General features: G+C 31.9%; 3 protein-coding genes across 12 annotated transcripts; 1 reads left to right on the top strand and 2 right to left on the bottom strand.

Annotated features, from left to right (window-relative positions):
- Nucleotides 1-18,465: 18,465 nt before the first annotated feature.
- Nucleotides 18,466-23,098, bottom strand: LOC130948746 (protein WHAT'S THIS FACTOR 1 homolog, chloroplastic-like). Of its 8 annotated transcripts, none has more exons than XR_009073187.1 (3): nt 21,746-23,098; nt 19,420-19,478; nt 18,466-18,699 (listed from the first exon to the last, which is right to left on the bottom strand). XR_009073187.1 is itself a non-coding variant. In XM_057877602.1 (2 exons), the coding sequence occupies exon 1, from the start codon at nt 23,030-23,032 to the stop codon at nt 21,758-21,760; it is 1,275 nt and encodes a 424-aa protein (XP_057733585.1). In that variant the 5' UTR covers nt 23,033-23,098; the 3' UTR covers nt 18,466-19,478; nt 21,746-21,757. The 8 variants fall into 8 exon arrangements, 2 of the variants coding, with proteins under 2 accessions (XP_057733585.1, XP_057733586.1); XR_009073181.1 differs by having other exon boundaries at nt 18,466-19,276; nt 19,381-19,461; XR_009073185.1 differs by having other exon boundaries at nt 18,466-18,989; nt 19,381-19,461.
- A 9,575-nt stretch (nt 23,099-32,673) lies between these two features.
- LOC130948559 (uncharacterized) lies at nt 32,674-42,853 on the top strand. The gene is made up of 14 exons (XM_057877325.1): nt 32,674-33,152; nt 35,862-36,064; nt 36,169-36,230; nt 36,770-36,847; nt 36,939-37,017; nt 37,142-37,212; nt 37,430-37,531; nt 38,218-38,307; nt 39,179-39,253; nt 39,454-39,486; nt 39,725-39,802; nt 40,086-40,151; nt 40,604-40,716; nt 42,455-42,853. Exons 2-14 carry the CDS (start codon nt 36,004-36,006, stop codon nt 42,471-42,473), a joined length of 927 nt encoding a protein of 308 aa, XP_057733308.1. The 5' UTR covers nt 32,674-33,152; nt 35,862-36,003; the 3' UTR covers nt 42,474-42,853.
- A 12,937-nt stretch (nt 42,854-55,790) lies between these two features.
- LOC130948482 (tubby-like F-box protein 8) lies at nt 55,791-59,134 on the bottom strand. Of its 3 annotated transcripts, none has more exons than XM_057877226.1 (5): nt 58,829-59,134; nt 57,433-57,894; nt 57,227-57,314; nt 56,927-57,059; nt 55,791-56,710 (listed from the first exon to the last, which is right to left on the bottom strand). In XM_057877226.1, the coding sequence occupies exons 2-5, from the start codon at nt 57,778-57,780 to the stop codon at nt 55,984-55,986; spliced, it is 1,296 nt and encodes a 431-aa protein (XP_057733209.1). In that variant the 5' UTR covers nt 57,781-57,894; nt 58,829-59,134; the 3' UTR covers nt 55,791-55,983. The 3 variants fall into 3 exon arrangements, with proteins under 3 accessions (XP_057733209.1, XP_057733210.1, XP_057733211.1); XM_057877227.1 differs by lacking the exon at nt 58,829-59,134 and adding an exon at nt 58,626-58,816; XM_057877228.1 differs by lacking the exon at nt 58,829-59,134 and adding an exon at nt 58,507-58,525.
- Nucleotides 59,135-72,089: the final 12,955 nt, after the last annotated feature.

Below are 72,089 nucleotides of genomic sequence, written 5' to 3'. Positions count from 1 at the left end.
AAAAAACATATTTGATATTTATAAAAAATTTTATAGAAGTTTTGCATTATTCTAATAATTAATTATTTATTAAAAACTACTTGCAAAAGTGCAATGTATCTCTAATGTCTCTCTATTGGAGGATTGAATTTAGGGCTGCGCAAGCAAAGTAGCAGTTTCATTAGTCATCAACATATTTTGTTGCCATTATTATTGTGATGTGACACTCAACTCTCATAGATTGCGACTCTTAACCTATTTTATTTCAAGGGTCCATCTACTACTGTACAGATATATTTTTATACAGATTTATAGATTTTTATTTTATTTGATTTAAAAGTGTGTCACTAAAAGTGTTGTTTAAAGAGAAAGTGTTGTCCTTAATCGTTAACTTGGCTCTGATACCAATTTTTTAACTTTGACTTTTCTTTTAATTTCTTTTTCGAAATTTCTATTAACTCTTCATATTTTACTTTGAATAAGTTTATAATTTGTATAGGTGTTTTATTTAAAAGATTTTGATAAAAAGTATTGACCATTTCTACTATTTCTCTTGCATTTATTACTAGTCTTTGATGTTTTGATTTATAACTTTTCAATCTTGTTTTAGTTTATAATATTCTTTTTTGCATGGATTATTGTATATAAAATCTTTTATCTGTTTGTCTTTTTCTTTAATATAATTTCTCAAATCCTCAATAACTCCTTTTATTTCTACACTTTCTCTTATTTCTAAATATCTGTTTAATTTTTTAATTTTATTCTCCATTTTTTCTTTCAACATCTTTAATTCTTTTAAGTCATAATATGGTTTTCCAGGCATTTATAAATTTTTTAAGTTTAATTTCAACTTGTTTATATTTATTCTTATTTCTATCATTTTTATTATAAGATCATCAATTTCAATCTGAAGATTGTTTAATTCCCTTTTATACTCCTTTATTTTACCTTTTAATTTTCTCGTCCTATTTCTTTTTATTTTATTTTCTGGTTTTTCAATCTTTTTATGCTTCATTATTTATTTTAAAATTTCTGCAAACTCTATCATTGATTCATCACTATTTTCTAGAGATTCTATTAATTTCTCTAGCTTTTCAACTTCTCTTTTCAACTTGTCATAGATTATTTTTAGGGCTTCAAATGCTCTTTGATTTATTTCAGAAAACTGTAAATAATTCAAACGATTTTCTCTTTCAAATAGCTCTTGTTTCTTGTCTTGATAAGTTACATATATTTCTTCTTTATTTATTGTTATAATTTAGTGTTTAGGGTTTCATTTAATTTTTTGACCTTTTTTGTTAGTTCTTTTATTTCAGAATTTTCTTCTTTAATTTTTAACTTAGATAAACTTAAAGGGCTATTAATTTTAGATTCTCTTATTTGAAAATTTGATGAAACTAATTTTCCTGATGGTTCTTTTAATAATAGAACTGTATTTTCAATAGCTTTATATTTTGGTATCTCTGTTTTTAAATATTATACTATGATGGCTATTTGTTAAAGCATAATTTATTGCATATATAATTGAAAATGGTTCATCATCTTGTTCCATTAGATTATTTCTGTGAAATTTATAAGCTAAGCTTATAGATCTTTCAAGATTTTCAGTTGATAAAGGTATAGCGTATCCAAGATTGGCATTGAATTTAACATTTACGTTTGCCAAGTTTCCATGAACAATTCCAATTATTTGATCTATTGGGTCATCAGTAATTCTTTTATCACAGATTGCTAAGCTTATTGGTAATGGTAGATTTGATTAAGACTTGTATAGTATTAATATGAATCCATCCAATTTTAGATCTTTTTTGTTGATCCTTAATTTTCTCAATCTGTTTACTCAATTCTTCATCATTTATCAAAGCTATTTCAAGTTCTCCATTGGCGGATTTTATCTTTATAGGGACTTAAAGTTGAATTTTTTCATAGTATATTATATTTTTTCTATTAAAAACTTCTTTTAAAAGATTTTGTTTATTAAAATTTTTATTTGATTTGAGATTTAATTCTGTTTTTAGAACAGCCTGTTTTTCATTATCTAATGAGGCAGATAATCTATAATAATCAGATTCTTCCGTTAATTCTAAACTTTCTAAATAATTCATAACTAAGAGATTAGGATAAAGGCGTACCTTTCTGGAGAAAAACTTCCTTTATTTAGTATATTTTACATAAGATGTTTTTATCTTCAGAGGGGAGATGATAGATATTAACTCCAGAGGGGAGTTTAAAACTATTTTTCCTAAGGGAATTCCTTTGTCAGACTACAGAATCGCCTCGGTAGCTTCCTCCTTGCTCTCCTAGCATATGAGTACTCTTAGCCTCCTGCTTTCTATTGTCTGATGCCTTCTACAATTGCCTAAGCAATCTATTTATAATGGTTGGGTCTGATGGACAATTCCCATCCTTACCCTTCTTATGACGTCATTGCTTACGTCATTGTTTATTATCTTGCACTAGCTACATTGTTGGTGCTCTATGACCTAAGCGCTTACGTCATTATGCAATAATGTCGAGAGATACTTCAGATACGCTGTCCTCTTCTTTTATGTGGGTGGATGAGCTGTCTTCTTCTTTTATCATGTGGGTGAATCCTATTTCATTATTGCTTTCTTCAGATATTTCTGAGACACACAGCTGGCACTTGTGGTCTTATCTGTTTTTTTATCAAATAGCAGAGATTCCTTTTTATCCCTTCAGGGAGTTTTTCTAAGAGTCCGGATAGATTGTAGAATGCAGATTCAAACTCTACCAAGAGTCTCATCTCTCTTTCTTCAATTTCATTTCTTTTACTGGACACAAGTAGAGTATTTCTGCTTTTATAATTGATTCTTGTGTGAGATTCCCTTGTTATCTTTTGAGTTCTTTCGAAGACCCTTGCTAGTGTACTGGCTAGTCTTCCTTCATGACTGTAAATTGTTAAGTCTTAAATCTGATCAATTGGTTGAAAATTTCCTGGAAAGACGGACATGAATATTACTTGGTGTGCTGGAACCAAGCATTCTTCTTCTTCATTAAAAATAGGTTGACTGTTTGTAAATTTTAGGGATATATCCATTGGATTTATATTGTCAATCATATTTTTAAATCTCTTTACTGCATTAACAAATCCTGCAGGAAACTCACTAATAATTTTTAGATCATTAAAAATTAAAATTGTATCAATTAATCTATACTGGAAAAACTGATAGGTGTCCGATGGGAAAGCATCTGGAAATATAACCAGCTTTGTTAGCTGTTCTTTGGCAATAGGATAATATCCCAAAATTGTCCTTTTTTCTTCAGTCCAATTCAGGACTATGTTAAGGGTTTCTCTGATATTTGATCTACAGACCCTTTTCTTTTCCTTGATTTCAGCCCTTGTAGGAATGTTTCTTATTATCCATGTTCTCTGGGTTTGAATTGGAGCTTTATCTGCTCTTTTTAGGGTTTGCTCTGGATGGAGAGCTTCATATTCCCTGAAGGATTCCTTTGCCTCTTCCAGTGTTAGAAACCATCATTTATGAATTATTCTTGATTGATGTGTGAATGGTGCTGCTTTTTCCCAGGCATCATATACTCCTTTCATGGGGTCATTATAAATTACATAATATTTTTTATCTTGGGTGGATTTTTTAATGATTTCAGCAATTGTTTTATTTTCTGAAATTTTTTCTTCACCTGATTTGTCTACCATGCTTAGCTGGCTGAACTCTGATGGTTTTGCTTGTTGTGTTGATTTCATTGCTTCAATGGCCTTCTTGAGGGATTGGATCTGTGTCCTTATTTGCTGACAATGCTTGCATTTTTCGAGTTCTTGTTCATATTTTTGAATTTCTTGATTTAATGCGTTGTAGACGAACTCCATTCTCTCGTTAATGTATCTGCAATAACATTTTTGTCTCCCTTAATATATTCAATTTTTATTGGATATTGTAACAAAAATAATTGCCATCTTACCAATCGTCCATGATTATAATCAACTTTTAAATTATATCGTATAAAACCTGTTAGGTAACTTGAATCTGTCCTTAATGTAAATTCTCTGGGTAGTAAATTAATTTTCCATTTCTTAAGAGATTTAATTGCTGCTAGAGTTTCCTTTTCATGAGTGGTATATCTCTATTCTGTTGGAGTAAAAGTCCCTGAAATATACTTGCAAAGTAATTCCTTTGGGGAATATTTAGAATCTAGTGATTCTTTTTCTTGTTCCAAGCTTTTTATAGCTTTCTTAGCTTTTAGACATCCTGACCAGGTTATGTCTGAGGCATCTGTTTCTACTATTAAGTAGTCATTTTCTTCTGGAATATAAAGTTCTGGAAGTTTTTCACATAATTCTTTAATTCTTTGAATTTGCATACTATCTTTTTCATCCCATTTCCATTCTTTTTTAGTACTTATTTTTGGAAATAAGCTTTTAGTGTATTCTGTTATATTCTTTAAAAATCCTTGATCAGAAATATAATTTATACACCCTAAAAATCTTTGTAATTGTTTTCTATCTTCTATTTTATTAGGAAATAAATTTACTTTTTCTAGAACATTTGGTTGAAGTTTTAGCTTTCCTTGAGTGGATAGAATTAATCCAAGAAACTCTATTTCTTGTTTTGCTATTCTTGCTTTCTTTTTGCTAAGAACTAATCCTTTTTCTTTACATCTTTCTAAAACTATTAATAATTTTTGAAGATGATCTTCTTTATCCTGTTTTGTAAAAATTAGTATATCATCAATGTACACTAAAACAAATTCATTTAACTCTTTTAGATTTTCTTCCATAAATCTTTGATAAATACTTGGGGCTTGTTTTAATCTGAATGGTAATACATTCCATTCATAGAGCAACACACTTGTTGATTCTTTTGTTGGGCAAGTAAAAGCAGTTAATTTCTTTGTTTCTTCGTCTAAACGAAGTTGCCAATATCCTGATTTTGCATCAAGAGATGAAAACCAAGTTGCTCTTTTTATTTTTTCTAAAATAGAATCTTTTCTTGGAAGTTTATGAGCATCACCAATAGTTGCTTCATTCATCTTCTTATAGTTAATAACCATTCTTCGTTTTTCCCTTTTAATTTCATTATTGTTTTCGACATAAAAGGCTGGAGCCGCATGAGGACTTTTACTTAATCTTATAATTCCTTTTTCCAAAAGATCTCTACATTCTAATGAGAATTCTTCTCTATCTCTTGCGGAATAAGGAATTTTATTTGGAACATTTATCTCTTTTGTAGAATCTTTTAATTTAATACTTACTAATTCGTTATTTGTATTTTTAATATCTAAAGGATTTTCAGCACAAATTTCATCCAAAAGTTCTTCTATCTTTATTTCAAGATTATTTTTTGGAATATTTATCTGAAAGTATAAATTTAAATAACATGGCTCTAATATAGAAAATATTTTAAATTTTAAGATCTTATCTATAGTAGCAGTTGGTATTTTTATACGTTTTAATTTTTGGTTTATTGAAGAATAGTGTGGAGCTTTTAAAACTATATATGTTATTTCTTGAATGAATGGATGATATAGCTTTAAAAAGTTATTTCCTATGATAAAATCCATTCTAGAATCTAACATATATATAGATGGAACAATGAACCTATAATTTTGAATAAAAATTTCAGCCATCTCTGCTTTTTGGTCAATTTTATGTATTGATTTGTCAGCTATTCTAACTCTTAATGGTTTCTTTAATTTTTTCCAATCAAGTTTTATATTTGAACTAGCAAAGCATTGTGTTGCTCCAGAATCTATGAAAGCATTTATAAACTTTTCTGTTATTTTTATAGTAATAAATGTGGCATTATTACTCAGTCTCTGAGTCTGTTTCTGAGACATATTCAAAAATATAGTCTAAATTATCATCAGATTCCTCTAATGGTTCCATGAAACAAGACTTAGCAATTTCTATTTGTTTAGTAAGATCCTTTTTATCCTTCTTTTTCGGACATTCATTTGCATAGTGTCCTTCTTCTTGGCAATACCAACACTTACAATTTTCTTTTTTATTCGGGCAATAGTCATTTTTTTGTCTTTTGTTTTTATTGTTATCTCTTTTTCTAAAATACCTATTTTTTCTCCAGTTTGGATAGTATTTTCTTTTTCTTTGAAAATTTTTATTTAGACCATATTTTTTGGGTATCTCTTCATTATCCTGACAGCAAATTCTAATTATATTTGCAAATCTTTTTTGAGTTGCTTCTTGCATACAACGTTCTTTTATTTCCTCTCTTATTGCAGAGGTTGCTCCACCAAAATTATTTTCAATTGTCCCTCTATTTATTTCTCTTATAAATCTTCCCATTATAAATTCATTAGCAGGATATGAAAGTTTTGTTATATACATACTAAGATAATGATTTTTATCTTCTTCTTTTAATTTGTAATAATGTATTCTATATTCACATATATAAGACTCCACATTACATAGATCATATATCTGAATATTAGCTAAATGATTTTTTGCTTCTTGATATTCTTTATTATAGACTTCTTGTCTATGATCTATAATATTTTTTCCAAAAAATTCTTTATATAAAATCATCATTATATATAATATCTTATCATAAGCTGTCATTTTTGTTGCTAATTCTTCTGTTATTTGGTTTTCTATTGATGTCATATAATCTCTTATAGTTCCTTTAGTATGAAACCCTATGTAATTCCAAATATCTCTTCCAGACAATTCACTAAGTTTTGGATTAGTAAAGGCTTCTAATAAAAAGGAATTCAACCAATTTTCGAAAATTTCTTTTTCATTCTTTTTACAGTCTAAGTCGAGCATTCTTTCTCCTTCCATTTCCTGGATTTTAGGAACGTATTTTGATGGTATTTTTGTATATTTTGAATCTTTATTTATAAACCCTTTTTTAAAAGCATAATTATCAAAACCTATTTCCCATTTAAATTGAGATTGATTATCCTTAGATGTTCCAGCTTCATTTTTTACTTGTATTGGAATTGCTGGTTCTTCGTCACTTGAGTAATCTAGGATGTGTTCTTCATTTTCTATATTTTCAGAATTTACTAATTCTTCTTCTATTTGAAAACCCTGTTCCATAATATTATTTTCTTGAGTCATTTTTAATTGTTTAAAAAATATTATAACTTCTTCTAATTTTTCTTCAATATTCATAATTTTAGTGGTGGTTTTACTTTTAAATCTGTTATGTTGATTATATTTTGAAATTTTTCTTCTTTGAGATTTTCTTTTTCCTTATTTCTTTGAAATTTTATGGATACTAATATTTCTTCAAGCATATCTACTATAGAATTTAATTGTGGGTTAAAAGTATGATAAAGATGTGGGGAATCATTTTCATGGTAACATTTTTTAGAAATTCCGTGTGAAAAATAAGTTTTTTCAGGTTTTTGAAGTCCTTCAATAAAACTTATAGTAAAATAAAGATTTTGAGAAAAATCATTTTGTATTGATTTTAAGAATTCGGTGTCATTACAGTTAACATTAGTTAAAATCATTAATTTTTGGTCTATTAATTTTGATAACTTAATTATTTCTTCTCTTAAATCTTCTAATTTACTTTTTTCCATTAAGTAACGCTTTTTTTTGTGAAGAGTTACAGTTTTAAGTGAAAAGTGTAGCTTTAAGATGTGTGATTTAAGTTTTGCCACGTAAGCATATCTTTAAATCTATATAGATTTTTGATCTGTACCATATAATTTTCTTTATTTCAATTAGCCCTTAAATAAAAAGGCTTATGCTTCCTCCTGTGTGGTTAATTAATAACAAGGTGATACGTTACCAAGTTACTTCATACATCTTATGAATTATTTTCTCAGAAACCCTAGAAGCTAGTAATTTTTTAGTAATTTTGATCATTATATAAATATTAATTTAAAAAATATAAATTAAATTATATTAATTTGTGTATATAAATTCTAATAAATATAAATGTAAATTATATATTTTTATATAAAATACTTATAAATATAAATGTAAATTATTATTGACATGTTTTTTATTCCTAGCGTACATGAATTGTCCACAATAATGTATCACTACATTCCAAAAAGTTAATTAATTAGGACTGCCTATAATATTGTTTCGGCAAAGTAATATAAGATGCATTATACACCTATATAAGTGTATCTTAACAATGCCATGATATTGAATATTTGTTTAAAAAGAAAAAGGAAAATCAGTGATCCACAATTATTCACTCACTGCTCTACAAGATATTTCAACATCTACCATATTGTTCTGAATGACGGGTACCTTTCAATGACGTATTAAGTCCACCAACACTGAATGATATCGATGCGGACAAATTAAACTAGACTCTAATTCAATTTTGGCACCATATGTGTAGCTTTAACTATAAGAAATAAAATGCTTTAATTTTTTCCTGGTTCATTTTGGTTTAATTTTGATCAATTGTATAGCACATTGGTATGAACTATGAAGTATATAGATATTTTTAAATGTTAAAAAATCCATCTCGCTTTTCTTATATATATGGTATAGAAAAATCAGAAAATTTCATTGTCCAATGATTATTAATTTATTATGCATGTTTCATCATTCAATTTTATTTTATGAGAGGGACATTCAACTCTGACTATTACAGATTCCAGCAAGCTATTAGTTGGTGCAGAGTGGCACCTTATCTTCAAATTTATTTGTTCTCTAGAAAAAAGAAAAGAAATAATAGTGGAAATATAAAATAATTTATAGTAATTAATAGAAAAGGATGAAATGAATATAATGTGTGGCAAGGCAACCCACAACTATGAGAAAACCCGTTTTTTCAGTCTTAAACAATCTCATGTAGTTATATATATAGGTTAGTGCTTAAACAAGCTACATGCGTTCCTTTTATTCTTTAAGCAATGTATATAGTATAGGCCATGTGATTGTGGTTTCCAAAATATTTTTACTTAATTAAGCACAAATTGACAAGCTAAGGCCACTCATATATACAATCTCAATTCTCAAGGCAATGACTACAGACATTGATTCACTGGCTTATGGCTGGTAAAGTTTATTTTACTCAATAAAATCATAACGCACCCCAACGTTCATTCATATATTTGATTATTTGCATTGATAAATAATAATAAATAAATATATAAAATTTAATTTTAATACACTGTTAATGTAAAGTAGTTTTACACATACATCTAATTACATAACATTATATCAGTAAAAATAACTACCTTTCACATTAATCACATGAATTGTCATATAAAAAAAATAAATATAATTGTATAACTGTGTCCGAGCATCAAAATTAAATTCAAATATATATTTGCATGATGTTACATATGATGAACAAAAATAAGACTTGCCTAATAACGTGCCTTAAGAATGAAATATTATTGTTAGTAAAAGATTTTAAATTTTTTATTTTAATAAACACATAATAAATACATCGAAAGTTAAATTTTATATTCTTTACAAATTTTTTAATTTATATCTTTAACTTGTATTCTTTAAGACACATGTTAATTAACTAAACCCATAAAAATAATGATGTTAACTATGATACATAAAAATAAGTAATTTTAAGTGTTTACAATGCACATCATTAAATATATTTTTCAAAAGATGTATCTCGCAGGCATGTGATGCATTTTTTATAGACTGACCATCCACTTGCATTGTTGTATGTCTTCCTTTTTTTTTAAGACCTTGTTAATTGAAAGAAGAAATAGGATGAATAGTTTATTGTTGAAGTCAATATCTACTTAATTGATAACTTATGCAAGACAAAAACACTTAACATGCCAATCCATAGTTTCTTTTCTTTTATTCAACTTAGAAACTGAGGATCCATCTTCTTCACTCTTCACTCTTCAGACATTATTCCTTAAATTAATCAGATGAAGACATGAAGCAATTCTGGAACAATTGTACTCTAATATTACTTAGAGTTTAAGCATCAACTTGTCCTAATAATGATTATAAAGGCACATGCTTGTTTCATTTTCCGCAAATCGTTTCTTTAATATAAAATTTTCTTTCTTTCTCCTTAAATTTTGTATAGCAAAAAGATTATTGTAATACACTCTTGTTGATAAATAAATAATAATGGCTATATTATTTTCAACATATTTCTTTTTCGAGTTATGCTAATCATTGCCTTGAGATTTCTAACAGAAAAATTTCATTGAACAAATAATTTATAAATCACCAATATAATGCTCTATCATTGTAAACTTTCAATCAGCACCCTTAAAATATTGATTATCAAATTTGTTGTATATTGTTTTGGGCATTCTTTTATACGGCAAGTTCACGCATGGCCAAAGAAAATGTTGTCACATGACACATGCTCTTCAATCATTAAGTTTGACAAGAATGCGTCTAGTTATTCAAGCATTAATTGTTATGTTTCTACCCCATATGCAACTACCCCAAGATTATTTTATTTAAAATCAAATGCCATTCTACATAGGGATGGCCAAATTGAACTTCGTTGTTGAGCAATAATTCCATTTCAATCCAGTGCTATAAAAATATTAAGAATAATAATTGCATTTGAATTAGCCACTGCTGAGGTGTAGCCTATTTCATCAGACAGGTGACATGGGAATGGTTAGGAACCAATGCAGCATCGTCAAAATTTTTAACTAATTATTATTCAAGTCAAGCACATAAAGATGCGAATTAAGTGACACGTTTCAACAACACAATTTTGAGGAGAGGTTTACAGAGGCTAATTGATTAAACTTTTGCATCTTTGAAAAGTCAAATCCATCAAGGAGGAGTGTCAAGTAAAATATTAACAGATTTCAATGACACAAGAAATTACAAGCAGCAACGTGCTGTATCAATTACAATTGTGCATAACAATCTACTTAGTCAAACATATCAAAGCTATATATTTTAATTTCCTTGTACATTTTACTACTTGTCTATGATAGTCGTCAAAACAAAGGAATGCATGAACATGCCTTTTTACATAGAGGAGGTAACAGGATAAGGCATGTTTGAATTCAATTTATGGGACCCTTTCTCGTTTGTCTGCTACATAGGTCTCCTCAGCCACACAGTTCAAAACAAGACATGATGATGCAAATTCACCATCCCTTGGAACCAAGCATCCTTGACCCTTTGACCCTTTGAAAGATTCCAAGATTTGAAGCACTCAACAAAGACACCAAAACGTCACAGATGACATAAATTGTTCACAGGAACAAAGTAAATAAAAACAAGAAAATACAACAGATACAAAAAAACAACTGATCCAAACACGCGTAAATTTTTTATCCTGCTTTCTATAAAAGGTCCTAATATAGTACAGGTTAATCAAGTGCAAAATAACAGGATATGTAGATAATCAAAACTAAATGTGATAGTCAGAAGTTGAAAAACTTAAACCGAGAATTATTCTCCTATGTTTTGGAAAACCAAAACAACATATGAAGCGCAGGTACAAGTAATTACACAAGGATCATTTAATACTTCTTAGGGAATAAAGCACTTCTTTTTGGTCAAATGTTCCTTTAGCAAAATTCAGTCATTTGATCTTTCTGAAGCTAAATAAGCAAACAAAAACACAACATATGGTGAAAGATTTAGACAAAAATAGATAAATAAAGAAAAGATGAATGAAGACATCATACGACATGTGAACAATGAGCACTCGAGCAATCCTAAATTTCTTAGTCAAATTAGAGGTTTCAATGGCTATAGAATTTAGGGTTTCATGAATGATGTATCGACATTAAGGAAAGTAATGAAATCCATCACTGGGTTGCATGTGACCAATAGCAAACCAGTACAAGTAATAGTTTGAAAAAAAAACTAGTATGACACAATAACAAGCTAATAAAATTATTTTAAATGAGAATGCCAGCAGTGCCCTCAGATTTCAGTGACTAGCAATTTGCCAATCCATAAAAGCCTCTCAACATCCATCAAGGTGAGTGAACACAGCACCCCAACCTCCACCATCTCTATCCACCGCCAATTGTGATGCCAAGAATAATAATAATAAGAGTACTAATAATAACAATAGCAATAAGAGGATGGAATAGGAGAAGGAGAAGGAGAAGAAGAAGAAGAACAACAACAACACAACAACAGCAGCAGCTTACTTAATGATGGAAGTTGGAAGAGAGAAAGGGCTGGAGAGGCTTTGCATCATGTCGAAATATTACATCACTGGGCACATCAAAAAGTGGTTATGACATCGGGTAGAATGTTGGAAAATTTTGTTACTTAAAAGATGCATCAAATATTAGATCTGGACAAAATATAGCTTTTAGGTTTTTAGAAGAACAAATAAATGAGACACGTGTAGTCGCGTAGATATACTCACCTGTAAACACTTAATCAAACTGAAACAATAGCTGATGCATCCGAATTACTCAGTCCAAGTTTGAAAGTATTGCTTATTTAAGCATCAACACAACATAAATCACTAATTCACAAATGTGGTATAAGCATATTAGATAAACAAGCTAATGTTATGGAATATTGACGGTATAAGCATAAGGCCATGGCAAAAAAAGAACTAATAACTATGCAAATGAGCAGTTCAAAAAAGGAACAAAATAAAGCATCCAGCCATGATGATCAGATCAGAGTAAAGAAAAATAAGAGTCATAAGTGCAATGCACAATTTTCTGATAATCTGTTCTCGGGAAGGCTCTTTAAAAGAAAATGATTTTGCACCCAATTAATTTTGGGGTGGTGGGGAGGTGAGATGAAAATAGAACACAACCCTCGTATCTCATGGCCAAAAGCAAATTCATATACAGCTTTTGCAGCAAGCTTTACCCACATTCTTTATGCACAATTTACAACCAGCAGAGAGGATCATGATGATAATGCAGACAAAGAAGGTGGTGGTTCACATCCAGTTATAAACAAAGCCATGAAACCAGAAAAAGTGAATAGACAGCCCTCAGGTTTAATACTTAACTACAAATAAACTACAGCTTTTTCCCACCAGTTTCATTCACAGCCTTCACGCACCATCTGGACTGGAAGATACATAATAATTCATATATATATATATTTATACACACGTGCGGCATATGAGCACGCACACACACAAAACAGAGAATGGGATTAAGTGACTGAGTGAGAGAAAGAGAGAGTGGTGCAGGCTCCAGTTATGAACAAAACCATCATGTGACCTTTCAGTAGTGTTTGTTCCATCATTGGGCAATGTTTCAGTTTAGCCGTTAAATTTAAATTTTCTTGATTTTGATGCATCATCAAAGTTAGACACTAATAATTTAAGCCATGAAGATAACTAAAGCAATATTTAAGTCACAGCATCATATCAAAACCAAATAAACCCTGTCACGTAAAATTCCAAGTATAAGAGGGCAAAAATATAGAGTGCACTCAGATCTCATGGCTTACAAAATTTTAATGATCATAGACAGCTACTAAGCCAGTGGTGTGCATCAAAAGCCTACCAACATGGGCACCAACATTTGAATGTGTATATGTATGCATGAGAGAGAGAGAGAGAGAGAGAGAGAGAGATGATGGAAGGCAAGTGATGAACTGAATACAACAGCATAACTGTCTCAATACATTGTGTTAAACACTAAACATCATTGGGCATAACCTTTTAGTTCCAATATTTGTTATAAATATAGTAGCAATTATCAAGTGTAGTTTCTTCTCTAGTGATTCTGGATGTTATCAATGAATCTATTGCTTGATAATATTATTACAAGGACAAGTAATAAATTAACTTTTGATACAGGTAAGACATGGTGCGCAGAGATTAAGCATGTATAAACATATATGGCGAAGATAAAACAAAGATTCACAACAATCAATGGCTAAATAATAAATAAAAATAATAGCAATTTTCACCAAAATAATAATAATAATAATAATAATAATAATAATAATTATTATTATTATTATTAACAGTGGGTGACAAAGGCAGAAGGAATGGAGTGGCTTTGAATCCTGTTAAATGCTCTTGTGAGCAATAAGCATTCGTCATTATGAAATTTTGATTGTATAGGAATATCACATATGGTCATAGGCAAAAGCCTCTTGCAATCACCATCACTAGAGCAAAAAATACTATAAAATATGCATCAGACCAAATCCAAAAATGAAACAATGCATCAAGCAGAAACACCACTTACTTGTCATCTGCTATAATGAAAAATTAAGTTTACCAATGCTCCTTGAAGGAAGAAGATTTTGAACTCAGAGATGCCCTCAGATCTCATAGCTAAATGACATTCATCTACGGCTTTTGCAGCTAGCTTTATTCATATCCTTCGTGCACCATTTACACATCCACCCACATAGACAGAAGCAGAGAGAAAGAGAGAGAGAGAGAGAGTGTGTGTGTGTGTGTGAGAGAGAGAGAGAAAGGGTAGAAGATAGTCATGATGATGATGATGATGATAGAGGTGGCAGTGGAGATACATCCGGTTATGAATTAAGCTGTGCAGCCGCTCATTAGTCAATTTCCTCCATCATTGGGCAGAGTAGAGAATTATTAATTATAATGCATGTAGAACTGTAGAAGCATAAAAGATAAATTTGTGGCTAACCAAAATATCCCAAATCCATAACTTATAGAGAAAAGAGCACCAAAAATCAAATTACGCAGATACTTAGACAGAAAAAGGGTATCCAGAGCCCTCAGGTTCATAGTTAATTACAATTCATTATTCATCTACAGCTATTGCAGCAGTTTTGATTCACAGCCTTCAAGCACCATTGGAAGAGATACAATATATTTATCTATCTATCAATCTATCAATCTTCGCACAGAGAGAGTAAACAAGTAACTGAGAGAGAGAAGGAGAGAATTATGCAGCTCGAGTTATGAACAACACCATGTAGACATTCAATAGTGGTTTTCTCCATCATCGGGCAAAAGTTTAAAACAATTAATTTGCTATCGGTTACACTATTTCATATGAGAGTTAAAGCACAAATTTTCAGTCATCAGTCATCTAGTTCAAAAAAGTTTTACATAAAAACTCACGGTAAAATGATAATAAGTTTAAGCCACTAAGGTAAGTAAATGAAAATTCAAGTAACCTAAAAATCATAATAAGCCACATAAACCACCTCATATAGTCATTGAACTATGCAGCAGGCAACCGCAAACAGAACCAAAGCAGCTCAGAATTGTATATTTATATGGATCAAATATTCATGTAGAAAAAAAAATTTCTAAACTCCGCCCCCCCCCCCCACCCCAGCCACAAAATAAGATAAGATGCATTAAAAATGTTTTTTCTTAAAGCAAAATAGTTGTATGGAGAATATATAGCTTTATAAAATTACTACATGAAATGCAGACAAACTAAAGGCAATTTGACCATGCAGCATGCATCATTTTTCAAAAGAAAGGTTTTTAATTGTAAAAGAGAACCTCATTTTTTCCAAAGGAAACAAGACCTGAACCAAGTACATAAACTATAGATCGAAAACAAGGTGTAAAAAAGAGGTACAAAAATTGGGGAAATTTATGAGTAAAAACTAGAGAGAAAAATGCCCTCAGATCTCATAGTATATATAAATAATCAAAGGCAGTTACTAAGCCAGTGATGTTCATCAAAACCCTTCCACAATAAAAGTTTTCATCATCGTCATCATCATCATCATCATCGCAAGCACTAACATCAACACCAAATTTAGTGCGTGTGTGTGTATGCATTTGAGAGAGAGATAGAAAGGAAGAGAGATAGGGGAAGGAAAGTGATGAACTTAAAATCACAGCATAACTGTCTCAATATATTTTTGACATGTACATCATTGGGCATTATCATGAACCATCGTCATCTTTGAGCCTATAAATATATCGTACGAGGAAAAATATAATTTTTTAAAAAATAAAAGAACCATGAACACCAACAGTGCCCTCAGATATTGTCAACATCCATTAAGGCAGTGATCACAGCCTGCCTCCACCATCTTTTTCCCACTGTCATTTCTCATTATCTAATAACAATAATAATAATAAGAGAAAAAGCGACAAAAGGAGGAGGAGGAGGAGGAGGAAGAAGAAGATTTCAACAACAACAACAACTGCTATAGAAGAAGAAGAAGAAGAAGAATGTAGTAGTAGTACTAGCAGCAGCAGCAGCAGCAGCAGCATACTTCGCAAGATGGCAGTGGGGAAAAAAGGCAGAAGGGATGAAAAGGCTTTGAATTATGTTCAAAGTTCCAGCTTACAATAAGCATTCATCACTAGGCACATAAAAAAGGCTCAAATGACAGCAAAATATAGCCTTTACATTTTGTAAAACAACATATAAAAAGGATCCATTCTGGAATTTGGATGTTGCTCAACCTGCTACAAAGAGAATAACACAGCAGAAACATATTTATACTAACCCGCACAAAAAAGAAGCAGCAAAGTAAAACTATAGAATATGCAACTTCAGTACTCAATAGTAATCCAAGCTTGTTTACACTATCATTTATCCAAGCACTTCACACAACATACATGAAAAATTTATTCTACAAAGGCTATTTGAAGGAAAATATTTTGAACCTACAGATGCCCTCAGATCTCATAGCTACATGAAATTCATAGAATGCGTTTGCAGCATGCTTTATCCACATCTCCGTGCACCATTTACACACACACACATATAGAAAGAGAATGACAGAGAGAGAAAGAGAGTAGAAGGTTGTGATGAGACTGAGACTGAGAATGATGGTGATGGTGATGGTGATGATGATGGTGAAGATGGTGGTGCACATCCAGTTATGAACAAATCAGTGCAACCGCTCATTATAAAATGTGTTCCATCATTGGGCAGGATACAGAATTTCTCATCCCAAATCCAATACTACAGCAAAAAATAAACAACTTGCAAAATGACAACAAAAAAGGAAATCAATTTTTATGTAGCAACTTAGCCATAAAAAAGTGAATACAGAGCCCTCGGGTTCCACAGTTAACTACAAATGACAAATCTTCTACAGCTTTTGCAGCTGGTTTCATTCACAACCTTCAAGCACCATATGGAAGATAAACAAACACACACAAAACAAATAAACAAGCACATACAGAGAGAGAGAGAGAGAGAGAGAGAGAGAGAGAGAGAGAGAGAGAGATGGTGCTGCTCCGGTTATGGACAAAACCTTGTAGCATTTCAACAGTGTTTTCCTTTCATCATTGGGCAGTACAAAAAAAATTGCCACAAATTTCAGTTGAAAGAATTAAAAAAAGGAAATTTCAGTTCTCAGTAATCTAAGAAAATAAGAGCATCATATAAAACCACACAAAAACCCTCACATAGTCCTATGCTACTTGGGACACAGAAGTTTAACCATCAAACTATTGTGGTCATTGATTGAACGATGAGGCAAATGCAAACAAAACCAGAGCTACTTTGAATTGCATCAAGGTCAAGAACCCCCATTTATATTACATGAAACCATACGGTTCAAATATCCTAATACCAAAATAATAATAAATAATTTAATCAATACATCATAAAATTATAGTTTGCGCATTTGGATCAATAATGCAGTGAAAGCAAAGGTAGATAAGCTGTCGCTGCATGCGTCAATCAATATTATTTCGGAAACAAAAAGCCAAAAAAAGGGTTTGTCATAAAAAACAAGATAGGAAATGCCCTCAGATCTCATTACTTATAACGAAACAATCAGAGACAGTTACTAAGCCAGCGGCGTTCATCAAAAGCCTTCCAACAATGTATGATTATTGTTATGATCATCATCAAGGTCACTACTACTACTGCTGCTTCCACCACCACCACCACCACCACCAAGTGGGAGTGTGTATGTATGCATACATTTAAAAGAAAGAAAGAAAGAAAGAGATAAGAGAGAGAGAGAGAGACAGAGAGAGATGGGGAAGGTCATCGATGAACTTAAAAGTTAAAACCACGGCATAACTGTCTCATTACATTTTGATTTTTGACATTTGCATCATTGGGCATTATCAACATAGAGCACAAAAATAATGTACCAGAAAAATTATATTTTTTAACACAAAAATTGGAAGGAAAAGAAAAATAAAAGAAAGGAAGAAAAAGACTGAAAAAAGAGAATGAAGTGAATCGGAAGAGACCTCGGAAATGAAGACGACGACAAGGATGATAGGTTTTTTTTATAATGAAGAGATGAAGCTCCACGCGCACGCCACTTATACCCCCCTCATGTGGGCTCCAACTGGGCCTAGATGGGCCTCCTTTGCTTACCATATCATTGGTTTCAAAATTGTGATACAATACAAGCTGTTTGGGTTTATTAATCATTGTGAGTGGGTTTAGATATTTAGTATTCACATTGTTTTTCAAATCCTTCGGATATACTGGCAACTATTTGATTGATATATAGAAAAAATTATTATAGAGAAGATGTTGATCAAGATTCAACAGTAATTACAGTGGAATTGTATAATACTCGCCCACATTTGTTAGAGCTTGGAACTCATGGTGAAACTGCCAGGTTATTCAAAGACATACGGTTTAACAAAATTTAGTACTGTTTTAAGATTTAATTCAGATAACTTTTTTTATGACCATATTGACAGCAGTAAAATTTATAAAAGGAACCATGAATATCTTATTGAAGATCTATGATTGAACATTATTCTTCCAAAGGAATTAGTTTCCCTTCAAATTACAAAGGTGTGATTATTTACAGAGATTATATACAACATCGTGCACTGCACTAACTTCTGAAATTTCTGAGCTTAAATAAAGGGAATCATTGCCAGAAAGAGGTCAATGAGAGACCTAAATTTGGAACCCCACGCAACACAATACTCCAAAATGTCGAGTTTTCTTTCCAACCTAATTAAGATAACAAAAACCATAATGAGATAGACATGGAAGAAACTAACTTTTGTCGAATGTGAGACATGATGCTAAAGATTATCATAGTATTAACATACAAGAGAAGAAATTCACGGATCAATATCTACAATAGTAGCACAGATTCACTAAGAATGCAAAGCAGTGGATCATTCAGTTACATGATGATGATAAAATAAGTGAACAGAGTATACAAAGTGCCCTCAGATACCATGGGTTCCAAAGGCAGTGTGCACAGCCCTGTCTCCCCTCTCCACCATTTCTACCCGCTGCCAATTACCGTGACAGCAAGAAAATAATAATAATAACAACAATGATTAGAGGTATAGTGATAAAGGGAATGCATAAGAGAAGAAGATGATGATGAAGAAGAAGAACAAGTACAAGGTCTAGAGGAACATCATCAATAATGGCAGCACAAGGGAAAGGAACGGTTAATGATGGCAGTGGGAGGAAAGGCATATGGAATGGAAAAGGCTTGAATCGTGTTCAAAGTTCCAGCTTCAATAATTTTCATCCCAGGGCATATCGAAATACAACATGAACTATACAGATGCTATGACAAAGCACATTCATCATAAAAGCAACAGTTAATTTGTTTAGCCAACAAAAAAGAAATGGGAAAAATAAAGTCAGCATAAATGAGAGCATGAGACTGACATTAAGAACTAATAGCATATGATTTGATCCAGAGTTTACCAAAGGAGGGAGTTCAAGAACCAATCTACTCTGAATCAGCACCTGCTATGCGAAGAAACCTATATTATTCAAAAAGAGCAAGATAATAATATTCATGCAATGGGTTCCAAAGGTTGAATTAATATTAACATTGTGAGGGCAACTCCAAAACAAAAAGTAAAACAGCAATGATGTGATAAGAGTAAAGAAAAATACAAACCACAATATTGCACCAGTTTCTCTTCAACTTCTGTAATGAAAATTTAAGACCAGGAAAGTGCCTTTGATTTAAACCCTCATTAAGCATATTTTTTTTAAAAAAACTAGACCTCAGATCTCATAGCTAAATAAAACTCATCCATGGCTTTTGTAACAGGCTTCATTCTCATCCTTCAATGTCCCATTTAGCCATTTACCCACCGAGGCATACACAAAGAGATTAATTGATTGATGGATATGATTATGATTATGATAATGGTAGTGGTGACGATAGTGATAGTGATGGTAATGGAGGTGATGTATGTCCAGTCATGAACAATATCCATAGAGTCGTTCATTAGTAAACATGTTCTATCATTTGGCAGAATTATTATAATGCGTGATAAAGGGGAAAACAAAAATTTTGCAGCTAACTATGCATGTGTATAAAATGCAAACTAAAACAATCAAAATCTATGATTCAGAAGGAAAATAAAAAACTTCATCAATGTAGACATTATCCTCTGCAAGTAGTGAAACTAAATACAAAGGAAAAACTTCTGAAGTATTGTAGTTGTTATATTAGTAGAGCAGGATAGGGCAGAACTGAATTGAAGCTAGAACATCACCCTAAAAGCCTAAACCCTACAACATCACAGCATACAGAAATGTAAGTTCACATAGCACTGCGTGAAGTAGCAGTAGCACTTATAGTACCAAGAAAATGAAAAAAACAGTAACTAAAGAAGATGACATCAATAAAAATCAAAGATAGCCACCAAAAAAGGAAGCAAACTTGTATAATCACTTAACCAGAAAAACTAACAGAAAAACAGAGCCCTCAGATCTCATATAGCTAGCTAGAAATCAGCTAAAGCTTATGCCACTAGCTTTATTCACAGACTTCTTGCACCATCCGGAAGAAATAAAATAAATAAATAAATAAATAATTATGAAAGATCGCAGTTCACAGAGTTATCGAGTGAGAGAGAGAGAGAGAGATTGGTGCAGCTCCAGCTATGAACAAAACCTATTAGCCAGGAGATTGTCTGTCCATCATTGGGCAGAATTAAAAAAAAATAAACAAATAAATAAAAGAAGAAGAGGAGGGGGGTACTAATTTGGAACAATTTCTTTAAAATTTGAAGTTGCAGATCAAAGCATGTGGCGAATAAAATTGTATCCAAATGCTCGTAAAATTTTGCATTTTTTTTTAAATAAAAGGGGTACTTTCTTCCTCTAAATAAAGCCAATCCAAACCCTCACTATTAATTATGCAGTCAATTAATAAAAGTAACTCAGAGCTCAGTGCGCGCATCATCATTCGTAAATTAAGTCACTAATTTTCCCTTAGAAATATGGCCCAAAACTCCTATATAAACAATCAAATCTAACCAACTAGCTCAAATAGCAGGCAAACTGAAGGTAAAAGTGTAAAACATAGGAGTGCCCTCAGATCTCATAGCTTAGAACTAATCATAGACAGTTCCATAGCCAGTGGTGTTCATCAAAAGCCTTCCAAAGGATCAGAATCATAATCATCATCATCGCCAAATATATGTATGTGTTTGTATATATGCATGCATGTGAGTATGAGTGAGTGAGTGAGTGAGTGAGCGAGCAAGAGCCAGAGAGAGAGAGAGAGAGAGAGATGGTGGAAGGCAAGTGATGAACTTAACACCACAGCAAAACTGCTCAATACATTTTGAATTGTGCATCATTGGGCAATCACCATTGACCATTATCCAAAGAAAATAACAAAGAACATGGGAAGATAAGGTTTTCTTTTTTAACTCAACGGCAACTATGAAGAGAAATGATGCAGGCATCTTATATTAGAGTTATGTAGGTTTTAACTGGACTATGCGCTCAGTCTCTCTTCTAATATATAGTAAGTACAGCTTACACATGCCGTTGAATCATCAGCAATAAGGCAAAAGTAAACACAACCCAGCCAAACCAAAATTTAATTCAGAAAACCAGTTCCAAAAGTCAAAACGCCAATTTAAGGCAAATATCAAACCAAAAAAAAACAGGTTCAATCCATATGTGCGACCTTGTGTGTATGTATGCATATGTAGCAGGGAGGGAAGTGTTGATATCAAATTTATATAAACCAAATGCGCAAACTAGATTATCACACACACACCGTCTCAGAATTTCATGAAGTATCATCATCAAACAGAACTTTATAAAACCGTTTCCTTTCCTCTGGGTCAAACAAACCTCCCGGCTTGTTGTCTCCATCCTCATCATCATCTGAGTCAGCATTTTCACTTCTTCTCCTCTTACACTTTACTTCATCTACTCTAGCCAAAGGAACACCTTTCTTCCTCCTCTTCTCCGTATTTATGAGGCGCCGCCTCTGATTGTACTCATGAAGCCCTTCCTGCATCAGTTCCCCAAATTTCTCCTTCACAACAACCAGAGGATCCTTTTCAACAAGTTCAGACCCAACATAGGCCTCCCTAAGAAGAACTGTGTAAATCTGATACTTGTTGGAAACATAGAAAATCCCAGGGTGCTTGAGCAACAACACATTCAACCTATCAGGCAAAGCAAACTCCCTCCTAAAATGACCCAACTTCACTATTGAGGCTTTCTTCCAAAGAGTCAAAGACAACACCTCATGTACCAATCCCACATTCCTCTTCTCCATCTCTTTCGACCCTTCCACCAATTCCCTGGGGTCCATGTAAGGCGAAAAGTAAGGAACCAAATCGAATTCACGGAATCTCTCCCATGATTTCACCCAACTGAAAGGCAAAGAACACGAGAACGTTGGCCTTGTATTGCCGCTCCTCCTGGCCGCAATTTCCACTGTGGATACAGCAAATTCAGGGTCCCAGTGAACCAATTCAATCTCCATAGAGCTCCTCCTCCCGCCCTCGTTAACAACACGGAACAAATTTGGGTACTTTGCAACAATCCTAATCACGTAATCATCGGGAAATCCTAAATTCCTTTTCAGCTCGTTGATTTTCAGAACATTAATCCTCTTGTTAACACTCATCATAAGTAATTTTGCTAACCTGCAAATGAAAGCATTTTCTTGAGACTCCCTAACAGATTCCTCTTCTTCGACGAGGCTCATCATGCGCTTGGAGAGGTGACAGCGGTGTTCATTGCCGGTGAAAGTAACATCGAAACAGGAAGGGTACTTGCGGAGCCAGTTCAGGGCTTTGCCTTTGAGGTCAAGGGTTTTGAACTTCTTCTGAAGGGATGCAATGGGGATCTCTTGGTTTGGATAGCGGAGGATGATGTTCTTGATCTGGTTGTTGACAATCCAGCGGCGGTTGCGGGAGAGCGCGGATTCGAGGTCTGGATCCTTCTTCATGGACCACAGGGAGAAGGTTCGGTGGAGAAGAGAAAGACATTGTAGTTTTTGTAAAGACGGAATCACAGGACCACGACGATGAGTTAGTCTTGTGAGCATGTGATTTGGTCTATTGAGATGAGAAAGAATGTGACAAATGGTTCGAAGTTGCGATAGGGTTCATTGTGGTCCAGAATCGATTCCAATTAAGCAATTCACAATCACATTGTAGCAATGAAGCCTATTAACAATTAACAATTAACAATCAATTAGAGACAATTAACAATCAATTCTCAATTCTAACAATGGTAATTTTAGGGCCCTCCTAATTAAAATTGAAAATAAGGTGCATCCCTATTATTTATATTAGCAGAATCATAATATCATAACCACAAAATAAAACTAAACAAGATTAATCACCCGTGCCATGCACGTGATAAGATTAAAATTATAATTTTAAGTTGTTATGTTAAATTTCATTTTAATTATAATAATTTAATTAATAAAAAAATAACTTTTATACGTTGTTTTTTTTTTCTTAATATAGTGTTAATTATATTAACTATAAAATAGTTATTTAATCTACTTTTTCAATAAATCAGGCATATATACTCAACATGACCATAAATAATTTAGTAATACTTAAATCTACCAACAAAGTTTTATATGTTGGTATACTGTGAAGTAAGAAAATATCAAAATCAGCTTAAAATGAAGAACAAATTAATAGAGAATCCTAATACAGAAAGTTTTGTAATAAATAATAAATAATTTAAACCTACTGAATAACAATTCAATGCTATCCTTTGATACCTGCAAAATATATACATGAAACAACACTATATCAATGTTTGTATATAAAATTATATGATTAACGTAATTATAAAATTGTTTGTCAAGAGAATAAAATTATACGAATTTTTATGATAATTTTAATATTTTCAAACTATTAATGTACAATAAGAATTCATCTATTAGTTCCTAGAATTTCTAAATTTTTTTAAGTGATAGTAATAAATTTTAATAAATAAATAGATTTAGTAAGACATTTTGTTATTACCCTTTTATTATAGGCCTCTCAAAAATTTCTCTATATACCACATTCATCGTGCAGTAATTTCCAAGTGTATTAACCCGTGCCATGTACGTGATAAGATTAATTTAAATTATAATTATTTGATTAATAAAAATATAACATGTTATGTATTATTTGTTTTTTCTTAAGCTAGTGTTAAATATATTAACTCTAAATAGTTATTAATTGGTTTTAGTAATCTACTTTTTTCAATAAATCAACCATATATACTCCATGTGACCATAAATAACTTAATAATACTTAGACCCACCAACAAATTTTTATATCTTATTTTACTGTCAAATAAGAACATATCAAAATTAGTTCAAAATAAATAATAAATTATTAGAGAATTCTAATACACAAAATTCTCTAATAAACAATGAATAATTTAAATCTACTAAAAAACAACTCAACACTTTTCTTTGATACTTGCAAAACATATACCTAAAATACTATTATATCAATGTTAGTATACAGTTTTACAATCATCGACCGTATTTACTATACATGACTCCTTCTTAAAAGTTATTATATACACGTGTGTGCAGTCGGAAGATAAATTACTGGATTTTATTTTATTTTTCTAAATTATTATAATTATGCATTATTCATTAAATGCTAATTGTAATATTGTAATATAACTATAATAAAGATATTTTTTTTAAATAAATTTAGAAGAGAGAATAGTACTTTCATTTTGGAGGGAAAATGAATTCATGAGAAATTGACACCTCAATTTTATTAGTTGATAATGTATTAAATATTGATTTTATATAATTATAATAACAATATTTCTCTAAATTAGTATAATCATGCATTATTCGTTAAATGTAAATTGTAATATAACTATAATAAATATATTTTTTTAAAATAAATTTAGAAAAAATAGTGATTTCATTTTAGAGAAAAAATAAATTCATGAGGAATTAACACCTCACTTTTATTAGTTGGAAAAAAATCCAGTTTTAGTATATTTTGTCATTATTATACATTTTTCTCTAATCATATATCCACTATTTTCTTTTCTTTGTTTCAACATTTTGAACTTGGAACTTCTCGTAGTTCTTACTTCTCAGTCATTCTATTAGATGTAGTTGATAACTATTGAAATTCTTTGATTAATATAGGAGAAAAATATATTATTATATGATAGAATTAATATGAGTATATTTTATTATTAAATAAACAAAATTAATATAAAATAAAATTATACATAAAAAAATAAAGAAAATAAAATTAAAATAGCAAAAGTGATAAAAAGATTATTTTTATAATTTTGTTTTGTCATTTTTATGTATAGAAGATTAGAAAATAGTGAATTTTTAACTAAATTAATTTATATTTGTTGTATTCAATTTAAATAAGTAATAAATTATCTTATTTTAATTTATTCCTTAAATTTATATATCATAAAAATTAAATCAAATAATTAATATACATAATTTTAAATTATGTGATACTTAAATATCTATTCAAATCAATTAGTTGATATAATTAATTCATCATAATGAATTGACTTTAATGATTTAAACAAAATAATACAGAAGCATGCTACGTTGATTCTATCATTAAAGATAAAAATTCGATTTTTATATGATAGGATAGATAATATAATAGACGGCGAGAAAGAGAAAGATAAACATTTTAAATCCTAAGTTGTTTCATTTGAATGTTGCAATGTGGGTATCACATTATTTTACTTATTCTACCCTATGAACCCTTTTGTAACTTTATTTCAATATCAATAGAATTTCACTACCTTTGAGTACTAAATTAAAATTCAAAATGAAACTAAAAAAAAGTAAAGAGTATAAAATTATTAATTGAAAAACACTCTAAATAATAAAAAGCCAAATTAACTTTAATATTAAATTCATTAATACGATTTTAATTTTATATAATAGTTAGAAAATATATTAGTAAAAGCAAATGGAAGAATAACTTTAATTAGTATTTGATAAAATATTCATTTAAAATAATTAAAAAATATAAAATTATGATATTATTAAAAATAATACATTTTCATGTTAAAAAAATTATATTTAAATAAAATATTTATAAAATATAAAATTTAGAGTAACATAGCTTTATAAACATTAATCACTAATCAATTATGAACTAACATAAAATTATAATATAATTTATTTATGAAAAAAAATTAATAATTAATATTAATAAATATAAAAATCATCCAAACACTTTAATTAAAAGTATGAATGGTTAATTATTATTCATTATTAATAATATTTTTTTCATAAAAAAAAACTGAAAATATAATTATTCAGATTTAGATTTTAGAAAAATAAACATATAAGTAACAAATGATCTATCTTGTCATGTATATTATAAATTAATGAATTAAACTAACTGATATAACGAATTATAATTAATTAATTGGTATAAATTATATGATATTTAAAAAGAAAATAAAATGAATAAAAGAATAAAAAAAATAGAAGAATAGAAGACTACAATAAAATAAATTGAATGTAAGTTTTTTTTCTTTTTACAATTTTTATATCACATCAGCTTCAATAATAATAAATAAAAATACATCAACTTAATATCTAAGAAAAAAAGATGAGATAAAATCATAACACAATTCTAAAATAAAAGTTTAAATTAAACCATAATATCATTGCACAACACAAATTAAAAGTAATTTCACACTACAAAATACCACACAAATAGATAAATGACTTAAGCTTAATTATGGATTTTTTATTTATTTATGCAAACATGATAACACCATGGTCTATAAATGCTTAATGGATAACATATCATATATTGCTCTAAATGATGAGCACGGGAGTTGAAGAGTGTGTGCTTATTTGTGTTCATGATAGTTGCCTTCTTGTGACGGCGCCTCATAGAAAGAAAAAGAATTATTGTAAAAGCTACCCAATGAAAGAATAATTGGTAAATGAATGATATTTTCTTCTAGCATATATGGTCTTTTTAGGGGTGGCAAACAGGCCTAAACCCGCCGGGCCGGTCCGCATAACCCGGCAAAAAAGGCGGGTTGGGCTGGAAAATCGGGACCGCCAAATAGCAAAAGCCCGCCTAACTCGCACCGCTTAAACCGTGGGTTTTGGCGGGCTTTGGCGGGGCGGGGCGGGCTTTCCCGCCGGGCTAAGGTTTTTATTAGTGAGGGGGTATTTTTGCAATTTTTTTGCCAATACCTAATTTCCCCCAACCTAACTTACAAGAGTATGAAGATAAAAATTGAGTGTTTTGAATTATGTTTATGTTATTTTGGAGACAATATTTATAATTATGTTTTGGATTATATTTATTTTGCTTTGGAGAGAATATTTATACTTATATTTTGAATGAAAATTTGGTTTATAATTATATTTATTAGATATTTATAATTACAAAGACTTTAATGTTTGTTAATATAAAAAATATAATTTTTTATGCCATTAGAAATTATAAATTTATTAATATGGTTGTGAAATTATATATATTACTTAGTAGTTAATAGTAAAAAAAAAAAAAAAAAAAGAGGAGCTTTGGCGGGCTTAGCCCGCCAGCCCGCCAGCCCGCAGTAAGGCGGGGCGGGCTAGGATTCTAGGACCGCCTCACTAGGCGGGGCAGGGCGGGCCAACCCGCCAAAGGGCGGGCTTATGGCGGGGCGGGGCGGGCTTCCCCGCTTGCCACCCCTAGGTCTTTTATAGCAGTAAAATAAAAATGGAATGAATAAAATTTTGTATTTTTATATTAGAAATAGAATTTGATATTTATCCTAATAAAATTAAATAATTAATTAGTTATATTTAAATAAATAAAATAAATTAAATAAAAATATTTTTAAGAATTAATCAAATCAATTAGTCAATACAAATAATTAGTATAATTAATTTTATTTGATTTATTGAATTCAAAAAATAAATTAAAAAATAATTGATTGAATTAATTAGTTGATATAATTAATTTATTATAATTGATTGAATTTAATAAATTAAAAAATAAATAGAAAAATATAGGAGACAGTGATTTTTTTTTTTAACTAAATTAATATGTATTTATTGTATTTAATCAGTATAAGTAACAAATCATCTATGTTATTATATATCTTATTTAATCTTGCATGGCACAAGTAATTATAAGTTATATTTTGATTTCTAATTATTTACGTACATTAATGATTAAAATATATAACATAAATATCGTAACTATTATAATTCTATGATATAATTATAATTAACATATTTTATCATAATTAAATATTGATTTGATATAATTATAATGAAAATACTTTCCTAAAATAATATAATTTACTATTATTCATCCACTAATTATTTGGCAATAAACCTTAATATGATTTTTTACATCTCCGTTATGAGAAATAACTACTTAGATATAATATGTAATATATTACTACCTTAATAAGTTAAGGCACAAATACAGGATTTAATTAAGGTGATTGAAACTTTCACCAAACAGAATATGACCTCAATGAAATAAAAAAGGGTGTTCGATTTTGCATTAATTAGCTATTCGAAAAAATAACATACTCATTCATTATTCATGTTTCATTATATTTTTTAAATAATATATAGAAAACATATATCCTGTGTATAAAAATGTGACTATTAGTAATTTTATTAATAAACCTTTTTTTTAAACTATTACTAATTTCAATTTTAATAGAAAATATGAGGAAATAATTTTGCTTGCCATAAATAATATACTAAAATTGTTAGTATATTATCTTCTATATGGTTAATTGAATTTATCAATGATTTTCCTGTGTAAATCGTTATTATCCAGTTTTTAATAACTACTTAATATATAAAATTTGAAATTGAAAATTATTATTACTAATTCAATTAATTGATTAATTGAGTAATAATTGTCAAATTATTAAGATACAAATCATATATTATTTATATTTCAATTACCCGTGCCATGCAATTTTTGTAAAATTAGTATGCAATTTTTTATGTCAGTTAATTAAATTAATTGGTAATTTTTGTCAAATTAATATTATTTACCTAGTTAATAATACTATTATTAATAATTATTTTTTACATTGATTTTTAAATCAATTATTAAATAATTATTTTTGTTAAGATAATTGTTTATAAATTATTTCAAATTATATTTTGTTAAGATATAATTATTTAGATTATTACTCATGGCACGGGTATAATTTCATTTTATACTAATTAATCAATTATAATTATATGACACGGGTGTAATTTCAATTTTATCCACCGATTATTGACAAATAAATTTTATTCTAATTATAAATAAAATCTGTTTTTATTGGCAAATAAATTGTCTTTAGGTCAATGATTTAATATATGTGTAGGTTCATTTTTTTGTCAAATATAATGAAAATACAAATAAAAAAATAAAGGATAAAAATAAACTTAATAATATCTGACACTTATTCATTTTATTAAATTATTTAAAAATACCAAATCCACAAAAAATAATCGTAATATATAAATTGAGGCAATAATTTAAAATTCTATAATTATAATTTAATCAAATACTAATAGTAAAACCAAATTACCTAAACAATATTGAACATATTCTAGTCCTTAGTCACGTATAGTATAGAATCATTCTTGTAACGACAACCAACTGAAATAACATCGTAAGTTTCAATATTTTTAGAATTCGTGCAAAATCAGACCATCCTCTTATTAGATAAACTTCATCATCCGCTATTCATGCAATGCGGCAAGGTATAGAATTGTCACACCGAGAAACCAAACTAACTCTTATTCCCCTCAATGGCATTGCATGCATGCAAAAGAAAGCTGGTAATTTCTAAAAAAAATTAAAATATGTTAAAAAATTATTCTAATAATGAACAGCTTAAACTAAGAAAATTTAAACATATTACCAATAGTTGAAATTGCATATCTGAATTTGTCACGAATTTAGCAAAACTGAACTGAAACTGAGGGAATTCAATTTCATTATGTGCTCAATTTCGAAGATTTTCGAGCAGACGTAAAAAGCATGGAGGGGATGGAACTTGAACTTGCCCTATAAAATTTCGTGGATGCAATTCCTCAATCAAAAATCGAACTCCTCCTAAGAAATCTAACTTTAACCACATTCCATTGGGTTAGTCATAATAGGTGAATAGATCCAACCATCCTTCGGTAAAATAGAGACTATTGCCTCTTCTTTAAACGCTTATATCCATGTAGTTGGAACCCGAATCAGTAAAGACAACTCGATGAGGTATTTCATGGATGTGATGCATTGTAAATGATTGTGGCAAAAGACAATCGAACTGGAACATTAGACGATAAGAATAACTTAGAGTAACAACAAATAAAAATTATCAAAAAATAATATAATAGAATGAGTATATGAAAAATATTATAAAAAATTATAAATTGTACCTTAAAATGATCAACTTCAATAAAAAACGAAGAATACATTCTTATTCTATGAAGTAGTAAGAAACACTAAATATAAAATTATGAATTGACTCTCAAATTTAGATTCATGTATCACAGGAAAACACTATATATAGACTTTAGTAAAACAAAAATAAATATGTAAATTACCTATTATTAAGGTAATTTTTTAATAATGCATTAAATTTTGATTTGATACCATTATAATGAAGATATGTTTTTAAATTAGTATAATTATATATTATTCATTAAATATTAATTGCAATATAATTATATTAAAGATATTTTTTATAAAATAATTTAAAAAAATTATTTGATATACGTGAATCGGGTAACAAAGATTTATTATTATTATTATTATTACTATTATTGATATTATTATTATCATTAAAATTATTAAAAGTATTTTTAATTGATAATTGATAAGTAATTTAATAATGCATTAAATATTGATTTGATATAATTATAATGAAGATATATTGCTAAATTAGTATAATTATATATTATTCATTTAGTATTAATTATAATATAATTACAATAAAATAATTTAGAATAGAAAAAAAAATTTTATTCGTTTTGGAGGGAAAATAGAGGCATGAGAGATCGACACGTCACTTTTAGTAGTCGGGGGAAAACCCAGTTTTAGTATATTAAGTAGATAGATAACTAAATACCAATAACATTTTCTTTCCAATTCAAAATTAGCAAACCAACACAAAATCAGCAATAGGCAGGATTACTAAATCGATTTCGCTACGTTACCAACAGCATATCTGCCAACTTCTGCCAACTCTTATTTATAATTGTGTTTCATGGAAGTGTGTTCGTGGATGTGTCTAATAAAAATATCTTTTTTATAACTGTGTTTAATAGAAATGTCTTTATAGATATATTTTCTGGATATATCTCTTTATATATATATTTAAAATATATTAATTATTAGACACATCTACGAATACACTTCCATGAAACACAAATATAAATAAGAATTGGTAGAAATTGGCAGATAATATGTTGGTACCCTATACTTTTCCTTACTAAATTAGTAATTAGCAAACTTCTCATTAAACAAATTTAACTCTCATTCGACAAATTGACAAATTCAAGTCTCATCATAAATTCATAATCAAGCAATTAGTCCATTACATTACATCAAGATTGCAAGAACCGAATTGGTCAAAAAAACCAGTAGAATGACTGGTTTAATGGGTCAAGCGGAATCCAACCAGTTTAATTAAATATAAAACAAAATTTTTAAATATTTAATATATAATTTGAAATATTTAAAAAAAAACAATATCAATCATCAATAAAATTATTTCAAAAAATTTAATAAAACACCACCATCAACTATCATCAATCAAAAACCAAAAACCAAAAACTTAACAACAGAAGCAGCAACAACATTAGTCTCCCCAAGTTCAGAATAAACAAATTAGCACCAACATAGCACCATCAATAACTCAGAATTAAAAAAACCAGCAATCAACGACTCAGAAATCAGAATCAATAAAATTAACAAAATTTAACAATGCAGTGAAGCACCACCATAGCTACTCAATAATTACTCAATAGTTACTCAATCAATTGCATGCTTTTTGAATCAGATTTCTGTGATTCAGGCACACATACAAAATACAATAAATTGATATAAATTGCTTTCTCAATCAATTGCAGACAATTGGGGGTGAAAGAAAGCAAGTTAGAGTGAAAACTTTCATGGCGAGGGTAGGGGATATAGAAAGGATAGAGATGATATAACTAGCGACAAATAAAGTGAGAGAGACCAAGAGTTGCAAAGCCATGCACCCTCCTGGCACCGCAATAAAACTCTGTAATATTGTCCACAAAAGTGCGAGAGAGTTTAGGATTTGTTAAATTGAGGCAGCGGTTACCGGCAGTGAGGGAGGAAGGGAGGTGATGCCACGGCGAATACTCCACCGCCGAGCAGAGAGAGACGTCGCAGTGAGAAAGAGACAGAGAGCTCGAAGAGGGACAGGGCGACGCAAATAGCTCCGTGCAGGCCTTCGTGCGACGCCGAGGAGAAGAAGGTCGAAGAGAAGCAACCAGACCTTCCACAGGCAAAGACAGACACGGGTTCGACGACAAGGACAGGGCGGCCGACGACGAGGACGAGACAACCTTCTGCTGATTTGTTCTGATAGGGTTTGGGTTGGTGACTGGAGCTTTGGGCGTTTCAGCGTTTGAGAGAGATTGGAGGGGGAGGGGGACGGATGTTTTGGCATCTGGGCTGAGGTTTTTTTTTTTTTTTTTTTGGTATCGAACCGGTAGTTTAAAACCGGTCCGGGTCAGCTGGTTTACCGGTTAATCGCTCGTTCGGCCAGTTTTTTAACTGATTTTTTGCAACACAGTTTTAGGCATGAATTAGACGGGCTAGAAGACTGGTTCTAATTTAACCCGGTTGAATCGGTTGGTCCGGTCTAATTTTTAGAACATTGCATGCTACGTCGTTTGAGAGGAAAAAAATAAAAAATAAAAAAGAAGAAAACGCGTTGTCTCTTCTCGTTCCTTTCTTACTTTCATTCGTTCCTGCACCAAAGAAAACAAAAGGGGAAAACCTAGCTAGCCTCCACCGCCGCCGAACTCAGTGACCCACTGCGACCGTCCGTGGCCATTTGAGGAGTCTCTCTTTCTACTGTCGGCGTTATCCAAATCGAACCCCCGTTCTCTGTCTTCTTCCTTGCTTGGTGCCCATCCTCCATCAGATTCGTCCTGTTGCCGTCGCCGTCGCCTCGTCACCCTCTCGAAGGTCAGTGGCTTTGGTGTGCAGTTGTTCTTCGTTTTTCATCTTATTCTCTGACTCTCTGTTCAGAAATTAACAAATCATTGAATGATTATAGGGTTTTGTGTTTTTGTTCAAATCATTGATTTGCTCTGGCTTTAGTGTGCTGCTGTGGGTTCTGGGTTCTGGGTGTGCTGTTGTGTGTTTTGTGGCTCTGTTGTGCTGCCGGGGATTCTGGGTTCTGGGTGTGCTGCCGTGGATTCTGGGTTCTGGGTGTGCTGTTGTGTGTTTTGTGGCTCTGCTATGCTGCTGCTGCTTGGTGTTTTTGTTGAAATCATTGAATGATTATTTGTTAAATTTTTTTAGTATGTTGTTAATGTGCTTTGAACTAGCTAGTTGCTGGGCATTGGGTACCCATTTCGCATTATGTTGACATGTCACATGCTTGTAATTACTTTATATTCAGTTAGGTCTCACAGTTTTAGTTAAGCATTACTTGCTTGGTCCAATAAGTATGTTCTCTGGTTCCCTAGAGCAAACAGTTTGTGAAATCTGCAAGAGAAGCAACACTTGCAGGATCAGCAACATCAAGCTGGTGAAAGAGCACAAAATCTGAGAGATCTTTGAGTGTCTCCAATGCATGAAGGCCTCTCTTCTCATCTCTTGAAGTCAACACAACCTTCACTCCAGTTGAAGCCAATTGCCTTGCTACTTCCAATCCAATTCCTTTATTTGCTCCAGTCACAACTGCATACCTGCTTATCAACTAACTCAACTTACCTTACACCAATAATAATAATAATAATATATGGTGTTGGAAATTTGAAGCTAGATTAACTTTACCTTTGTGAAGAATCTTCCATCTTAGTTTGATGAGCTTTGAGCAGTTCAGAGAGAGAACAAGGCTTAGCAATCTATATATAGCACAGCTGAATGTATATATTTTCGGAAGAATTTCAAATGTTTTTGAAATGTGTTCTTATAATTTTAGTTATTAATTTTAATTATAAAATATATTTTTATAAGATAATAATACAGATGTTTTTAATTTATTTATTATTTTATTTCAAAATGGTTTTTTCGGTTGAACCACGGTTAGACCGGTTAGACCAATAAATCTGTGAACCAGTAACTAGAACGGTTCAATGACCGGTCCGGTTTTTAAAACCTTGTCACCAACACCAAGTCACCGTCTCCCTCTTTGTCTCCCACTCATCTTCCCTCTGCATCCCTCTCTCAAAAGAAAAAACCCTAGCCTCCATCGCTACTCTCTCCTTCAAGCTATCACTGCCGCCGTCCTACCGCTGCCGTCGAATCTGGTCTAGCTGTCGCCCCACTGCTTTAGCGTCGTCTCCGCTCGTCTCAGCCGTCGCGTCGCGTCGCATCGCATCGCATCGCATATGCTCGAAGCATATGCTCGAAGCCGCCGTCCCACTGCTTTAGCGTCGTCTCCGCTCGTCTCAGCCGTCGCGTCGCGTCGCATCGCATCGCATCGCATATGCTCGAAGCATATGCTCGAAGCCGCCGTCCCACTGCAACTCGTCTCGTGTCGTTTCTCTGTGGAGCAGCCGCTGTTCCGCCGCGTCGGTTCTGGTCCACCGCGCTCCAGCCCTCCTCTGCTCCAGATCTGCCGCGCTCCACCCTCCTCTGTTCCAGTTCCGCCGCGTTCCACCCTCCACGGCTCCAGTTACGCGACGGTCCAGCTACCCATTCTCCAGTTCCGCGACGGTCCAACCACTCCTTCTCCAGTTCCTCAACGGTCCAGCCACCTCTTCTTCATGAACCCTATGTCTATACCTTCATCATATAACTGTTTCAATTTAGAAGATTCATATGCTTCACCCTTTTACTTCTGTTATGTTGTTGCTCTGTTTACTTTAATATTTTTGGTTTTATTGTGATTTTTTGTTATTGAACTTGTTAAGTTGATAATTTGCTAAATTATTGGGCTGCTGTTGTCTTAATTTGTTAAATTGTTGGGTTGCTGTGGCTGAATTTGTTGGATTTTTCTATTCAAGTTTTGTTGTTGTTTGTTTCATATACCTATTATTGTTCTTCAGATTATTGGGTTGCTATGTTTTTTTTTTAATTGTTAATTTGTTGATTTTTTAAATTGTTATTGTGATTCTTGGGATATAGATTGCTTTTGTTTTTTGTTATTAGGTTGTTGGTTTTTCTATTCCAATCTTGCTCTTGTTAATTCATTAAATTATTGTTATTGTGATTCTTGCTGTTGAGATTGTTCTTGCTAGTGAGTATATTAATTTGGATTTGTTGAAATTTGTTAGACTATAACTATATTTGGTGTGTTTATAATAGAGGAATAGAGAAAGGGGCAGCTAGCATTGTTTGGTTTGTTTCATTGATTGTTGTTTCAATTCTCCCTCTTTTCTGTTGTAAGAAGCTCACCCTCTCACTAATTCAATCTTCCTTCTTAATGGTTGTGAATTTGCTTATTTTATTGATGGTTGAATTATTCACACTATACCTTATACTTTTCCTAATTCAATATAATTGTTGAGTTTGCCTGCATGGTTATATGATATCAGTTTATTTATATTTATTATTTTATTATAAAACGGTTTTTTTGGTTCAACCACGGTCGAATTGGTTGAACTTATAAACCAGTGAACCAGTAGCTAGAACGGTTCGATAACCGGTTTGGTTTTCAGAACCTTGATTTTGATTGGACCATTCACTTAACCGGTTTGGTTTTTGCAACCTGGATTGATTCAGGCAGTCAGCAACTTTCGTAGCTTCGACCCAGAAGATAAAAAAGAAAGAAGAAAATCAACTATAGAAGCGGACAGGGCGCCGGAACCTACCTCTCTCTCTCTCTCTCTCTCTCTCTCTCTCTCTCTCTCCGTAAGTCGTAACCATGGCTATGGCTATGCAAAGCGGGATCGGCTTCTCCAAGATTCTCATCATAGCTGGAGCTGGTATCTCTCTCTCTTCTGAATCGGATATGCACCCAACGCAACCAGTTTGTTCTCTATATACACCTACCTCACGTTATCTGATTCCACTGTGTTCTCACTTTCAGGCTACACCAGTACCGTCCTCATCAAGAACGGTAAACTTTCCGATTTAATTGGCGAGCTCCAGGTATTGCTTACATAATCTCACATCCTTCACTTCATTGTCTGTATCAAGTCTTCTATTATTATTATTATTATTATTATTATTATTATTATTTTTTTTTTTTCTCTTTTTCTTCTTTGATTTTGAAATTCAATTGCAAATATGCTTTGATTGCAATCTATTTTTTTTCTGGTGATGTATTTAGTGCACTGGTATTGAAATTGAGGAGGTTGTGTTGGAATAGGGAAATTAGGGTTTCGAATGATTGCTCTTTTTTTTTTCTAGGTTAGTGGTAGTTGTAACAGAGTATGGCTCCGGTTCCCGCAAATTTGAACTTTGGAGAGTTCGTGTCATACTAGAGCTATATAGTTGTGTACCAGAAAAGGGAAAAAAAAGCTAGTATATATAGTTGTTTTGGTAGTCTCTGTTTTTTGATAAATTAGTTATAGGATTTGCACTTTGTCGTGCATACTGGTATTTGTTTCTGATTCTATAATAATTTTTTTCCTTTCTTTTTCTCCCCACTTCTAAGTTTTTTTTTTCTTCTTTTATTGTTTTTTTAGTTGTTGGTGAAGGGATGGGAAAAATCTGGCGATCACAGTGAAGGTGAAGGTGAATATGCTGATGCCATTGCTGCGCAGGTAACAGGCTGGTTGATCATGGTATAAATGCCTTTGTTTCCGGAATACACTTGAAAAAATTATTTAACTTATTGCTGGATTTCTACACTAGGTGCGTCGATTGGCAAATGAAGTTCGGCAGTTAACATCAAGCAGGCCAATTACAGTACTCAATGGGGGTTCTGGAGAAAGTAATATATATAGTGGCATCTTTTTTCTTTTTTTTTTTTTTATTTTGCCATGTGGTATTTTTTCAGAGTCTCTTATTTTTTCTGCCCCATTCCTTGTTTTTTAAGGGTTTATCCTTTTCTGCAGGTAACTTATCTTCACTTGTGGTTCCAGCAGCTGCATTGGGTGTTGTGGGTTATGGTTACATGTGGTGGAAGGTATGGAATTGGTTTTGGTTTGTTTTTTTCTTAGTTCCATTGGTATGTTGCTGACTTATGAGCATTTATTGTTTCAAAATCTTTTTTCATTTAAGGTTGCAAATTGTAGCTATTTTAATCACCCAGAATTCTTTTGAATAGATTTTTCCATTTTATCATTGTGGCCTCAATGATTATTTGTGATACTGATTCTTTTTCTTTCCCTTTCCAATTTCAGGGAATCTCATTCTCAGATCTTATGTATGTCACTAAACGTAGTATGGAAAAAGCTGTTTCAGATTTGACAAAAAAGCTGCAGCATGCCTCAGATGTCATTGCTGTAGGTTTCTGTTAGCTGCATGTGATTTTATTGTATTTTCATACCATTTAGCACAGCTGAATTGAATACTATGTGCCTTCACTTATGTTTGACTTGATTTCTATTGAAAAATATCATTAATGATTATTATGGTCACAGATAAGATGTAGTATATGTCTATAGGCACAGTGTAGAGTTGGATAGAATATTTAGTCTATGCAAGCTTCAAACTTAGTATAAAATCAAGAGAAAATGTCATCAAGAATTTAATAAGTTTCCATGAGTGTTAGGGTGAAAGTTCCTTAAAAACTTGGATGATTTGAAGTTTATGTTATGTAGGATTCCCAACTCCATGAAAGCTTTTAAATCTTTTATGGCCTGATTTCTGGGCAATGAGCTACCTGGAGGTAGCTATTTTCAAACAATGGTCTAAACTATGTTTAGTCCAAGATCTGTTTGATTCATGAAATACTGGAAAGATAAAAAGGGAGCAGAATAGCTAATTGACCTTAAGGAACAATAGACCATTAAGAAGAAACTGTGTTTCCAGGATAAAGTGTTTTTCCAAATGGCTAGAAATATTTTTGTCACATGTGGCGCTATGACCCAGACATGTTGACATATGTATCAAAGCACCTTTGTTTTAACATGGAAACTAATCTGTGTAAATGTTTTAGAACTCATCTTCTCAATTCTTCTGCTGGCAGGATGCTAAGAAGCATTTGACACAGAGGATCCAACATTTGGATGACAAAATGCTCAAGCAGAATGAATTGGCACGGTCAATTAAGGATGAAGTATGTCTTTCGTTACATGCATATTCTTATATTTTCACATGTTCACAATGCAATCAGTTTTAGATCATAAGTCATAAACATGCTAATTACAATACATGCAGTACATCTTTAATTACATATTTAAATAGGCGCAGGTACTCATAACACTGCAAAACAGCAGGATCAGGTTTCCTGTGGAAGGCATTTTGAGAATTCAGTCTATCTGATTTTGAGATGTTACTAGGCTATGTGTGATACATTTTGTCTTTGATTATGAAATATTTTCTCCAAATGATTCACAAGCTCTTTAGGAGCATCGGTTTTGGTTTCTCTTGACGGCCCAAGGATTTCAAATGTAATTGTTAAGATCAAACTATAGATTTTTCTTAACATCTCCTAACCAAGTCACCATTTGCTCTTTCTACCTTATTCCTTAAGCTCCATTTATATATCGAATCCCTGCAACAAATTCAGTTTGACAATATTTAACCATGCAATTATTATTTTTACGTACTATTTGACCTTTGAATCATAAAAGTTCAAACCAAGTAAACATTCTTTTTTAATTCTAAATTCTGAACTTTCAAACCTGACAGCATTTGACTTGGTTACTTTAATCAAATCACTGAAAAATTTTCCTGCATTACTCTGAGCATCTAGATATGGTTTAAAATACTTAAAACAGAATATATTTGTAGATGCATATCATTTCATTTATAACCTACCCTACGATTCTAATGAGCTCATTTAAGTGAGCTGTGTTCCTGTCCCAGACAATGTAGTTTGCCAATGCCATACTCATTTGTGTTGTGTATGCTATAGTTTGTAGATTTCACTAGAGAAAGGAAGATAATAGTAAGTTAATAACAATGGTTAACATCGTGATATGCAGGTTGCTGGGGTTCGAAGTACAATTACTAATTTCCATGATGACTTGGGAATCTTGCATTACACAGTGGGATCATTGGTATGTTTGATTCGTGCATTGGCTTGTTAGTAGTTGTCATTGTCGCCTTGCTAATGTAGAATTTTGAAGTAGATTTTGGAGTTGAGTGCATTTTAATTTTCATTCAAATTAAAATGATGTATTTAGTGTTAAATATTACATTTTATGCGTCTTTATTATATATGTGCTGCCTCTTATCTTATTCATTGTCTGTATTTCAGGATGAAAGATTGGCTACACTAAGTGGCATGCAGGTAAAACATTTTATATGTCCTTGTTAAGTTTTGAAAGCCATTTCTGACCTTTTGTCATAAGCTTTTCCTACGCTTATTTGTATTTAAATGATATGTACATAATTTTTATTCTAAGTTCACCATGTCACCATGACATGGAAAGAAATTTTAGGTTTTCTCTACTAGAAACACTGCCATGCGGGCTTAGTATAAGATTTTCACCTAAACAAATACTGATCCAGTATTCTGGTTGCTTCAGGATGATGCAAATCAAGGTTTGGCGTACCTCATCGACTTCGTACATGGGAAAACCCGCAAACCACCTGAATTCTTGCAGGTTGGATTCATTTTGATAATCATGTTCACCTTTGCTGTTTCTTCCTCTCTAATTATGTTTGGATTTCTGAATATGCAAATTGTATAGAATGTGGACTATCATTGATCATCTGAGTATTAAAGTGACAGTGAGAGACATGGACAAATTGAAGTACTCATAGTTGACATTTAAAATTACTATTTCTGACACAATTTATCGTTCTGTTGGTGACTTAATCATTGATTAATCTCTCCATTGTCCTGTTTGGATAATCTGATGATGTAAATTAATGAATAATCTGCAGGAGCGGCTGAGGATTTCTGCAAAATCCCGTAGTGTTCTCACATATCAGGGAGCTCCAAGTCTGATGGTATTTTTTAACTCAGTTTTTTCTACTCTTATTTTCTTCCCAGTGGAACATTGACTTTGTATTACTCTGTTAATATGGTTGTGAATATGAAATTTAATTGGTTCAATTTATTTATTAATTTCTATTCTCATTGATAATGGTGAAAATCCTTCACATATTTATTTGCTGAAGTCTCTTCCCGTATGAATTAGATCTTCACAGAAAATTTTTTACTTTTAACTGTTACATTTGTCCAATGAAACAAATAAGCGGTCTGGAGTTATTTCTATTGTGGAAAGTTCTCTTCAGTTTTCACTTTAGCTGATGCGCCATCATCCATACTTGTCTCCTAATAATCTTCTATGATTAAGACACTAGTTTTTACAGAAGGTTATGGTATTTGTCTACTTGATAAAAACTAAATTTGAAAGCTGCTGCTTAAAGTATGCTCAGTGATCCTGATTTACTTGCAGGGACTCAAAGACATTGCGGAAACAATGCGTAGTGATTTAGACAGGTCAGCCTCTGACGGTATCTTATCAGATGGCATGGATAAGCTAGAGCATCTGCGAAGGCCATTGCTGAGGTTTGTTAATATTGTTCTTTGAATCTTCTTGCCCTTTCTAGGAACCATGTATTGAATGCTTTGAGATTCTAAATCACAATGGTATTTAAGTTTTTTATGGTACCATTCTCCCCGGTTTACCCTAGGTAGGTTAGTAGGTATGAAGAGCACCACCAATTTAAGTTGGCGTTGATATGTTAAAGAACTAGTATTTTTACCCGTAATAATATTACGGGAATATAAATATTTTAAAACTATGTCGGTTTTGTTCTGACATTATAAATTATGGCACAAATATTTATAGAATTAAACTACCTTTACAAAAATATCGTAGGGGACAAAAGTCTATGTCGGCTAAGAAGACCAGGATCTCCGTAGATAAAAAAAAAAGTCAAATAATAAGATTTTTAGTTATTATTTTCATGTGAAAGAGTTTAATTTTTTTACTAATAATTAATTTTAACATTCCTTATCTAAAATTTGAAAGAATTTAATGTGTATACTTTTACATTTGATTAGGTGTTAAGTCTATTGCACAAATAAAATAATTAATTTTTATACTTGTTATTTAAAAATAATATTTTTTCTCCCTATGTATATAAAAATATAATTAGATATTAACATAAAAAAAATTATATTGATAGTTATAAGATTAACTCAAAATTAATTATTTTTAAATAACTTAATGTTGATTCTAAATTTTAATCACAATATTAGTATTATCTCTAAATTATATATAATAAATATTTGAAGGAAGAAAAGTAAAAGTATAAATTAGAAAGATAAGTAGTAAAAGTTTAAAACTAAATAAAAAAATTAAAAAATATGCATATAATAATAATATTTTTTATTTGAATTATATTATTTTATTAATTTTATTTTTTGTAGAACAGAAAGGTAGAGAAAAATAGAAAATGAAAGAAAAGAGAGAAAAAGATAAAGAAGAATGAGAGACGAAGTTTGTTAATTTTAAAAGGAAAATTTTATTTTAATTGTAACGAAAAGATATTTGGTGACATATTTTGATTTATCAAATTATTAATATAAATTATAAATTATATATAGAGTAAAAAGGATAGCGAGAAATAGAAAAAGAGAGGTAGATAAGAGAATGTAGGAAATGAGTTTATTAATTTTGAAAAGAAATATTCTCTCAATTTTAATAAAAAAGTATCTGACACGTTTTGGTTATTAAATTAGTTACTAATATATAATATATAATATAGTTATATTTCAATTTTAATATTTTAATTTTAATTTAATTTGAATGCAATTAGAAAATGTTATGTTGCACATTTTAATTGTCAAATTTGTAATTGGTCATTGATATATGTAAGAGAGATAGAGTGGGTGAAGGAATGAGATAGATAGAGAAAGAGAGGGAAGAGAGGAGAATTTTTAAATTTTAAAAGTAAAGATTTGATTTCAATTGCAATTTTGAGGTGACATGTGGCACATTTTGGTTGTAAAATTAGTAATAGATAATAGAAATGGATATCTTCCCTTTGCTATGTGCTTAATTGTTGCTTGTTTTAGTGCACCTCGGCATGTGACACAACAAATTGCAGTGTAAAACCCAAAAACTAGATAGCCTGAGACATTGGGGGAGAAACAAAATGGTTGAGATCTTGCCCATATTTAGCAGCCGTATATAGGCTATGGATCAAACAACCATGGTGGCTTATCATAGTTCATATCTGTTTGTAGCTCATATACATTAATGTTTTTCCCCCCTGAACGTGCTTATTTGATTTTACAGGGCTGCTTCAACCAGGTGATGATGACAAAGTCTAGGTCACCTAACTTCTAAGCGGGCTTTCTTTCACTGCTTGGGTGTAATCGAGCAGCAAGTTAAGCTCACTCGCTGATATATACTCCCTCTGAATCTACATAATATTGATACTAGATTAAGTTTTATATTCAAACTAGCGGATGAAGTAATATATTGTAAATAAAGTTTTCTCTTGAAGCTCATGTATTGGTGCAGCCAAGAGCCTATCGTATTCCAGATGTATGTAATTCGTGTCTTAACATAGTATGTTTTACGTAGGTTGTCATTATGGGTCGCTTTCTTCTAATGTATGAGCTGGATGATCACCATCTTACTATGAAATATCTGGAAATGAATTCTTGCAATTCAATAGGCAATTTTTGCAAACGCTTTAAAAGAAAACGTAACATAAAACATTTTACAAAATTAACTTTTGTAAACATCGTTGTTTTGTCATGCAAAAAGGGGACAAAAAAAAAAAGGAAAAGAAGATTTGACTGTCTTTCTATTTTCATTCTTATATTCAGTATTTTATTTTTTTAAGATTGTGACTAAACGAGAGTAAATAGAAAAAAAATATCTTTCTATATATTTTTTCATCAAATTCTGGAAATAAAAATTTTAAAATAAAAACAATACATAAAATTGAAAATTAAACATATTGTAAAATAAAATTAGTTAGGTGAAATCTTATACAAGTGTTGATAAAATTAAAATTATGTTTTTTTTATATATTTTTGGTAATATTTTTTATTTTTTAAATTAAAAAATGTTGCTAAATAGTAAGAAACATTACTTTAATTTTAACAATACTTTTTAAGACAACATAGTTTGAGATGGACAGATGGTAATACTATTCGAACTTGTGGATATCTATCTCGCTTCTACTTGCTTGGGGCGGGTTTTTAGTGGGACGGGATCCTGGGCGGGGTGGGACGAAGTCGGGTTTAGGACTTTAGGTTATACCTAATCTGGTATATATATAATTTTAATGTATAATATATGTGATATATGTAAAATAATTAGTAAAAATAATTAATATTATATTATATTTTAGTTTTTACTTTAATTTATGGTAAGTATGTGATGATGATTATATAAAATTTGAAAATTAATTTTAGGAAAAAGGACAAATAGGTTCTTAAACTTTTAATTTGTGGACATTTTACTCCCTTGGAACTGTAAAATACAGAACGATCCCTGACCACTCAAAACGCCGTACAAATGGATCCCTCCGTTCAATTTGCTTCGTCACATGTTACGGATTCATATTACGTGGCGCTTATGTGGCGTAGGAGTGGATACGTGTCTCCAAAATGCTGTGAACGGGGTTGACGTGGTCCGTTGTAGAAAGTTATGGGACATATTGGTCCTTGTGCACTAAGACGACGTCGTTTCGAAAAACGTTGTGCAACGGTTCTTATGAGATATGCCAATGAGCCCATATCAGTCACAGACAATTATAGGAAGCCCTAGCACTTACGTTTTTCCTCCAAAAAATACAAAGTTTCGTCTCCATGTTGTCATCATTATTGTTCCATGAAGCAGTTCCATTGAAGCTTCATTGTTCTACCTGCGTCCGCCATGGAGATTAGTAAGTACATTGTTGTTGAAACTTGTTTTGCTTATGCCCTTTATTTGTGATACATGTTGTAGGATGAGATTTATGGGGACTGTAAGTGAGGGTAGTAGCTAATTAGTTGTGGGGTTAGTCATTTTTCGGGTATTGTTTAGTGAGGTTTCGGATATTTTATTAATAATGTTTGGTTTTGTGTTGTGTTGTGTATTGAAAAATGTTACAGATGTATGATGTATTATGTGTTCTTGTGTTTCATCATGGGGCTACTTTTCAAAGGCACCTACCGGTGAGTTAGTCTATCTGCATGGTCAAGTTGAGAGGTTTTCACCGATGGACTTGGATTCTGTCAATTTCGGAGATCTGGTCACGCTGTTCAAAGGACTGGGGTATCAATTGTATAAGGAGGCTTACTAGTATGATCCGAAAAGCAAAGATATAGAGTCAGAGTTGCATGTACTGAGGGGGGATGCAGGGATCAACCAAATGCGACAGACTAAGTTGAGGAACAAAGACACGAATGAGTTTTACATTTTTTTATCATCCTGTTGATCAACCTCAGATGGCAGATGGTGCTTGTGAGAAAAATGATGAGATTGAGGAAGAAGTCGATCTAAATGAGTTGGAGAAGTTGGATGACTCATTTGCTAATGATGATAGCGATGACAGTGAGAAAGATGAGCTGTATAAACTACCACCTCCTGGTTATGAAAGCGGGAGTGAGAGTGGTGAAAATGATGATGAGGGCAGAAGGGTTAGAGTTGCCAAAGGAAAGAGGAAACAAGTGTCTCCATCAACCCAAGGAAAAGCAAAAAAAAAAAAAAAGCCACAAATATGTCTAAAACACAGAGATTTAAAGCAAGAAGGGTGGCTCAGTTGGAGAAGGTTCTTCAAAGTTCACTGGACCTGCTAAACAGCCCAACACAAGTGGGCCAACAAGACAGCCCAATAGAGTTAGGCCTGCTAAGGAGCCCAATATGAGGCCAGCCATTGCAGAGTATGTCAATGATATAGACACAAAGGATGAGGACATTGTGTATGAGTATGAATCTGAGGAGCTGCATACCTCTGTCTCATCGGAGGATGAAGGGAACAAACCACATTGGCTTGAGTTTGATGAACAGTATGGCTTCGGAGAAAGCAGATTTGAGCTTGGCACAAGATGAAGAAAGTTAATCAGGATACCTGGTCATACCTGATGAAATTTGATCCTATAACATGTGTAAGAGCCTACTTCATCCATGGTTCGAAAGTTGACAACCTGACTAACAACATATGCGAGTCTTTCAATTCTAAGATTGTCAAGTACAGGTGCAAGCCTATACTCACAATGTGCGAGGAATTGCGATGCTATCTCATGAGGCGTATAGTTCAACACAAGAGACTAATAGAGTGCCATCACGGAAAGCTTGTACTAGTTAAAGAGAAAAGGTCGAAGCGGCTTGTCAAGCCAAGTAACAAAAGGACTGCAGAGTGGATTGGTGATAACGAGCGCAAGCATTTTGAGGTCACCTACAAGGGATCTAAATTAGATGTGGATCTGATAAAGCATACATGCACATATAATAGGTGGCAACTAACCGGTCAGTGTGGATTTCTATTTTCTTTAGTGGAAATTGTATTTCTATCCTTGTTTTTGCTGTCTTTGCCTTACTGCTGGTATTATTATTGCTTGAATTTGTTTTTGCTGTCTTTGCCTTGCTGCTCGTATTATCATTGCTTGAGTTTGTATTTTTCTGTTATTGTTACTTGCATTGCTGTTATCTTGTTGTTGGGTTTTCTGGAAAAGGAATGCCATGCACTCATGCCGTAGCTGCAATTAGGAAAAGATATGATAACATGGAAGATTATGTGCATCCATGGTTATACATGGAATCTCTAAAGAAGACTTACGAACACTTCATCCAGCCTGTAACTAGTGAAGAGTTCTGGATATGGACGGATCAAACTAGGCCTGATGCACCTGTCGTTAAAAGGCTAATCGGTTGTCCAAAGGTCCATAATAGGCAGAAAGACCCAGCAGAAATTGTAATTGAAGGTGAAAAATTGAAGAGGAGTTTCTATGTGACATGTAATTGGTCAGACATGGCACAACTATAAGACCTGCAAGAGTGTGCCATCAAACCCAAATTGAAAACTTAAGACTAAGAAATCAAAGAAGGCCACTAACAACCTTTCACTTGTGGTTCTACCACTGTCACAATCAGTCCTCAGGCAGAGGTACTTAACAAGGTGAAGGATCTTTATGTCCCCCTAATAAAAAATTGAAGGATTTAGTTGTCCATTTTAAAAGTTCTAAGGGACCTACTTGTATCTTTTAAATTTATTTGATGACTTTAGTGTCTCTCTTCATTTATGATATGAACATAACATGGTGTTTCAGGGTGAAAAGGAAAATTTAGCTGAGGCAACCAACTAGAACTATTTTGATCCGAACTCCACTGTCCAATCTTCTATTGGGATAAGACGTGAAAACTGCCTATCGATTTAAAGAAATTGTCTTGAACTTATCTAGAACTTATCTTGAAGTTACAGCCTAGCACAACTCCAAATATGATTCAACAATAAGCTGCTCCAGAAGCTCCATCTGTGCCTATTTCTGTAGTCCCTGCAAGGCAAGGCCAAGTACCATTCAAACATCCAACCAAAGTTTCAGCAAGGCCATCCAATAGAACTTTGAGACCAAAATAACCAATTAGAAGAAAGGCTGTTGGCAAACAACATGTTCAACCACCACAGCAACCAACTACAGAAGTAAGTAGAGGACCATCTGATGAGACTTTGGCTGCAGCAAATACTGGAACTAAAAGAATGTTTAGGTTCATCCCTACCCCAAGAGTCAACAATTCCAAGAAATGATATTATTTTAGGAAGTTAGTTGTAGTTGATGTGAAACTTGACATTAAGCTTTTTTTTTTGGCGTGTTATGCATTCTAGTATCATTTTGGCAAACTTATGGTGCTCAGGTGCTAACCTGTTATGAGACTGCTTATGATATTTTGTTAGGATTTTAATCCTTCAAACTTATCTTATAGTTCAATGTTTAATGAACCAAATTATATAATGAATTTTACATAGACAATCAACATGATATTATATATAGCCATTTAAACACATGATATTATAGCAACAAAATATTATCACTCATCAAAGGATAAACATAACTACATTCTATCAACTCTAGCCATTGTTCCTCAAAACAGCAATGCACAACATCTAATAACATCTAATAACAACAATAGCAGCACAAATTACTACCAAACATACAACAATAACTAACAAATTAGATTTTTTTCTTCCTCTCTAGATAAGCAAGCTTTTTCTCCAAGTTAACCAGTCTCTGTTCTACTTTATTCTTGCACATGTACTACTCCAGGTTGTCAACCTCGTTGTCACAAATTGACTTATCTGTACCCTCAATTTTTACAACATGATCATCAAGCCAGACAAAGAACTTGTAGTAGGATGGATTTTTCAACTACAACATCAAAAATAAAATCAAAATTCAATTAAACACATGAACCTGCTTTAAACTTCATAGAACCATGTTACCTTGAAGAAGTAGCACCCAAGAAACAACCAGTTGGAGTTAGTTGGCGTCCTGGACTTGTACAGTATAGCATACACGCCACACTTGCACATCGGAGCAATGTCGTCCTTCTCGCCTCCAACCTCCACGCAACGAATGTGAGACGGCAATCGGACTCGTTAGGTGCTCGAGGAACCTCCTTCACTGGCCATAGAATAGAGCCATAGACACAACAATCCTCTAACTATACAACTCCGATGGTGTCTGGAATCAATTTGGAGAGTTAGAGCACCTCCTAAAACATCATCGTTTTGGACGCAGAAGGACCTTCTTGTCCTCCAAATGAATGTCAACATCTCATTCTAAACCGTAGCAGACACATCACTCTGTTATCGCCACATGGACGCCACATCAGCCTTGTCCGTTTGACATTAGAGAGCAGATTGAATGGAAGGACCCATTCGTATGGTGTTTTGAGTGGTCAGGGATCGTTTTGTATTTTCCAGTCCTGAGGGAGTAAATTCTCTTCGAATTAAAAGCTCGGGGACCTATTGCTCTTTTTCTCTTCATTTTATTTGTTGGATTTTAATAATTATATGAGCAGGTAGGGGCAGGGTGGGGTACCTACAGGGGCAGGTTAGGGTTCAACATTTAACTACATGCAAATAGGAGTGAGATGGGTTTTAAGTAGGTTATTGTAGAGCGAAACGGAATTGGGTAACACAAAAATCTGTCCCTACCCGCCCTATTACCACCCCCTAATTATAGTTACTATAACCACCATAACAGAAACATCATAGCATGCATCACTTAGTTATTATGAAGTTGTGATTTTAAAAGCTTTTGCAACATGGAACTTTGATTAAAAATATCTAAAATTATAGTATTTATTGAAGTTGAGATAAAATGGTGAATGCTAATGTGCTCCTTGTACTGTAAAGTATAAATATTAAATTTTAAACCTTAAATCTTAAACTCTAAAATCTAAGCTTTAAAATTATGAACTTTAAATACTAAAACCTAAACTCTAAAATTAGTTAGGTGAAGTCTTATACAAGTATTGATAAAATTAAAATTATATATTTTTTTATATATTTTTGGTAATATTTTTTATTTTGTGAATTAAAAAATATTGCTAAATAGTAAGAGACATTACTTTGATTTTAACAACACTTTTTTAAGATATATAGTTAGAGATGGCAACATTATCCGAATTCGCGGGTATCCATCTCGCCCTTACCTGCTCGGAGCGAGTTTTTAGCAGGACGTGAGTAGCTGCCCGGGGGGGGGGGGGGAGGGGGGTGGATGGGTGACGACCTAGGTAATACTTGCCTGAGTATATATATGATGTATATAAATATATAATATACGTAAAATAATTAGTAAAATAATTAATGATATTATATTATATTTAAGTTTCTACTTTATACTATGTATATGATGATGGTTGTATAAAATTTGAAATTTAATTTTATTTGTTAGATTTTAACAACTATAAGAACGGATAGGGGCAGAGCGGGGTATCTATAGGAGCGGGTTATGGTTCAATCATTAACCATCTACAGATAGGAGTATGGCGGTTTAGGGTTATTGTAGAACAAAGCGGAATCGAATAAGACAAAAATCTTTTCTTATTTGCCCATTGCCACCCCTAATTATAGTTACTATAACTACCATAATATAGACATCATAGCATAGCATGTATCACTTAGTTATTTTGAAGTTCTGTTTTCAAAAGCTTTTGTAACATGAAATTTTGATTAAAAATGTCTAAAATTATAGTATTTATTAAAGTTGAGATAAAGTGGTGAATGCTAATGTGCTCCTTGTTGGAAATAAGACACCATTTCCCCTTGAGAAAATACCTTTGACAGAGAAATAAAATAGACACAATCACAACACAAGAATTTAACGTGGAAACTCCAATTACTGGAGAAAAAAACCACAGCCATTGTCAAATGACAACCAGAGAATATCACTATGTGAAAATTGTTACAACACATAGACTTCTTTCTCTCTAACACCGGTACCCCAGTACACCCACACTCTCTCAAAGCAAATATCTAACTACATCTCACAACACTCTCTAATCAAAGAGTACAGAGAAAAAGAAAAATCAGATACAAGCTTAAAGTGTTTCTGACTGGTGCAAAAACAAATGGAGAACTTAGCCTCATATTTATAGCATAGGCCACCCACTCCATTTGCTATCCTAAGCAATGTGGGACTAATTCAACCAAATCCTAACAATCTCCACCTTGATTGAAATAGTCACACATCTTGAGCTTCCATTGTCAACACCGACAATTCTTTGCTGTCATTGTCTATACCAACAATCATAGTTCAGAGAACTATCATACTCCACCATGAAAGTATACTTACTTGGAATTAGACCACTCCAAGCATTTCGCCTTGGTACAGATCGAAACCTTGCTAAAAATTCATGGTGCAACTTCCAAATTGGCTTTTTCTGAAAGTTCTTCAGCCATCGACCTAACTCCGCCACACACCTTGCATCTCAACGCCAACCAATGTCCGTGTGCAATTGTGGACCCGATTGCCACAGCTTATCCTTATCCATGGCAGTGCGGTAATACCATGAGGATACTTCTTGTCTTCTAGAGAACATCATCTTCCCTCATAGAGAGAGAAACCAGAGATCTTCTCCTTCAACGCCTTGTGCAAACCTGATTGTATTAACATATCCTTGACTTGTATTTGCCACAAGCCAAAATTGATTCTTCCATCAAATTTCTCTATTTCAAGCTTCACAGCACTTGAATATACTGACATTGTTGCAACCGTATACTGGAATAGTATAACTCAACTGTAGACCGTGTACTAGGAAGGGTCCCTAGGAAAGAGAGGTGGGTCACAATGGACACACTTAAATACCAGGTCTTTTCTTAGCCAAAACCTTTCCAAACTGCACTCTCACAGTGTCACACCACTTATTGGGAATAAGACACCATTCCCCCTTGAGAAAACACCTTTGACAGAGAAATAAAATAGACACAATCACAACACAAGAATTTAACGTGGAAACTCCAATTACCGGAGAAAAAAATCACGGCCATTGTCAAATGACAACCAGAGAATATCACTATGTGAAAATTGTTACAACACATAGACTTCTTTCTCTCTAACATCGGCACCCCAGTACACCCACACTCTCTCAAAGCAAATATCTAACTACACCTCACAACACTCTCTAATCAAAGAGTATAGAGGAAAAGAAAAATCAGATACAAGCTTAAAGTGTTTCTGACTGATGCAAAAACAAATGGAGAACTTAGCCTCATATTTATAGCCTAGGCCACCCACTCCATTTGCTATCCTAAGCAATGTGGGACTAATTCAACCAAATCCTAACACTCCTTATACAGTAAGGTATATATTTTAAATTCTAAACATGGTTCCCAGAAAGGGCAATGATATATTTTAAAATAATAATAAAATTAAAAATAATTAAAGATGTTTAATATAAGATTAAAGAAATAATTTTTTTATCTATTAGAATTATGCATAAAGATAAAAAAATATTTTAAAAATAAATTTTTAAATTTATTTTAAATTAAATAAGATTGAGAAAATAAATAAATTTAATATATGAATAACTAATTTGTAAACAATGTTAGTAAATTTTTATCTTAATTTTATTATACATAATAATAATAATATAATTTTTTTTTTACTTTCTCAATTTAAATTTAATTATTTTATATTTTTTACATATATTAAATAATTTAAAATATTTTATTTTTAATTATTGATATTAAATTTATAATTTTAAAAATAAAAATAAAGAAATATTTTTTTAACTCAATAAAAAAGTGGTTGAAAAAATTAAATTAAAAATATTATAAATTAATAGATAACATTCAAAGTTTTTAAAGAAATACAATAGAAGCATTATCATTTTGAAAATACTCTTTCTATATTTAAGTATAATTGAGAATACAAATTTATTCTATCAAATATTTCACCTCATATATTATCTAGGATTTTAAACTATAACAATTTTATATTACCTCTTTATTGTGTGCTTTTATAATTTAATATTTTAAAGATTTTTTATAGTGATTTTAATTTTAACAAAATATGATATAAATAAGATCACGTTAATATTAAAATAAAAAAATACTTATCAAATAAATTTGAAAAATATATAATATATTAACAAAAAAAATAAAATTAATTTCTTAAAAATAATAGAAAAGCGACTGAATCGTGCCTGTTGAGCCGCTAGTTATGCATAATTTTAATAGATAAAAAAATTATTTCTTTAATCTTATATTAAACATCTTTAACTATTTTTAATTTTATTATTATTTTAAAACTATTAATTTTTATTTTTATTATATCCATTTTTTTTATCATTCTTTTTACATGTATAATAACTATTATTGTCTCATCGTCACTATTATGTTGCCTTGTTTTATTTTCTTTTTTTGTTTTCTTCTTTCATTGACCCCAACCGCAATCAATTACCACTATATCATTATGATATCTCTCATTTTTGTTCATCACTTTGATCCATAACTATCTATTGTGTTAACTTTTGAATTGTTAAAAATTTGGTAAAAAAATTATTTTCTTGTTTGATTTAGATATCTAGATGTATAACTATTATATAGATATTTGTTTTTCATACTTTATCATTTTAAAAAAATATTTAAGATATCAAGCATTAAAAAATTTTGTATAGAATAAATAAATAAAAAATAAAAAAATCTCTAAGTTATTTAATTTTTTAATATATAGAATAATTAAATTTAAATTAATTTAAGGTATAATACTAAAATCATTAAGTTGTTATTATGTGTAACAATGTAAATAAAAATTTATAAAAATTTATAAATTTATTTATTTCTCAATTTTATTTAATCTAAAGTAGATATAAAAATTTATATTTAAATCACTATTTTCTTTCGCATAATTTTAATGGTTAAAAAATTTTTATTTCTAATAATTTTATATTCAACATTTTAAATTATCTTTAATTTTATTATTCTTTTAGAATTTTTAATTTTTGTTTTCATTATTCTTTTTTCTTACCATTATCTATTTACATATTTATCGTTGGCTCACAACCACTATTATATTAGCTCGTTCTCCTTTCTTCTCCTTCTACCTCCTCTTCAATCACAATTAGTTATGACCGTATATCAATTCGTAATTATTACACTCAAAAATGAATACTACTTTAAAAATAAAATAAAAAAAGGTCTTGTAACATTTGTGTGAATCATTACACTCCTATAAATATAACGAAGGAGTAAACTTAACTTTTGTAAAAAAAGCACAATTAGCACCTACCAATTCAAATTCTGTGTGGATGGAGGATGCTCCTGTTCATGTACTCAATTTGGCGTTGTTGGACCTTTTGGTTACCATTGAATGAACTTCCTCCCTTTCCAGTAAAAAAAAAGGAGTAAACTTAACTTTGACTGTTATGAATATTTTTTTATTATTTAATACACATAAAGTCATATATTTTTATTTATGATAAAAGTTAAAAATTAAAGTTAAATGTTATTAGTATTTTTTTTGTTTAACAAAATTAAAATAAAGTACAAAAATAAAGATAAAAATTAAAAAAATAAATTGTTCTAAAAAAGGATAATGTCAAATTTTATGTCATTATGTATGAGAACGATGATTTATTTTATTATATTTATTTTTATACCAAATAACAAAAAAATTAAATTTTACGTTCGTTTTTTTTGTTACTTATTTTACTTATTTATAGTTGTTTTAATTAGACTTTATATTTATTGAGTCATATTTTCTCCTAACAAAAAAATAGTTATGAAGTCATTTTTATGTTTTTATAGGAGTACATTCATTATATCATAATTTTAATAATTAATGTAAATTTTAAAAAATTGAATAAATTTATATTTATTTTGATTACATTCAAGAGTGAATGATATGTATTCTTATAGTCGAGAAATAGACTTAACTTCTTCTATAATAAGTAAGTTTTTCAATAATTTAATTTATAAAAAAAAGTCTCATCTTTTTATTTATCCTAAAATAAAAAATTAAAATTAACATTCATAGTTTTGATTAATAGAAATAAAATAAAATATAAAAATAAATCTTTGAATAAAAATAAAAATACAAAATTTTAAATCTCAAAATATAAAATAGTTAAAAGATAAAAAAATTACTTAAATATAATTTTTTTAAGCCACTCCATGAACTTAGATGAATAAATATTATATGCAAAATAAATCATGATATATTGACACAAAAATTATTGTGGGTAAATTTTAAAAAAAATAATAAATCTCTCATTAATAACAATATTGGAACTTAAATTTAAACATATTATATATTGTGTAGGTACATGAAGTATATTAAAAGAGTACGCTAATAGTAATATATTAAACTAAATTAGTATGATAATAATTTAAAAAAAAAAAGATGTACTTTTAATTAAAAAAAATTACCTTATTTAAACTATTGTGCAATTGGAGCCATTTTTATAATCTTAGGGTGAGCAATTTTTTTAAATTTCTTTAAAGATTGAAAGTGAAACAGTTACATAATCTAAAGAGAATGTGAGTACATGACTGAATCTGAATATGTAGTTTTAAATTATAAAAATGAGGATAGAATAGGAACAAAGAATTGGATACTATACTTTCTGTATTCTCATTATATATTGTTATAGATGTTGAATTCTCCCTTTCTTAATAAATGTAGAACCAAAAGATAGCAAGACGCACAAAAGAAGATCGATGATAATAAATTTGGTTTGTAAAATAAATTATTTGAGGGCAAATGATGTCGACTAAAATTGGACACCAAACTCTGGTTTTGGCTTTATATATTGATATATTGATATAGATAAGAGAGGTTCGTTACTAGAAAAAATTCTCCTGTACAATCTGTCAGTTACTTGATATAAAAAAATTTCCACCCAACAACTTCATTAAAAATTTTCTATTGGATATAAATTATTATTGCGGATTTTCAAAGAATAAAAGTAAAATAATTTAAATATGTTTATTATTAAAAAAAGTTCATACATCCGTCAGTTATATTGAATAAAAAAATTTCTACATTACTTCATTAAAATTTTTTTATTAAATGTAAATTATTCATGCGAAATTTTTGTGATGAATATGCTTTTGAAAGAATAAAAGTAAAATAGCTTAATAGGCAATATTTTTTGTTTAAATTACACAGTAATTTTGTACCAATATAGAGTATCTTACAGAAATTATATTTCAGTAATTTTTTTTATCTTATAACCATTTTATATTTTGGAATTCAAAATTTTGTATTTTTATTTTATTCAAAGTTTATTTTTATATTTTATTTTAGTTTTGTTAATAAAAAAGTATTAATATTAGTTTTAATTTTTAATTTTTAGGATAAATAAAAAAATGAGACTTTTTTTTATAAATTAGATGTTTAAAAAATTACTTATTATAGAAAAAGTTAAGTCTATTTCTTTACTATAGAAGTACATATAATTCACTTTTAAATAGAATCAACATAAATATATGAACCACATATAAAACCACCACCATTCCAACCTCAACACCTACAAGAACCACCCCCTCCATACTATTACCAAGATGGACCACCTCCAATGTATGCAAATTTTCAACCACAAGATGAGTGCTACTTTTCACCACAACCCTCCATGGAAGAATATTCATGTCCATTGATCCAAGAGCAAGATGATCTTACTTATACTTGCAACGCGCTCAAGGAAACAATGGACCGACTTCAAGCAACCATCCGTCAATGGAATTCATGCCCCAAGCAAAACATGTTCAAGGATGAACGTGGAGAAGCAACCGTGGAGTGTGTTGTGTATCAAGTGAAAACATTGAAGAGTGTTGAACCGCCACAATCCTACCAAGAAGAACCACCTTTCTATTATGACCCCTTCCTTAAAAGGTGCTGAGTTGGAATCCCATTCTAACTAAGGATTCTTGTGGTTCCGGAGGATCCAGCTACAGGAGAACCGGGAATGGAAAGCCCCCCTTTCCGCTCGACTCTTTAGTCTTAAGAATGCTGGTTTTAAGAATGAGTGATTGTGCTTCGCCCAACCTGAGCGCGGATAGCTAATGCGTTCCGCTTTTTGAATAGGATTCTATGGTCGGTCCGCGACCCTTGGATGCCGAAACAGCTTAAACTTTAAGCATACTAACATAGGAAGATCAAAAGGAAAAAAGACGAAATAGCAAAAGATATCAATAAAGAAGAGAATGGAATGAGACATTTAGACACAGATTGTTTAAACTTTACAGTTTTGACTATTATGAGGGGCAAAATCTTAAATGACTCAAAGGGAAGTACACTATCCTATGAAATACTTGAAATGGAGATTGAATTCTGTTTTGTTTTTCTTTTTCTTTTTCACAATATAATAATGTAATCTCTGTACTATTCACAAGCCAGTTTTGTATCAAAGCTAGTCAAGCATATGGCAAATGCCTGAAATGCTGATAGAGGGTACCGGTAGTCCATTGTGAACATATCCTTGCCGACCTTGCCAAACTGAAGAATGATCTTGTCAGGGTCAGACTGCGATGGCTGAGATGTTGGTGGTCCTGTTCCTGCAGGAGGAGGAGGAGCAGCAGGTTGTGAATTTGCAGCAATCAGCTGGAAATTCTTGACCGAGGCGACGGTCACCCTTCCCCTGAAGTTGAGGCACCAACACTGCAGCTGTTCATGCCACCGTGGAGGCTTGTTCTTAAGGACTAGTGGTCTCTCCTTTCCCTCCACGTCCTCATTGCCCGCGCCCAGTATGTCAGAGAATCTGGAGCTGCTAAATTCAGTTGAATGGCCTATCGACTTTGAGAAGGAGATACTCCGGAAAGAATCCTCAAGGGAGGGGGGAAGGAGCTCTGGCTGACCTGGAACCGAGCCGCCGGGCTCAAGGCATGATGTGGGGATTGAATACATGGTGCAATGCATCCTTCTTGGGCCCCTAGTACCAAGGACATTCAACTCGTAGTTGATCTGGGCGATATTGTAGCTGCCACTAGGGAGCTTCGGAGAGACCTTTTTCGAATAAAACCTGCGGCTCCGGTCCGGTGGAGACAGCTGAGCGTTGTTATAGGGAGGCTGTGTATCATAAATTATAAATTTGGTGCCAAGAAAATTTGACCTGAAACAAGTGGCAATTAATACAGGTACATATATATTCTCCAACACTTAACTAGCACTTTGCAAAATGAGGCTAAGGCTACTATTTCCTTTCCACAGATTTCTACACTTATTCTTGGATAATTTCAAAAACCGTGACTAGTAAGTAGTAAGTAGTACCAAGTGAATGTCATACACAAAAAAAAAAAACTAGTGTACGAGGGAGGAAATATCGCACCTCAGTTTTCCAATGTAAGTGCTACTAGATCTTGATACGTTATCTGCATCCATTGATATAATATACTCTGTGCAAGTTGTCCTTCTGGTTCGTTTTGCAGCAAGAAGAAACTTCCCATTTTCAACAAGCAAAGCTGCAAGAGAACAGGTATGAATTCAGAACAAGTTCCGGAAACAACAACATCCAGAGCCAGAGAATTACTATTTGCTAATTGCATATTATAACATTCCAATTAAGGAAACAATTGAAACAAAACTCTCTAATCAATAACAATTGTTAAAGCAGAAACAAGTAGTGTACCAGGACTAAGGCAAAGGAAGAGATGGTATGTCAGCTTAGACTTGTCTCTCTTGATGAAACACTGGATGGGTCCATCCCTATGCCCAGGCTGTAAAACATAAACATTGGGAATCTTATACTCAAACAATCATATCTTTTCTCTTACATCATGCGAATTATTCAAAAATAGTTTTAAGAACTAAGATACAAGAACAATAATATCATACCTGTTTCAGGGAAACAGGGAAAGTAATCCTCCCACAGTATTCAGGACTGATCACAATTTCTTTGCACATTTCTCTCCAGGTTTTGCACACAGCTGCGCACGCAACCACATGCTTACGACCGGGCCAGGTACTCTCACTAGCCTCCAACCTCTTAATAACATCGCGAAGAAGCTCAGGTGGAAGACTAGCCCACCGGCTGTTCTGTATAACCGGAGGCTGATCATGCAACTCGTGGACAGAGCTACGAGACTTGCCCCTGTGATGGCCAGAAAGCCTCAAGTCAAAACTCCGCCTCGATAAGCTTCCAAATCCATCCCTTACATCGCGAACTATACTACGGAAGGACATCTGTTCAAATAGAGTGACAGCCCCAAGAATCTAATGTGTCATAAAATCCACTTTGAAAATACCACTCTAGTTACTTGGCAGATGTCACAAGTCTTAGCAGTGTTTGAAGAGGAGCTGCAAATTAAACCAAACTTTAATTTAAATTCCATCTTCAATACTTAATGATCAAGAAATAAAAGAGAAGGAAGACATATAGGGTAAAGCACAAAGTGGAAAAGAAGTAGATTCTCATATATATAAAAAGAAAGCACCACATGAACCTAAAAGCTAAAGCAGCCTGAAATTCCAGACTTTTGTCAGAAACAATTTAAGGGTTTTTGAATAACACCTTCAACCTCCTAAATCTAACTTCTCATAAGAGCAACCAAATACAAATAAAAGTTCTATCAAAGCATTAGAATTAGCATCACAATCACACCCTTTCCACCACAAGGACAAACAGAAAAAGTGGCAAACACCTCTATTTTTGTATATGTGAATGTAGAAGCGAATCTAATTGCTCAAATTTCAGTTAATCATCTATCTCTCTCTCTTAGCTTTTTAAGTTACAAGGTGAGGAATCAAATGAAATGTCTATCACACGAGCACACAAGCAGAGAATAATCTAAGACATAAAGGTGCAATTGATATATACAAAACAACACTTAAACACCAAACTTCAACTATAAATTAGATGCTGAAATCATAAAAACACATTAGATCCACAAAGCTCAAAACAGGTCATACCTCATCACTACAAACCATAAAACATAAATTTTCTCTTTTTTTTATTTCATTTTATTCTAAAATCTTCTTTTACATGATACATATGATTAAAAGAAAATGAAAATACACAATAATTTTACCCAGCATGAGAATGATATAACCAAAGGTCAAGCAGGAATGGAAACTTCCGGAAGTTAAAAGAGAACCCAGAAGAGAAAACCTCAATAAAAATAAAAAACAGTGTCCGGAAGTTTCCCAAATCACAATCACATGATAAACAGATAGAGAGAAAATTGAAGGGAGATTCAGTCAGATTAAGAAGGGTGAAGAAGTAGAAGCTAACCATCAAATTTGCATAAAAAGTCTTCTTCTAATCTCAGATAACACGCTTTAGATCCTATTCAACAAATCACAATTTACACACACACTCTCTCTCTCTCTCTCTCTCTCTCTCTCAATCTCTCTCTAAAATGTGACAAACGAAGAGGCTGACTCTGGAGGAGACACGGACTATGCTTTCATTAAATCCAACCCAGAAACTGACACACTATGTTACTTAATTTAATTAATATTATTTTATTTATTTATACTAATGGAAAACGGATACACACTATGATATTGATGATGATTGCATAGAATATTCGTAGTAATATTAGGTAGCTGTACATATCTTACATTTGTTGCGAAGAAACAAGATTAGGGTAACTAATTTATGTAGGTAAGTAGGTAACTAAATCTCATTGCACAGAAAGAGATTTTCCTTGTAAGGTAGTACTATTATTTTCAATTATCATTCTTTAAGTTTAGTAAACGCCTAAATGACATTTGTTAATATGATGATAACGATGAGTGTAATAATAATGTAATATATGATGGTGATATGATACTAGGCAACCACTTTAGGAGTTAAACTAAAATAAAATGCAATTTCTTGTCATATTCCCGGGGGTGGTGAAATGACGGTTATGTCCTTGGCGGTTGACCTGTTCGAAAGGGTGGGACTTGGAGCGTGAGTGAGTGCGTGGGTGTGTTCACACTTCACACAGAACACGTAATGGGTTGGGTGGGGATCGCGTGCGGAGTGGTGCAGGGTGCATTTACAGGATGCGGGTTAACCGTTACCGGTCGTGGGAGGACGACACCACGCTCAAACTTGGTGGGATGTATTTGACGGTTGCAATTCACGTGATTTCTACTTTTATCATTCCTTCTTTTTCAGTAATTTTCAAAGTAGTATATTGGAAAAGAGTTTTCTATATGTATTTATTGCGTATCGCTATATTAGATAAAATAATAATTTTTTACAAGTGAATGATTATCCAAATATTAGATAATTGCGTAAAATAATTTAATACATTAAAACTAACTTTTTTTGTCAGTAATAATATAAGTTTGATATAGTTTATAAGAATATAAAGTTAAAATTTTAATTTAAGCTCGTCTAATAAAATTATAGGAAAATTTTAAATTATTTCAATAATATTGATATTTTTAACGATTTTAATCATTAATATTAATTATATATATTATATAGTAAAAATCAAAGGTTAATATCACTAGGTGTTGAAGTTAGTATAAGTTTAAGAGATAGAATTATCTAAATCTACTCAAAGAACTTTTTTTTTTATGAATTTTGAAACCTTTTTAAATGGTATTGAAAAGAGGTCTCCTAAAGAAGAAGACCTGGTGGCTAAAAGTACTAAGAAGATAAAAATGGACGGGATAAAAGACCAAGAATAGATAGAGAAAACAATAGAGATGTCATTAATAATGTTGTAGAGATAGAAACCAGTTCTCTCTCCAGTCAAATAGAGGCTCAAGAAGGGAATATTGGAGGAGAAAACACGAACCAAAAGATATCCTACTGGGATATGGTGGTTGGCAATGGTTTTGATAATCTCGACCCAAAAGAAATAGTTGAAATAGTTGTAGAGGAATACATGTCGAAGCAAGACTCTTTGGAAGCTAGAAAAGATTTGGAGACTCCCTTCAATCCCAAACCAAGCATTGAAGTCACTTTGGAGGATTATGAAAATTAGTGCAGGCCATGGAAGCTATCACTGATAGTGAAAATCCTTGGTAAAAGCATCTATCTCCAAGTTATGGAGAGATGAGTTCTCAAAAATGTGCTAGAAAAGATGTGGTTCGAGTCATAGATCTTGAGGAGAACTTCTTCTTGATTCATTTCTCTAACCAAGAAGACTACTTGTACGCCATCTTCGAGGGATTTTGGATGATAGCGGATCACTACTTCTTAGTATAGCGTTGGAAACCCCTCTTCATGCCACAAGATATAGATATACACAAGGTAGCTGTCTGGGTCAGAATTCTAAACCTTCCAGCGGAACTCTACAATAAATACTTTCTCTGGAAGGTAGGAAAAGTCTTAGAAACAATGCTAAAGATTGATGAGCTTACATCAATACATTTTAGAAAATTCACTCGCATATGTGTGGAAATTGATCTAAGGAAGCAGATTGTACCCTTTTTCACGGCTCTAGGAAAAGAATTTAAACTCAAATACGAAGGGCTCCATCAAGTATGTTTTAGGTGTGGACAATACGGACATAGGATGAAAAACTGCCCAGAATTTGTGGGAAAAATGCTCAAACAAGTGTTTCAAACATCCATGGACGGTGGCTAGACGCCAAAACACGGAGGAGAAGACAAAAATAACGGTAATCTGATAGGATCACTAGAAAAGAAAATTCCCTAATGAGAGTGAGGCTATTATGGTACAAAATCAGGGATTACAGGTTGAGGCATAAGAGTCAGCAGTAGAGAAAGGGAATAATTCTACTATTAATGAGGAAGGAAAAAATAATAAACTCACGATTAATGAGAATTCTTTTGGACCGTGGATACTGGTTAAACGCAATCCTAGAAGGAGAAAAATTAGAATGGAAGAATCTGCGAGAGTAAAAAAGAAAAATTTTTATGGTTCCAAATTTCAAGTCTTATAAGAGAAAACTCTTGATGGCAATAATGAGAGCATGCAAGAAAATATTGCAGATAAAAATGGACACAATTAGAATCCAATCAAGGCAAAAGTGCAAGATCAAGAAAAATATGGCAACAATACTTACAAATATAACTATAAACTGCAAGTTTAAACGAGTCATTCAAAAAATAAGGCATCTACCTCAAACTTGAGGGAGAAAGTCCTGGATATAGGAAAGAAAAAAAAAGTCCCAACCAAAATCAATACCAGAACAAATCAAGTATCACTTAAAACCATGAAAAGCCAAATAATCAAAACCAAGTAGAGATATCATGGAGCATACACATAATAAAGAGAAACAAAAAAACAGCCACCAGGATTACTGGAAAAGCTTTAGTTTACTCCAAAGGGAATTAGCCAAAAAACACAACAATAGAAGATACATCTCTTTCTCTGGTATCATGGACCATGCCACCATGTCAATCATATCGAGAGTCAAGGGAGGACATGTACAAACACGGAGGCAGCAGTGCAGCCAATAATCCAATAGATTCTGGAGACAAACAACAGAGCTCTGGGTCGGAAGATATGCTCATCAAAGATCGGTATGAGGATAGGGATGAATCTTCCTCAAGCCCAAAGCCTATGGAGACTTGATTACGTGCTCCATCAAGAAAACGCTGAACTCTTTTTTTAATGAATTTTATTATTTAAAATTGTAGAGGAACTACTTCTAGAGGGTTCTCCATTATTATTAAAGATATAACTTATAGATACAATACTAATTTATATGTGCTTTTGAAAACTCATGTATGAGGAAACAAGGCTGAAAATATTAATTAAAGACAAGGCTTTGACTATTGGTGCATCAGTGAAGTTGTTGAATTTGCTGGCGGTATTTGCTGTCTTTAGAATAAAACTTTTAGAAATGTTGAACCTATCTCTATTCAAGATCAGCTTATACACATGAGAATTATAAATTCCGATAATCATGCTTGGTGGTTTACAGATGTATATGGAAGTTCGCACCTAGCTAATAGAAGGAGGCTTTGGAATCACTTAGAGGAATTGGCTAATAGCATTTGAGAACCGTGGTGTATTGGGAGAGATTTTAATTCAATCCTTTTCTTAAATGACACTAGAGGGAGCTCTAACTTATCACAAGACCATGAAAGATTTCAATCTTGCATCAATAACTGTGGTGTAAATGATTTGGGCTTTACTGGATCCTCTTTTACTTGGCAAAGAGGAAATACAAAGAGGAGACTTGATAGATTTTTGTGCAATCTTGATTTCACCAATGTGTTTCCTAATGTTGGTGTAATTCATTTACATAAACTCAAGTCGGATCATCTACCTATCCTGTTGAATTTTCACTTGACCAGTTCGAGTAGGAAAGAGATACTCTTCAAGCTCTTTACACCGTGGTTATTGTACAAGAACTACAATAATCTTGTGAAAAACAACTGGGATAAGAATGAAGACCTCCTTATTAACGTATTTTCTTTTATAGACAAAGCTAAGGTGTAGAATAGAGAAGTCTTTGGACATTTTCTAAGCGTATGGAGGGGATAAACCGTAAGAGCTCCTTCGGCTACAACCCTTTTTTGGAGAAACTACAAAGATACCTCTAGAAGGGATATGAAGAAGTGGTTATCCAAAAAGAAACTTATTGGCAGTAAATGTCAAGATGTAATGTGATCAACTTTTGAGACAAGAACACAAAGTATTTTCACCAGAAAGCTAATGGCAGAAGAAGAAAAAACAAGATCACAGCTCTTAAGGATACTAATGGAAATTGGATTGATAACCCTACTATCCTAAAAGAAATGAGAGTGTCTTACTTTAAAAATTTATACACTGCTGATTCTAATTATGTTTTCTTTTCGATTACAGGTTCTTTTCCAAAGATTTCAGAACAGGGAGTGACTATGATTAGTAACAATGTCACCCTCGAAGAGATTAAGAATATTATTTTTAATATAGGAGGTTGGAAAACACCGGAAAAAGATGGCATCCTAGCTAAGTTCTTCCAATTTTCTTGGGATACTATTAAAGATTCTCCTTTTTTTTTAGTTCAAAAAATTTTTAGAAATCCTGAATATATTAGTAACGTTAACCAAATGCTTATTTCTATTATCCCTAAAGTCCAGGCTCCAGTAAATTTTATGCAGTTTAGACCTATAAATCTTTGTAATGTGTGCTACAAAATTATCATTAAGATTATTGCCGAGAGATTTAAACCATACACGTCTTCTCTTATTACTGATAATCAAGCTATTTTTTTTTTTCAAGAAGAGTGAGTGCGGATAACATCCTTGTTGCTCAAGAAGTTATCCACACCATTAGAACTAGAAACTCAGAGACAGGATTGATGGCAATAAAAATTGATCTTGAAAAAGCTTATACTAGATTGAGCTGGAATTTTGTCATGGAAACGCTTAAGGATTGCAACATCCTAGAGAACCTGATTAAAGTGATCCTTCACTGTATTTTCATACCAACTAGGAATGTCTTTTGAAATGGCTCACGTTCAGAAGATTTCTATCCTACCAAAGGCATTAGACAGGGAGACCTCTCTCTCTTTATCTTTTTGTTATATGTATTGAAAGATTATTCCACTTTATTACTTCTCTTGTGAATAATAAGAAGTGAAAGCCTATTATCCTCTCTAGAGGGGGACTTAAGATTTTTCAACTGTGCTTTGCAGGTGATTTATTCTTTTTGAACCAGCTAATAATGAGCAGGTCTGTGTCATCAAGGAAGCCCTCATAATTTTTGTAAAAGTTCGAGACAAAAAGTTAATCTTCATAAGTCTTACGTTTTCTTCTCCAAGAACCTTAATCACATTGTTAGACAGGACCTAAGCTTGCACCTAAATATTAACCTAACCAACAACTTAAAAAAATATTTAGGTGTGTCTCTCATTCATGAAAGATGCAACAAGCAACATTTTTAATTTATTCTGGACAAAATGCGTCAAAAGCTAAGCTCCTGAAACAAAAAAACTCTTTTTCTTGTCAAAAGATGTACCCTTATTCAATCTGTCTTCTCTACCATTCCAACCTATGTTATATAAACTATGAATATTCCTAGAGAAATGTGCAATCAGATTGACAAAGTTTGCAAGAACTTTCTTTGAGAATCAAGTGAGAGTGAGAAAAAAATTCATCTTATTAATTGGGATATAGTGTGCAAATCCAAGTATCGAGGAGTGCTTAATCTTTAAAAAGCTCAAGAATCCAACAACTTGTTCCTCATGAAGCTAGCTTGGAACTTAGCTACTAAGACTAATTCCCTATGGGTTAAGGTGATGAAATCAAAATATGGGTGCGGTGGTGATGCCCTTCCTAAAGTACACCAAAAGCCTAATTGCTCCAATGCTTCAAAGGGTATATAGTCAAGGTGTGGAACCAGTTCAAGACCAGCATCGTCTGGAAGTTAGGTGTGGAGAAATAATTCACTTTTGGGAAGACCATTGGGTTCCAGAAATTGAATCACTAAAGTCTGTTGCTATGGAGAATCTTGCGATAGGTGATCTTGAAGAGAAAGTTAATAGGCTTGCCGACCAAAATGGTAATTGGAGGTGGGAAAAGCTGCACCAAGTTCTTTCTGAGGAGATTTTGGATGTCATTCGTCTCATGAAAGCCCCCTAGATGAATCTTGGCCTAGATAGTATAGCCTGGCTTCCAGAACCAAATGGATAATTCTCTATTAAATTAGCCTATGAAGAGTTCTATGAGAGTGATGAGGATACAGATAACTATATCAAACATATTTGGAAGCAAAAAAATTTTCAGAGGCTTAAAACCTTTGTTTGGCTCATTATGCATAAAGCTCCACTCACTAATTCTAAAAGACAGAAAAGGAGATTTACCAGTGGCACAAGCTGTCCCAGATGTCCTGGTCAAGATGAAACGCTGCTTTATGTGCTAAGGGATTGTCCTTACATTCGGAATGTCTGGGTAAACAACGTTGATAACACCTTGCAAAGAGACTTCTTCAATCAAGATCTTCACAGCTAGATGGAAGAGAATTTAAGTTTGGTGAATCGTAAATATAATGGGACCTCTTAGGCCATATACTTTATCACTGTGTGCAATGCAGCATGGAGAAATAGAAATTAGTTGATTTTTAATCAAGAAAATATCCCTGGTAATAGTGTTGCTTATTTAGCACAGAATTTTGTTAAAAGATATGAAGAGATGATTTCATCAATCGAGACTAATAAGAAAATGCACACCTACACTAGGATGCAACACATCGGTTGGAAATCGCTGGAGGAAGGAGGCTATAAGCTCAACACGGATGGCTCCTTCTTATCAACTTCCAAGACTGGTACTTGTGGAGAATTAATTCAAGATTGCCGCGGCCGTTTTGTAGTTGGATTTTGGATGAACATTGGAAAGATCTCCATAAATGAAGCGGAGCTTTGGGGCATTTACATTGGCTTGAAGTTTGCGACCAAGAGCTTGATTATTGAAACCGACTTCATTATCCGTGCAATTACAGTCGGACTTTACTAGCTAGACTTGAGTATTTTTGAATGAGATATATTTTTAAAAAAGCAAATTTTTTGGCGAACACTCTGGCTAATCATGCACATGAAATTCCCCATGGCCTCCATCTTTGTGAGCAAGTTTCGAATTTTATTATCCTGCAACTCGACGCAGATAGAAGAGGAATAACCTTTTCAAGACTTTATTTTGTTTAGTATTTGTTTTGTTTAGGCTTGTGATCCCGTTTTCACATAAAAAAAAAAATCTAAGAGATAGAAGAATTAGAATTAGATGTTATACTTTGAGTATGAATTAGACTTTATTTATAGTATTTAGTGGATAAATCTAAAAAGGATTTGTGAGATATTCACAAAATTCTATGCGAATATAATCCAAATTCTATCATTTATAGATTGATATGTTCTTAAAAAATATTTTTTATTTTTTAGATCAACCATAACTTTAGGCTCAGCTTAAGAGTTAGATTGTAATAATCATCACTTAAATATTAATAAAATTTAAAAATTTTATTAAATAACAAGATAAAAGGTGTCATGTTAGCAATGAATCACAATTAAACTTTGGTCCAATTAACCTTTCTTGATCCATAAAAGAGAGAGAGACTAGGATTTTTACTTGATGAAAAGAAGTTGGGAATTTCGGATATCTTAATCATAATTAACTCCTTTTTACGAGTATGAAGGATTCTTCAGTGACCAGTTTGTAAATTCTTTTTAGAAGATAACACTTTTTTTTTCATTTACAGAGAAGTTTCAATAGTGTTCAAATTTCAATGTTACCGGTGGCACTAATATTAATAAGTTATACCTAGACACACGATCTGTATCGCAATCTAATCTTACAAAATTTTTAATGAGAAATGCATCAGTACACACACTATATAGCATATACAACGTGTCAAGTAATATTATTTACAATATCCCACTTGTAATAGTGGGTTCATAATCTAATATTAGATTTGCAAGATCTTACTCAAACACACACAACCTACCAAAAGGATCCGACATGAAAATAAAACTACCTAGTAAGTAATTTTGAGTAAAGAGTATATATATATATATATATATATAAGTACAAACAAATATCATTCTATATATTTATATAGTAATTTATACATAGTTCTATGATTTTTCTTTCATCTTTGAGCAGATTTTTCAGTGGTAGTGTGGGGATTCCTTATCAAAGATTTTATTTTCTCTTTTATTCGCACTGATTTTAGTTAATTTGCTACTTTGGCCTATGAGACCAACAAAGGGCCATTTTCGTTACTATATTATACAACTACACATAGGATATAACACCTTAGCTTCCCTCCTTGTGTAATTTATTTTTGGTTTAATTATTTTATCAGTTCTTATAATTTTATTAAATTTTTAATTAATTTTTATTTTTTTTAATTTTAATTCAATTTTTATATTATGTCAAATTTTGTAATTAAGTCCTGTGATGACAAAAATATTAGAATTAATAAAATATTTTGTTAAATTATACAAAATATTCAATCAAGTATTAGACATATTCATTTTATTTAATAAAATATTCTATTAATTATAACATTTTTGTCACAATAATAATTTAATTATAAAATTTGATACAATATAAAAATTCAAAAAAATATTTAATTAAAAATTTAATAAAATTATAAAAATTGACAAAATAATTAAAATTTTATTCACTCAAGTATCCTGAGTGGTCTCTAGTAATTTCATAGCGGTTCACATAATATGGAAGAAGATATTTGGAAAGAATAAACTGCAACTTGCACATGTAATGGACTATATAAGATGATCCCACTAATTCCACTTTAATTTGTTACATGGAAGTCAACTCCTCCATCCAAACTGATCATATTAAAAAACGTTTTAAATAAATTTTAAAGGGAATCATTATTAAAGCCAAGTGGTGATTTAATCCAATTAAAAAGAACAATTAAAAAATGGGCTACGGCAATGTACTGGTTACTTTAGATATATTTGACTTTTTTATTTTAATTAAATAATAATCTCTATGATAAAACCATATAGTTATTACTTCTGGCGTAGTCACTGATGCATGCATATATCAAATTATATATGATGAAGAATCATACGGCATTAAGATAAGCATTAATTGAATCCGTTATAAAGAAAGATGTATCAAACTTGGCTTGGGGTCTTAAATTTCAACTTATTATTACTAGAAAGACAGGTGGTGCACGTAATATAAAGCGGCATTTTCCATGTCCATAGAGAACTTTCTGTGGGAGCAGCTCGTTAATGAAAAAGGGCCCATTATTGTTTTCTTTTTCTTTCTTCATCAACATAAAAGAATGCAACTTGACACCAAAATTCTAGAATATAACAATTTGTTTCCATTTACACATAAATAGACTGAAAAAAGTAATCTGAATTTTACGAGCACTCACCATATGTTATCTCTTATCTTAGAAGGTCACCAATCCTTCGTTAAATGTCCGCAAAATAATGAGTTGAGAATTTTCAGTTAAAATATGCGAGAATTATAATTTAATTAAGGAAATAATAATTTTGAATAATATGTAAATAATGTGAATTAATAGGGTTAAAAGAATAAATTTAATTAGTAACGTTAAATTAGAGTGTATGTAGTATATTTTTATTTAATTAGTACTTATTCATATTGTTCAAAATAGTTATTGTTTACCTGGCACTTCCTTTAATTAATTATTATAGATTGTGTACAAAACTACAAAAGTTATATATACCTATCTTTCTTCTTGTCTTTTCTTAGTTTTCAAGTTACTAGACAAAATATAACTTCTATCAAATTATCACCTTAAAAACACCACATATGGGAAACACTGAGATTTTTTCTGTGTTAGACGTCCTAAGTCCATTATTGAAAAAACCGATTTTTGGGACCTAAAACTAAGCCCAAAAACATTTTTTAGGGCATTTCATATGCTGTTTTAAATTATTAAATATATTTTGAAAAAACATATGACACAATTAATTGGAATTACATAAAAGACAAACAAAAAGAATTCAAAATATCGAATAGTTTAATTTTTTATCAACATCATTATGAAAGGAGTCAATTCAGTTAACTACAGTTTTCTATGAAATGGGAATAAAACAAAAAATTTTAAACTTAAGAGAAGAAAATAGAGAGATTTTTTATCCTCTTATCTCTTTGTTATTTGTTTGGATAAATTATCACAATTTATTAAAATGTAGGTCAATGAAAAGCATTAAAAATCCTTTAGAATTGGAAGAAATGGACTCGCAATCTCACACCTCCTATTCACGGATGATCTTCTCCTCTTTGCGGAAGCTACTCAAGTACAAATGAAAATGACTAAGGACTGTCTATAGTGTTCTCTAATATAAGAATATTGGTGCGACTGTCAAAGCAGATATTTTGACCAAAACAGATTTTAAAGGGAGGAAGAAGATTGGAAGATACTTAGGCGCCATGCTAAACAATAATAGACAGGGCAAGGAGAATTATAAAACGGTTATGGAGAGAGTCCAAAAAAAAATTCAAGGGGTGAAAAAGCAAGTGCTCATCACAGGCGAAAAGGACTACTCTAGCACAATCTATTATTAGCCCAAATCTAAATTTTAAAATGCAGCAGGAGAGAATTTCCAAGTCCATATGAATGAAAATAGAAAAATGTTCAAAGAATCTTCATTTAGGGAGATGATGAAAGGAAAAGAAATTACCATGCAGTAAATTGAAAAACTCTATACCGCCCCAAACATGAAAAGGGCCTTGAGTTTTGAAACTTAAACTTCATGAATGAAGCTTTCCTTTATAAGCTCATTTGGCAGCTTAACCAGGAACCAGAATCTCTATAGGTAAAAGTCTTTCAACTCAAATACAGATACAAAGATAACCAAAATGCTCTACCAAGCGCTAAAAGTTCAGATTCATATCTGTGGAGAGAGCTAATCAAGTTATGGCCTAGATTCAACAAAATGTCTTTCTCCTTTATTGGGAATGGACTTTTCACTAAATTTTGGACGGGATATTGTGTAGAAGAGGTGGGACCCCTATTGCCATTTGTAATACAAAATAATTTAGGCATGGAGAGCACAGTTTGAAAATGGAGCAATGCAAGCAATGAATGAAACTTAACAGAACTATAGAGATACCTACCTGAAGAAATCATCAAGAAGATCTTAGCGCACCCCCACCAAGAATTGCGAATAGAAAAGCCATATTAGGTTGGATTCATTTAGAGAATAGTGAATTCTCCACTGATGCGACCTTCAAGGCGTTGGCAGGGTGGTCAAAACCACACCAATCAAGATGGGTGATTATATGGGAATGGAGGGGGGCCACAAAAGGCAAAGGTGTTTGCCTGGAAGATGTGTCATAACAAATTGCTCACCAACGCCAGAAAAGTCAGAATATATGGAGGACAAGGAGATTTTTCCTTTTGTGCCAGAAAACAAGAATACGCACTCCATGCTTTAAGGAATTGCACCAGAGTTACACAGATTTGGGTAAATTTGTTAAACCCAAAAGAAGTACCTAAATTTTTTGCCCTCAACTTTGAAGATTGGACAAAATTCAACTTATTCAACCAATTGAATATAAACCCTAACCTCAAGGGGAAAGATATCTTCATTATCGCCGTCTAGAAGATCTAGAGTTGGAGAAATTGGGAGGTCCACGATTCTGAAGATTCTGAAGGATGTAGAAGAGATTAGGGAAACATTCGACAATGAACAAAGAAGAATTTACAGAAGACCCAGAGAAGAACAACTTATTAGATGGCACCCCTTTCTTACTGATGGGGTTTGAGAAAAGTTAAAGTGGAGTGTGATTCAAAGGCTGTCATAGAGATCATCAACAATCCCAAAAATAGAAAAAACACTCAAATATCTTGATTATTAAAATATTTACAATTGAAAGAAAATGGAATGAAACATTCTCTTTATAAATATTTATAAAGAAGACAATAAATGTGTTGATTCTCTGGCGCATAAAAGTTTATAATTAGATACTGAATTTTATTTTTGGAATACTCTTTCAAGAGAAATAGTAATTTTCTTGTCTGAAGATAAACAAAGAGTAACTTTGTATTTTTTTTTTTTTTGTGTGTGGATGGATTGGACAACCCCAATTTTAGATTACACAACACACCCATTCACACACACTACTACTATTAACATGGATTCTATATTTCTCACTGAGAATTCGAACCTGGATGCAGCTCCTAGTGAGGCACGTGATGCTGTTATGATCCAAGGCCTCGGCTGCACTTTGTTCTGTTTGGTTTGTAACTAGAACTATCTTTTTATGAATTTCTTTACCCAATTTCCAAACAAAAAAAAAAAAACTCGTGACAAATATTTGTATATTAATACAAAGATACGCTTTTTAATTTTGATATTGGAGAGTAGTTGGTGTTAGGCGTGGATATGGGGTGACTGGGTGCTTAACAAGGGTGTGCTGTCAGGAAGAAGGCCATAACAGGAATCGGACCCAGTGATTCCCCCTCCCACGAATCGGACCCAGCGTTTGGAGGAATCGGACCCTCCGATTGATCGTGGACGAAACGCACCGTCCGATTGCGCCCCCCTTCCACGTGTCGAACAGCAGCTTCTCCCCAGGACGGTGCCCCAGCAGCCAGCATACCCCCTTTCCCCCACTCTCTCACTCCGAAACATCATTTTCAAGCCTCAAACCCCATTTCTTCCTCTCTGTGTTCATCCTCTTCCTCTCTTCTTCTTCAAGAACGTTGCATGCAATAAAATCTGTAGAAATGGCCAAAAAACACAAAGCTAGAGATGTTGATCGTCCTGAGCTTCACATTGTAAATTATCTGTCTCATCCTGATTATGTAAGTTAAATTTTTAATTTTTTGCAAATTTCTGAATTTTAATTAAATTTTGTAGGAATTTTTTTTGTGTTTTATGGTTAAATGTTGAAGTTAGGTAGATAGATATTTAAATGTTGTTTGTTACAGATTTTGTAAAAAATTTTTCGGAGTAGTATTAGAAATTTTAATTAATTAATAAAATCTGATGATTAATTTAAAAATTATAATATTAGCAATTATGATAATTTGTTGTTATTATGTTTAGATGTTGTTAGTTAGTCGAAGAATATGTTAAAAAAAAAATTTTGTAATAGAATTAGAAAATATAATTAGTTAATTAACTTTTGTGATT

The sequence above is a fragment of the Arachis stenosperma genome, chromosome 9, assembly GCF_014773155.1.
Source record: "Arachis stenosperma cultivar V10309 chromosome 9, arast.V10309.gnm1.PFL2, whole genome shotgun sequence".
Classification (NCBI taxonomy): domain Eukaryota; kingdom Viridiplantae; phylum Streptophyta; class Magnoliopsida; order Fabales; family Fabaceae; genus Arachis; species Arachis stenosperma.
This window is presented reverse-complemented; position numbering and strand designations above follow the sequence as displayed.

Coding starts and splice junctions, on each gene's coding strand:
- LOC130948559 (XM_057877325.1), top strand. CDS start 36,004: ATGGCTATGGCTATGCAAAGCGGGATCGGCTTCTCCAAGATTCTCATC. Junction 39,254..39,453: donor ATTACACAGTGGGATCATTG/GTATGTTTGATT, acceptor TCTGTATTTCAG/GATGAAAGATTGGCTACACT. Junction 40,152..40,603: donor AGGGAGCTCCAAGTCTGATG/GTATTTTTTAAC, acceptor ATTTACTTGCAG/GGACTCAAAGACATTGCGGA.
- LOC130948482 (XM_057877226.1), bottom strand. CDS start 57,780: ATGTCCTTCCGTAGTATAGTTCGCGATGTAAGGGATGGATTTGGAAGC. Junction 57,315..57,432: donor TCCCTGTTTCCCTGAAACAG/GTATGATATTAT, acceptor TATGTTTTACAG/CCTGGGCATAGGGATGGACC. Junction 57,060..57,226: donor CTTCCTTTGCCTTAGTCCTG/GTACACTACTTG, acceptor GTTCTCTTGCAG/CTTTGCTTGTTGAAAATGGG.
- LOC130948746 (XM_057877602.1), bottom strand. CDS start 23,032: ATGCTCACAAGACTAACTCATCGTCGTGGTCCTGTGATTCCGTCTTTA.